Below are 72089 nucleotides of genomic sequence, written 5' to 3'. Positions count from 1 at the left end.
AGCTAACCACCTCAGCCATTAATGAAATATCAGACTGCCCATGAGCCATGAGACACATTCATGCCAAGGACGGTGGTTAGAATATTAGAAACAACTGGATTTGAAGATGTTTGATCAATTGCTCACATCGAATTTAGTCATCTAAGCTTTGCATTGATATTTTAGAAGTAAATTTGTAAGGTGTTGATCATTTACCCTAGTTGGAGCTATACACCGTGTAACTATGCCAAACTCGGCAAGACTCATAAAGATTAGAATTTTTCTTATAAGATGAGACACAAAGGATAAACTGTGGAGCTCAAAGGAGTTTGGATGTCCTCAAACATTCGATAACTTGTTCATCATTTCTTGTGGCTTCTATCTAGATTTTTCAACCAGGGAAGCTCTTTGCATGTTGTTCAGGCTTTTTTATATCATTGCAAGGACACCAAAGAACAAACCTCAGTGGGAATATAAGTGGGACACTTTGTCTTTCCAGTATTAATGCATGGGAAATCACTAGAACAATACAACTTGTATGTTGTGATAATGGATAAAATAGTCATAAAGTAAGTTCCACTATCTCTGCTTCACCATTTTCAATCGTCACCTTTCTGAATCATTGATGTTCACTCGATTCAATGAAGTTATACTCCTAGATGATATAAAACTCCAAAAATGCCCCAAATTTTAATATTTCTAGCTCCATCATTGATTCTAAGCATGAGCTTTATGCCTGAGAGACACGCGTCAACTACCAAGATCTACTCCAAAGAGATTTCTTGTTTGAAAATGTTTTTCTTATTCTTTTATTTTCAAAATTTTGAAAAATATCAATTAAAAGAATTTTGAAAAAATTTTAATCAAAAATTTGAAAAATATTGTCCCTTTATAGGTTTCACAGTCGAAACAAATCATAAAACAATAGTTTATTGGATATTAAAAGAAATAATTACAATTTTAATCCTTTAGAAAATTATAGATATTTGACAAATGTCAAGATTAATGCTAACTTTGAGGTAGGGTTAAGTAAGGAAATGATAAGATGTCTCGGGTTGTTATCTTTGGTCGAAGGTTTAGTATTCTCGTTTCTTTGATGTTTATTGATCTGATAGAGTAGCTTCTATGTTCATCTATTGGGTGTGTTCTCCGGTTCTCAGCTCTCCTGATCACATTCGAGTTTTACGATGCCTTAAGGATTTGTGTGATCGCCTCTTATACAATAGCTGCACAGTCTTTATATCCGAGCCATTTTTCATGTTTTCAACTCGAATCCTCCTTTGGTTTCAAGACGTTATTCAAAATTTATATATTGAACCCCCTTTATTATTTTTATCTGTCATGCATTCAAAATTTTAGAAAACCTATTGTAAATAAAAGATTAATCCTGAAGGGCGGGATGAAATCTGAAGATAATCTCTTCTGTTTAGAATTCCATGTATGATTAGAATGGATTTTTTAGGAATATAATGTAGGTTATGGTTCACGGTTATGAAAGAAATGGATAAATAGGCCCAAACAAGTGTTTGAGGGTAATTGAAGCAAGAATCAATTTATTCTGATGCCTTCAATCTAGTCTTGTTCGATTTGAATCTACTTGTAGGTGTCTTTTATTTTCTCTTGATGTTCTATGATCTCCTGGTGAATTGGATATTTGAATGTACTTGATCAACCTTGTGGCTTGAGGCTTAATGAGTCACTTATCTTGAAATACTTGATCCATTTTCTTTCTTTCTTTCTTTTTCTCTTTTCTTCTTTTCTCTTCGCTCTTTTTTTTTTCTTTGCTCTCTTTTTTCTTTTCATTTTGCTTTGATTTGATCTTTTCACTTTGCATTTGGTTCACCTTTTGGTAATCTTATCTGGATTGATGATCTTCACTTATACGAATATATTTTCTTCATATTTCCCCCCAGTGTGGAGGGTGATCCTTGGTTAGGGTTGAATTAGAAGAAAATATAATTCAGGCTCAAATAGGGATACAAGGGATATATATTTTCTCCTTTTGTGAAGTGATAATGAAAGAAATTCATTCATCATTTCATACACAGAAGTCATTGCAGAAGAGGTATCCCTAAGGGGATAGATTTTCATGATTAATTTTATTCACATGAAAACCATGTAATTAATGCTTGATATAATTATTTAGAATTAATTTCCTTTTTCCTGCTTCTTACTTCTAACATGTCCCAATTGTTCAAGCTAGGCTTCAGGAAGTTGATTCGAGATGCTCCATCTTGTGTCTTCTTATAGGAAGGTTCACGTTCAAGTGAACATCTTGTACTCAATGCCTTCCGATTTTATTGGTAGAAAAATATTGATTTTGCGTCTAAGAAGACGATGGTGTGACTTTATTGGCTCAAAGAAAAGTAAGGGTATGACTTTTTTGTGTCTCAAAAAAAAGATAAAGGCAACATTTCAAAGTCTCAAATAAAGGTAATGTCAAAATTTGGTCCTTTGATAGTGATATTAATTATTTTGGGTAAAGAATCGGGATGTTTTATTTTTTTGGTTTTTGATGGGATAAAAAGGGTATAATCTTGCCATATGTCAAAAATATATAATTCTTGAAGAATTAAAAGAATCTGTAATTTATTAGATATTCGAATAACTGCAAAATTAAAACTCATTCAATTATTCAACCTTAGAAGGTAGCATAAATTCAATCATTAAGATTTTAAAAATATTTAAGAAAAATTTAAATACAACAAAACGAGCTCAAACAAAACAATGCTCTTAATGCAATTGCAAAATGTTTCCTGGTATATTAAAAGATCTCTTCTTGATTATCATTAGAATGCCCCATCATTCTTCGACTGTCCATGCCTCCCGAATCAATCAGATTCTCAACCTTTAGCTTCAATGCCCCACAATTCTCCTTGGAATGTCCTCAGCTTCCTATGTGATAACTGCATACAGAATCAACATCATAGACCTCATGATATAGGGACTCTTTCGGCTTCAATTGAATGGGAATCACAAGATTCTTCTCAACTAGTATTGGAAGTAATTCCTCATAGGTCATTGGAATTGGATCAATTTGACTCTTTTCTTGGATCATCTTATAAGGCTTAACCCTACGACCAGCTGAATAGGCTCTCACCGTACTGATTTAAGCTTCTTCCTTTAATTGTTCAAATATTGCTTCTATTCTCAATGTGGTGTCACGTGATTAGGACCATTTCATCGAATCCTCCATGAATTATTCCTTGTTTTTATGAATGATCCATGCTTAAAATGCTTAAATAACTAGAATGCATGTACAAAATGCAAAGATGCAAATGCATATGCAAAAAATGTTGATCCCAATGATGAATATCATAGAATAATTTTCATTAGAGATAGAAGTCCTCACATTACAAGATAGTCCATTTTATTGACATGCTTTCGTTTGGACGCTGAGTCTGAAATGGTTCGGTGTTTCGTCTTCATCCTTGAAAATGATGCGCATCAAGCGCACTGTAACCTGACTCCATTAACGTCCTGTGCGGTGCTGAAGTCACACATCACTCCTTGATGACTAGCAATGAAATGATCATAGATAAGACTCTAATTCTGGATTACTCCTCGAATCAATGGATCATCTTTCCATTCTCAAATGTTGCACGATCTTCAAGCAAGTCTCATTCTTCTACTCTCTGAACTTCTTTTAGCCCTCGGTGCATGTCTGTGTACGCGACTACTTGATTGAAAACTTTTATCTCTCCTTGTGAAAATTTTCACTTGAATTTCCTCTTGAGAATCAACACTTTTGAATTATGTCATAATGATGCAATGCAAAAACAAGATGAAAAATGACATAAAAAGAAAAGAAATGAGTTAGTATATATAAAATAATTGATAGAATTAAAAGATTATATTTAAATATAACACATACCCAATCATGGTATCTGCCCAAACATGCTTTCATTAGATAAATCTTACTCGAACATGCTTTATACCCAAAATGATTTATTTTCAAGAAATTGATCCTAACCGCATGGTATCTAGTTCGCATGCTTTTATTCGAAAAGAATAAATATATTATATGAACTTAAAGCAAAAAGGTAAAGGTTTAGAGTCGTTCATCCTTCATGTACACCTATTTTGGCACCTACTGACGGACAGAGTTTCGATATAGCTATACCTAGGGTGACCATTCTAAAGTTCACTATATGCATGGTTTCAGCTCTATGAGGAAAGGGTACTCAAATTGTCCTTGATGTCGGTGCCCCTTGGGTTACCAAACCCTCAATCCTAACCCATTATAGGTGTAAATGGATCGAGTTCAATTCGAGGGGATTCACTTCCTTATACCCATACGAGGAATAAATCCCTACGAAGGTATAAGGCATGTATACCCCAGAGGTTATTCGCTAAGACTCATACGAAGAATAAATTCTTACGAGAGCAAAGCATTCACCCCTACTTACTTGGGATGAAGTTCGAGTATAGAGCTTATGTCATGCAGATGCACGTGATGTGGGTGAGGAGGAACATACAAAACTTTGAATAAAAAACACACGGAAAAGTCTTGGCAAAAACTTTAACACAACTGAAAACATGAATTAAAGCATTAGTATGACAATTTTAAAAAAAATTACAAAAGCTTCAATAAATAGATCAAAAGCTAATTATAGACTCGGAATTATAATTTTCATCACTACGACAATTTGTAAGCGACTTACAGCATGACTCTCTAAAAAAGTCTCCAGTTGAGTCCCCAAGCTGTCATAACCATTTTTTTAAAACAATTAAGTTTAAAAATAATTATGATTTATTTTGAAAAATTGACAATTTTGAATTAATTTGAATTAAATTGAATGAGATTCGACATCGACCTAAAACAATTTGAAGGAAAAATCATTTTTTAAGACAAAAATTGGTATGCGTTTAACAAAAATCTTATTTAAGAGGTCCGGGAGTCGATTACGTGTGGGGAATGATAAAAACTCCCACAGCGCCCAAAAATTGGTACTTAGTCGCTTACATATTGTCTCAAGTGGTGGAAATTATAAATCGAATATAAAGTTAGAATATGATCCATTTATTAAAATTTAATTGATTTGCTTCGAATTATTCATTAGGGAAAATCCTTTAATTTGAAAAGAAATATCAAGATTTGCTCATCGTCCGACGGGATGGCTATCTCTTCTATTTCTTGCCTAAAAAGAATATTCCCTCCTCGATTAAAAAACGTGAATCGAATATAAATTGAAAATCAACATTTGCATAAAATAAAATAAATTTCTATTTAAAACAACACGCATTGCATCATTTGAATAAAAATGATTTGATTATCATTTAAAAAAAATAAATTAGATTTATTTAGAGTTCAATTTCGTTCTAACATCGTATAAGATTATACTACTTCGATCAAGCAATGCTTTCCATGCTCGTTCTACACCGAGTGTTCTAAAAAATAAACTCGAGTAACATATTAAAATATATTTATTAACATAAAATAAGTAAGACCATAATATACATGTAAGGTTGCGCATGAATGTACAAACATGTATATATGTGTAAAGGAAAGCCATAGAATCATTGGAAACTAGGACATAACAAAAGGAATTAAGAACACTTGGGGATTAAAAGGATCAAAATAGCATAATCAATAACAATGAGTTAAACAATAATACTAACAATAATGAGTCTAACAATAAAAATATTAAACACAGAACCTTAGAAATGCAAATACCTTGAATATTACTTGGGATTAAAATAAAAAGTTCCAAAGTTAAGTACCAAAATTTGAACTATCCTAAAATATGAAACAAAGAAACAACATGACCAAACTGAACTCAAATTAAAATCTAAGATCTACACTACAAACTAAGTATTTATCTTTCAAAATAATATTTAAAGGACAAAAACAAAAGTCAAACCAATTTAGAAGCCAGATCCTAAATATTAATTTTTTATTAATATACAGACATGGATCTAAATGAAATAAATCATGAATCAATAACCTAAAACAGATATTAAACCAAATATATTAAGACAACAGACTATGACTGAAATGCATTAAACTAGGAACTAGAAAATAATATTTAAAGGACAAAAAACAAAAGTCAAACCAATTTAGAAGCCAGATCTAAATATTAATTTTTATTAATATACAGACATGGATCTAAATGAAATAATCATGAATCAATAACCTAAACAGATATTAAACCAAATATTAAGACAGACAATGACTGAAATGCATTAAACTAGGAATAGTAAACACAATCGAATTACCAAAAATAAATGACAAACGTATGGTGGCCAAAACATAATCATAGTAAAATTCAAACCCAAAATAGAACATGAAAACTTCAATTAATGACCACAATGGAAGTTATAAGGCAAAAAAGTCCTAAATGGAATTAGCCCAAGCACCAAACACGCAATTTTCCCTCCATGGAACGACGTTGTTTGTACAAATATATTGTAAGAACCGGAGCCTAAAACGGTCCAACGTCATTTGCTTCTTTCCCTTTAGTTTGAAAAGAGAGAGAGAGGGAGAGAGAGATAGATAGATCTCGAGAACTTCAACCGGAGCTACGAAATTCTAGAATCCAGTGGGGTCTCCACCACGTTGGTCGCCGTTACCGGCGATAAAACCGTCCACCGGAGTCAGGGAAGAAGGAAAAGACATCATTCGAAGTTCTTCATCCTGGTCACGAATCCACGCTTTGTTTGGCTGGAAATGGCTCAAATGTTGTAGATCTACGAAGAAACGCTTTGGTTCTTCGGCTCCAGCGACCTTGGAGTTCTCAACGATCGACTAACGAGCTAAGTCTTTTCTTTTCATTTTTTCTCTTTTCGTCTTTATTTTTTCCTTCTCTCCCTTTTTCTGTTCGAATCAGATGTTTTTTCTTTTTCCCTCTATTTTTTTTGTTATGTTCCCCCTCCCAAAAATGGTCTCTTTCTTTTTTATGGTGTTGCCTGTTGTGTTTGATGATTTCTTCGGTATTACCCAGAAAATAGGGCATGATTGTCCTATTTTGTAGCTGATAGTCTCAAATTTGACTTAAAAATATTAGGATTTTTTACTATTTTTTGGCCTCCAATAATGGTCTGATGATGTATTGATGGTAGGGATGAAATGACGATGGCGGCAGTCGACAGTTCAACAGGAGGTAACAGTGGTAGTGACGGGACTAACTCAGCTCAAATGATGGTGGTAGCGAAAGCTGGGTAAGGCTCGGTTTGAGTGGCGCAGGTGATATGTGGGTTAAAACCCTAACTTTGTATCTCTGATCTGGACCGTTTGATGGGTCCAGATCAGGTGGCTAATAAGGAGGCATCGCTAGAAGAGTAAAACCCTAATCGTTATGGTCAGTGACTTAGGTCAGGTTGGAGGGGTTATGCATTGGGCCTTCCTCCTTTGGGCATATGGACCAATTTATCGGACTAATTTATCGGGCTTGGGTCTCAACTGGGCCTGTTCTTTCTGGACTGAGTAGGTAATCTATTTTTTGGGTGTTTGTTGTTGGGCTTCGGGTTAGGCCTACAAAAAAATATGTAAATAAAAATTATATAATAATAATAATAAGGATAAATTAGAACCCGAACAAAAAACAGGTGTCTAATATAATATATATATAATTCTAATTTTATTCGATAAAACAAGGATAAAAATAATATAAAGAGTATTATAACTAATATAAATATATAAGGTATAATTATATTATTTTCGGTTAGATCAAATCAATATTTTTCACACTAAACTCTAACTTGTTAGGTTCGTTCTCATGCCTATCCTAATACAACCCTGACAAAAATCCAACTTTAACCCTCGTATGAACAATATCAATATAATTCATCTGCTATAAATACTCAAATCCAAATGTCTTGTTCTCACGAGAACTCGTCTAATTATACCAAACATGTATTTAAGGTCATGGGGGTGATACTTAAAGTTTATGAGAATCACATGAGTCATAATACTCATTTTATGCATGTTTAACACAATCCGCCTAACCAATCCACAAGCAATTAAACAATCAAATATGCTTCAATGTAACACCCAATTTTGCAACCCTAAAAATTTAGGATTTTCCTCGAATCTCTAAGATTGATTTTAAGGATTAAATTGAATTGACAGCAATTTTAGTGACCAAATTAAAAAAATGGAAATGATACAACCCATTTCGTAAACCCTAAATAAGAGAAGGACTAACCTTGTTATTAAACCAAATTTATTAAGAGTTGAACTCTAAACCTAGTTTTTTTAAAACCCAAGCGGAGCCCCATCTCGCTCTTTATCCGTTTTCTTCTTTGATCGTGCACTGCTTGTCATCTTCACACTGTCGGTGCCGCTGCCGCTCGACGAAACAAATCGTCGTAGAGAACCGACCACCGCCTTCCTCTCGTCGCTAGTTTGTATCCGTCTGTAATCAGAACCGAAAACAACCTCTGCCCCGTTCTCAAATTCGTTCATAAGATTAACTAGATATTAAAAGGACGTTTGAGGAAGAAGCTGGGAGGTGTCAATGGTTGGTTCTCTGGCTCGATTGTGACAGAGAAGATGAAAACATTTTATTTGAGATCATCGAAATTTACAGGACATTAAACCATAACCTTACAATACGAAGGGCATGATTCTCTACTTTGATTTTGAAGGAAATCTATCATAATAAATTATAGGGATTCAGGTTCAAACTTAAAAATCAATATACTAATTATTAAAAAATTTATTGTCGTGTTCTAATTCATTTAAATTTTCTTAAATTAAATTAGATTTATAAAATTTTAAAAATACCTTAACGTTAATTCAAATAAAGAACAATAATTTTTTATCCATTCAAATTTTGTTGATCCTAATCTCGGCGCTTACTTGATATGAATTCTACCTTTGGCTTGCATGTTTTGCTGCACAATTCATGGAAGAGGGTTTATGCCGGTGCTTACCCTATGTTATGGCCTGCTGATATGATAATAATAAACTAATATATTGTTTCTCACATAAAAAAATTCAATTTTTTTATTTTAAAAAAATAAATTATTAGATAAAATAATCATAAACTTCGAACGTCTAAAACAATTGATTAGCAAATGTTAGAAGTAAACAAAAAGGGTTGACATTGATCAGGACCCACAACAAGGTTTTTTAAGGGTTAAAACCAAAAAGTTATTAATCATAAAGTCGATTTAAATACTATTTTTTAAATACCAACAATAAGTCGATTTAGTGAGATGACACACTAGATTTTTTAAGGGTTTGAACTCTAGCGTTTACAAATAGAATAAATTGGGTTGGGAAGTTCGCCCCCATAATAGATCTATACAAAATCCGATCTGGATTAATCGGTCAATAGATCAAATACTAATAATTAATTAAAAATAATATTATTTAAATAATTTATAGTTTATAGGTCTAAAAATTATAATTTTTTAAATTAAATTTTGTATTTAATTTATAATTAATTTTAATTATTTATAATAAAAATAAATATTTTATTTTAAAATATAAAAAAATAAAAATATTATATATACATTATTAATACTTTTATTTGTTTAAATAAAAATATTTCTAAAAATATTTATAAAAATTTGAAAATTTATAAATATTTAAAATTCTAAATTAAAATTATTTTATCAAAATAAAAAATCAATGATAAAGATTAAACAAACCAAAAACCAAGACTGTATAAAAATTGGATAAACTATAAGATTAATCACTTTTGTTTAAGTTTTGTATATATTTTCTTACTGAATTCAAAAAAAAATATAATATTTGATTATTTTTGTTTTTATTTAATTAAGATATGGTTATTAAAAGTTAACTACTGTTAGATCTTTAAGGGCATCTCTAACGCAGCTCCAGTGTAGAGAATATCTCCACTTTGGAGATAGTATTTTTCTCCAGCCCATGCACGCCACAACTGGTGTTGCACTGTAGCTGTGCTACAATTTTTTTTTTGTAATTTTTCTGATTTTTTTTTAAATTCAAGTAGATTAAATTGTAGGATAGATAAAATGCATTGAAATTAGATAAATAAACATACTAATTTTTTGAAACATAGAAAATATGTTTTTATGTTTGTTGTAGTTTTTTTTTGTAAATTTTATGATTTTTTTTAAATTCAAGTAGATTAAATTACAAGATAGATAAAAATACATTGAAATTAAATAAATAAACATACTAATTTTTTGAAACATTAAAACACAACAAACATAAAAACATAGAAATAATAATAAAACTCAAACAACATTTTAACCAACAACTCAAACACAACAATTTAACTAATAATCAGACAGACCCCCCTCCACTCCCTCCAAGATCATCAAAGTTCATTCCAAACACATTAAATGTAGTAGAGGTTGAATGTTCTTCTTCTTTTCGTTTTCGAAGAATTTTTTTTATTCGTTTCGAAAATAGTGGCGTCGTTCGGGGTCGGGAATGATATCTGGATCCATCGCTAGAATCTTGTCCTCTCTCCTCAATTGTGCAATTTCAGACCTTCTATTCATGGCCACTATTCTTTCCTTTTCCAGTTGAAGAGCAAGATCCATTTGTGCCTTTCATAAAGATAATGTTTCCCGAAGCTTTGCAGTTGATTCATCGAAGGAATTTGCAAGAATAGAGGCTTCTTCGATTTGCTTCCTTTTTGCTTTGGATTTTTTGACACCCTCTGGTTGTTGGGAAGAAGAACTACATGTACTAATATTTTTCATCGCTGCATAAATTGATTTCAAATGAAGACAACGAAGGTTTAATGAAATCTAAAATATTTTCTAGATGCAGTGAAGAAACTGCACTCGTTTTTTCAAGTTGCAAAATATCTTTTACCAAATCGAACACATGATCAAACTTAAATGCACAACCCCTTTCTTGCACGAAAAGTTTACTTGCACGTTGTAGTTGCATTATAGAAAATAAAATCATTTTACTCTACGAAATGCACTAATTGAGCATTTGTGAAATGAATATTTTAATTCGGAGAATTAAAATATATAATTATGTAACTTATGTTTTTTCACATTATTATTATGAATTGTATTTTTCTTATTTATTTGTTTTTTTGCAATGTTATTTTTTAATGTTTTATTTATGCTTTTTATCTTGATATTTATTAGAAATGTATATGTTTTATTTTATATTTACAAAATCAATATTATAATAGTTAAATATTGTGAATAAAGTAGAGTTGGTGGTAATGTAGAGACAGTGCTGGAGATGAATTATTGTTTCATCTTTAGAGTAAAGATAGAGATGCAGATGAGGGCTGGAGATGGCCTAAGATTAAGACCATCTCCAGCTCATAGCTAGAGTAGAGAAAATATCCACTTTGGGGATGAATTTCAACTCCAGCCCATCTCCACTTTCAACGCTAGAGCAGAGAAAAGCTACAGTAATACTCTACATCTAGAGTTGCAGTGTAGCTCCGCTACCTATTATTATTTTTTTGTTATTTTTATGATTTTTGGTTTTTGTTTTTTTTTTATTTTCTTTTGTTATTTTCTTTTTCTTTTCCTTTTCTTTGTTACATTATTTTCTCTTATTCTATTTTATATGTTTTTTTATTGTAATTTCTACACAATAAAATAAAAATTAAACATAATATAATAAATTCAAGTAGATTAAATTGCAAGATAGATAAAAATACATTGAAATTAGATAAATAAACATACTAATAGTTGAATATTGTGAATAAAGTAGAGTTTGTGGTAATGTAGAGATAGCAGTGTTTTGAAAACCGGACCGGATCGGCCGGTTCAACCGAGAATCGTTGCCTAGTCCGGTTCAATCTACACCGGTTGAACCGTTACTAGTGAACCGGCCGGAACCGTTGAACCGTTCAAACTGGACCGGTTGAAAACCGGAAAAAACCGGGAAAAACCGCCAATTTTTTTAAAAAAAAAAATTAAACCAAACGACGTCGTTTGTTAAACGAGCCAAGTCGAACTTGAGTATTGTTGAGCTCGACTCAAACTTGAAAACTTTAAAAGTAAGCTCAACTCGACTCAAACTCACGAGCTAAAATTATCAAGTTCAACTCGAACTCGAAATATATATTGAAACTTGAACGAAAAGGCTTGAACTCAACAAAAATTTAGAAGCTCGATTGAACCTAAAATTCGAACTTGATTGAAGTGAAAGAATAGTTCACTCAATGCTCACTAAAAGGCTCCATGATTTTGAATGTCAAATTACCTCTATTATTTATATAAGTTAGTTGGGATGCTCTTCTATGCTTCTTAGCCATGTGGTATTGTTTTGTTATCATATTTTTACTCTTTAAACTTTTGGGATGCTCTTCTATCTTTCTTAGCCATGTGGGATTATTTTTAAAAAAAATTAAATCAAACAATATCATTTTGTTATGATTTTTTATCCTCAAATTTATTTTTTAATTATAGTTATATATATATTATTATTTAATATGTTTTACCTTAAATATTATATTGTAGTTAATTTGAATCATTTGTTTCACTGATTTATGGTTTTAACTTATATATGTTATGACTTGCTTTGAATATGACTTGTGATATAAAAATTATTTTTTATTAAATATTTTTGGTATTTTATTAATTTTTTAAATAATTAGGACACGTCGGTTCTTCGACCGGTCGGACGGTTCGACGGTTGAACCAGTGAACCGGTAGCATGGCGGTTCGCTAACTGGTCCGATTTGAAAACCATGAGAGATAGTGCTGGAAATGAATTACTATTTCATCTAGGGGTGTAAACGAGCCGAGTGGAGCTCGAGTATTGAGCTCGACTCGAAAACTCTGAAATAGAGCTCGACTCGACTCGAAAACTCGCGAGCTTAAAATTTTCAAGCTCGAATCGAACTCGAAATCTGAACTGAAGTCGTGAGCAGCTCGAAATGAAAAAAAAAATTACTAAACTTAACTCGATCGAAGCTTCAAACTCAAACTCGAACATGAACCTTAAATACATAAAAATCAATGTTTTCAAAACCGGACCGAACATTGAACCGGTGAAGGTACTGGTTCACTGGTCCAACCGGGTTCAACCGCGCTTGAATCGGATTTTATATAAAATAATATATTTTTTTAATTTTACATAATATTCAAAACAATATTAATATATATGTAACACTTTTTTAAGTTTACAATATTAAAAGGTATAAAAATATCACAAGTCATAATGTATAAATGAAAAACCATAAAATCAAATGAAACAAAATGATTCAAATCAACTACAACATAATATTTAAGGTAAAACATATTAAATAATAAAATATAACTATAATCAAAAAATAAAATTGGGTTAAAAAAATCATAACAATGATGTCATTTTTAATTGTTTTAAAAAAAAATCTCACATGGGCTAAGAAACATAGAAGAGTACCAAAAGTTTAAAGAGTAAAAATATGAGAACCAAAACAATCTCACATGGCTAAGAAACATAGAAGATCATCCCAACTTACTTCTATATAATAGAGGTAATTTGAATTCAAAATCATGGAGCCTTTGGTGAGCACAAAGCGAACTATTCTTTCGCTTCAATTGAGCTAAATTTTAGGCTTCAATCGAACTTCTAAATTTTTTTTTGAGTTCGAGCCTTTTCGATTTCAAGTTTTAAATTATATTCGAGTTGATAATTTTAAACTGTGAGTTTTTGAGTCGAGTTGAGCTTACTTTTAAAGTTTTGAGTTCGAGTCGAGCTCAGCATACTCGAATTTGACTCGGCTCGTTGAACAAACGACTTGTTTGGTTTAATTTTTTTTTAAAGAAAAAAGTGAACCGGCGGTTTCAAACCGTTTTGCGTTTTCAGCCGGTTCACCCGGTTTTCAGCGGTTCTTCGGTTCTTTACCGGTTCTGTGCTAATCCGGTTTGGGAGTTAACGGACCGGACAGGCACCGGTTCACGGTTCAACCGGTCGAACCGGCCGGTCCGATTTTAATAACATTGATAAAAATTACTGTATTTTTTAAAAAAAATCAATACATAAATATTAATATTATTAATAATTTATTTTCTAAAAAAATAAAATCTTAATATATTATTTTCGAGTGCAAAGCTTTTCGAGTCGAATATCGAGTAGCTCGTTTCGGCTCGTTAAGAAACTCGAGTCGAGCTCGAGCTCGAGTCGAATCCATTCGATCCGAGTATTTATCGAGCCTAATAAGTCGATCTCGAGTAACTCGCAATCTGTCTTGTCTCACTTACACCCTATTTCATCTTTAGAGTAATATAGAGATGTTATAGAGTAGAGATGAAGGTTAGAGATGGCCTATTTAATCTTAAATAAAAAAAATTAAAAATGAAGATTAACCAAACCAAAAATTAAAAACAGTATAAAAAATATTTGAATAAATTATAAGATTAATCAATCTCAATTAAAAAAATATATAAAATTTGTTATGGAAAGGATGAATTGAAAGTACATATGTTATGCTATTATACCTTTGCTTACTTTTATCTCTTTAAACACAGTACTATTATACCTTTGCTTACTTTATCTCTTTAAACACATAATAACTGGGTTTTTGAAGAGTACGAAAGAAGCGTTCGGTTAAAAAAATAGTTAACTATTAAAATACCATATACCTTTAAACGGGACTCGTTGTCACTGACATTTTAATTTATTAATTTTAACATTGATATTATGTTTAATTATAATTATGTCACTTCGTCGTTAATTTATTAACGGAACGATGACATGATATCTCTTTTCCGTTACGGTGATGACATAACTCTCTTATCAAAACGATATCATTTTGAAATGACCGTTTTGATACTAAAAAAACTCAAAACGACATTGTTTTATTAATGAAAAAAATGTTTTTCGTGAGATTTAAATCATAGACCTTTATAATCTAAAACTAAATACCCAACCATCAAACTATTCTAATAATTTGATATAACTTTAACAAAACTATTATAAATGTTTATCACTACCACCTTCACCGTCGATATCTTTCTCCATCCATAACCGTTCTGCCACTATTTTTCCACCATTATCTTTAACATCACAACCTAAAATTCATATTTTTCTCTTAAAAGAAAAAGCTTGCTTCCTTCTCGCTTTTCTTTCATTTTCTTCTTTATCTTTTGTTCATGCTGCTTCGTTTTCTCTTCAATGGAAAAATTGAAACGGTCGGCCTTTAAATGCTTCATGAAACTTCCCGAACAAACCAAACACCTCCAACGAGCCTTCTTTATAGTTCCCTCCAATCATCGTTACCAGATCCTTGAAACTAACGAAACCGTAGTGCCATCCCATTGAAGCAAATCCACAAGCATTCTTGCGGCCATGGCAGAAGACGGAGTTGTAACACTCTATAACAACAAGGCCATCACCGACCACAAGCAAAACCTAATCTCGATCAAGGTGGGCCTCACACAAATGCTCCGTGGGGGAGCCATTCTCGAAGTCTCAAGCCCCAACCAGGAAAAAATCGCCGAAGAAGCAGGCGCCTGTTGTTTACTCGTCACTGAACCGAATCCCCGAGGCATTTCACGCATGTCGGATCCTGGTCTTATCAAACAAATAAAACGCGCTGTTTCGATCCCCATCATGGCTCGCTCCCGCGTCACCCATTCGTTGAAGCCCATATACTTGAACGAGTCGACGTCGATTACATTGACGAAAGAGAGGTTTTAGCCTTAGCTGACGAGGAGAATTTTATCAACAGGCATAATTTTAGGCGCCCTTTTGTTTGTGAGTGCAAGAACCTTGGCGAAACGTTAAGTAGAGTTAGGGAAGGAGCAACGATGATTAGAACGCAAGGGGACTTGTTAGGCACTGGTAACATTGAAACGGTTAGAAACGTCAGCTCTGTGATGGGTGAAATTAGGATCTTAAATAACGTGGATGAAGATGAAGTATTCGTGTTTTCTAAGAAAATTGTAGCCCCTTACGACTTGGTTGTTCAAACCAAACAAATGGGGAGACTGCCATTATTTTCTTGCTTTGATTTGCGGCATGCGATATCATTTTCTTCTTTATTTTCTTGCTGTAACTTTGATAGAATTTCTGCTATTATTTGGCTTTGAGTTTGCTCATCCCTCGTTGAAACCGTTGGTAGAGTTTTATTGATGAAGAAAGGAAGGAGATGAAGATTATTAGTTTATATTCATAAAAACTAAAAATTCAAACTGTTATTTAACATTTATAATAGTTTTATTAAGGTTTAACAAGTTCAAGTTAGTTTAGTTGTTGGGTATATAACTTTGAATTTTAAAGGTCTATTGTTTGAATTCCATGAAAATCATTTTTTTCATAAACAAAAAAATATCGTTTTGAGCTTTTTAAGCATAAAAACGGTCTTGTCAAAGCGACGTCGTTTGGATAAAAGAGTCATGTCATCGCCGTCACGAAATATAGATGTCATGTCATCGCTCTGTTAATAAATTAATGAATGAGTGTCATTATTACAGTTAAACATAAACATTAGTGTTAAAATTAAAAAAATTAAAACGTTAATGACATAAACGAATCATCATTTAAAGTTGAATGGTATTTGAAGTAGTTAAAAAAAAGAGCTGCTTGGTGTAGAAAATGAAGCTGTTTGCAATATCATAAAGCATGTCTGCAAGTGCTTGGATGACATAGATTCCCATACCTATATACCTCGTTTTTGAAACCTTTGTCCCATTCTTTTGATGGAAGAGAAAAACAATATGCGAAACCCAATTTGAATTTCATGTCAAGAACGAAAATTTTATCAAATATTTGTGAATATTTATGTAATTTTTTTTTAATTTTATACATTTGTTATATCACGTGTCAGTAATCCGTTTGAAGTATAAATATTGTTAATTTTTTTATTAAGTTAAGATGATTATAAAATAGTATATGTTTTAAATATTTTTAATAATTTAATAATAATTGATCAATCATCTTACTACTGTCATTAGTATTCGAACCCCTTATATCTAAAAATAATAACAATCTTTAATTTTTAATATCACATTTTAATTAAATAAAAATAAAAATATTATAATTTTAAAATTCAACAAAAAATGTATAAAATTTAAACTGAATTTGATCAATTATATAATTTACCCAATAAATTTTAAAAACTGAACCTAACCGTATATACAGATAGTTTCTGGTTAAATTTAAGGAGGGCACCGATTCTTCGGCCTTGTAAGTTCAATGGAGTTTTTCTTGTGCTTTGTAATTTCAACACTTATAAGCCAGGCCCTGGCTTTGGAGGCTCCTTGTGGATCGGAATTGGAACCGTTCAGTCAAGAGTTGTTGGAATCTGCAAAACAGGCAGAGTTTTTTGAGTGGATGAGAGGGATAAGAAGGAAGATCCACGAGAACCCAGAGCTTGGATTTGAAGAATATAAGACCAGCGAACTCATCAGGAACGAGTTAGACTCACTTGGGATCAGCTATAAATGGCCTGTTGCTAAGACTGGCGTGGTAGCCTTTATTGGGACCGCTGCACAACCAGCCTTCGCTCTCAGAGCAGACATGGATGCCCTTCCTTTGCAGGTCATCTCTCTCTCTCTCTCTCTCTCTCTCTGCGCTATAGATCTCAAAGACACAAACTTCTTATACCTTGTATGTGAATTACCGTATAATTTTGAAGGAGTTAGTGGAGTGGAAGCACAAGAGTAAAGTGGAAGGGAAGATGCACGCTTGTGGCCATGATTCCCATGTGGCAATGCTACTTGGAGCAGCCAAGTTACTTCAGAGCAAAAGAAATTTATTGAAGGTATGTTTTTCAGATCTTTGTACTTGTCTGCAAAAATCTTAGAAACTTTGTTTTCCCTCTTATGGGCTAATTTTATATTGCTTCAACAATTTCTTGAAGGGAATGGTGAAATTAGTCTTTCAACCTGGTGAAGAGGGTTATGCTGGTGCTTACCATATGCTTCAAGATGGTGTCCTCCATGATATCAGTGCAGTCCTCAGTATACATGTTTTGCCACAAGTACCTACAGGTGCTATTGCATCAAGGCCAGGTCCGATACTTGCCGGTGTCGGACTGTTTTCAGCTACGATTCAGGGAAGAGGAGCACATGCATCAAGCCCTCATCTAGCCAAAGACCCTATTGTTGCAGCTTGCTCGGCCGTCCTTGCTCTCCAACAGATTGTATCGAGAGAGACAGATCCACTTGAGGCCATGGTAATTTTCTATTTCCATGTTTGAATAAACTTTTTGAGATGGTAATCTTGTAGAACTTGCTCACTGAACTATCAGTTTCCTATAATAGATTTAGTCAACATCAGTAGGCGGCAAGTGATAGATATCACTTGAGCACCAAATATGGAACAAAGGTGGTTGATGGATCATTGTCATATCATTTAGTCCTGATTAGAATTGGCTCGGCTTGAAAGTTAGCTTATTTTTAAACATCAAATCCCAGCCATCTGTCATTAGTTTTTCCCAAAATCTGAAATTGCCACAGCATTAGAAAATTGTAATTCACCCGAAGTATATATAAGATATACATTTAAACCGGTCCACCGGCTGCATATGCTTGTAATGCCATGTTACTGGTCAAGTGATCAGCATTATGAATCTTTGAGCAACAATCAAGACCAAGAATTCTAAGCTTCATTTTGAATGATTTAGTTGGTAACAGTTGGTTCAATTGAGGGAGGTCGAGCTGGAAATATAATCCCTGAATCTGTGACATTCACTGGGACATTTAGGAGCTTGTCCATGGAAGGACTTTCCTTCCTAAAAAAAAGGATCAAAGAGGTAAATCATGCTCTCTTCTCTACTTCTTCTTCTTCTTCTCTTCTTCCAGTAATGGCCACGATGAAGCACTGTATGAACATGCCAAGAAAGTAGGTAACAGTCTGGTTGGAGAAAACAATGTCCATCTACTCCCATCACCATGGGAGCAGAAGACTTCAGTTTCTTTGCGCAGAAGACTGCGGCTGCTATTTATGTGATCGGGATAAAGAACAAAACCCTGAAATCTGATCAGCCATTACACTCACCTTACTTTTTTATCGACGAAGAGGCTCTTCCGATCGGAGCGTCCTGCTGTTGCAATTTCATACCTGGATACTCGTGTTGCAACTAATTGATACCCTTGACATCAATGTAAATGTTGCAATGTGCAAATAAGCAGACTCAACATTTGCATCACAATGCAGATTAAAGGAAAATGGCTAGTTGTCCATTTATCAATAGATATATATACACAATCTAATGATGTTAACAGAAATAAATTGAACACTCTTAAATGTTAACAGAAATCATCACAGGCCCATTTGGCTTTTACCCCTTGAAACAAAATCAGAACTGAATTCTGCGTTTTGTAATGTTAGAGCAGAATTAAAAGGGTGCACTTGAAATGATATATATATACATATGGATGATAACTACAACTGAAACTGACAAACATGAAATTCAAGAAGGAAAAAGGTTCACCACCATGAATGCAGACTCCCATTTTGTTCATAGTCTTTAAAGTTCACCTTCTCAATACAGGAAAACACTCAGGATAGTCACCTCATACAGGAAAATACTCAGGATATGGTTCATGCTTGTGCTTTCAAGCCAACGCACTCCACCAAAGCTCTGAACTTGTATCTGCAATATGCTGGAGAAGAACTCACCTGCGTCTCCTTTTATGCCAATTATCAGCCATCAAGTGAATTTTTTCCTGGTGTGTCTTGCTGTGTCTAGAAGAATCTTCCTTTTTCTCCATGACCTGTTGGATACCTTCTTGATATCCTTCTATAAAAACTCTTAAGAATCTCTATATGCAGAATACCTTGTCATGTATAACCTCTGTAAACAGGCCTCGATGTCTCTATCCCTCCTCTGCCAGCCCACAATTTAAAATTGTAAAACTACTACAGAATAATTACAAAATTCATAAGACGTTAAAACAAAATTCCATAAGAAGAAATATCAAAACAAATAATTGACTCTCATATACAGACAAAATATGACCTATAAGCCCCTAATTATACCGTACTCTGCAAGTACGCAGAAGGAACTCCATACTGATGTTTACAACTGCATGATCTATTCCTAACCTGAAATGGTGAGTAACAGAGTGAGCTTTAGGAAAGCTCAGTAATGCAAAATTACCATAAAATGCTATATGACAAGCAGATAAATGCAAAGCATAAAAGTTGATTATGATCCAAGTATATACATGTTCCCTTGATGAGTAAGGTTCCACTATTTTTTCTTTAAGTAATAGACAGAAGCTACAGCTCAGAGGAAATGTTCAGAGGAACATATTCAGGAGGTTGAAAACAGTTCTCTAGTGTGTTTCTACAAAACAAAAGTAAATGAAGTCATAGTTTAAAAAATAGTAGTTTTATTTCAGTAATACTTATTATTAAAAACACAGTAATACTCTCCAACCAAACACTCCAAATTAAGTTCCCCAGGACTACATCCTTAAATACTTACCCTATGACTATTAAGCATAAGAACCAACTTAAGGGAGTACCTTGGGTCCATAAGGACTTACCCTAGTCGAAGCGTTGGAACCACCAAAGGGGAGTTCCTTCAGTTCCTTAACGTCTTACCCTAAGCACAAAGCAAATGAGCCACCCTATGGGAGTGTCATAGGGTCCATAAGGTCTTACCACTAGGCCCATTGAGCCCAGAAGCCCACCCATGGGTCGCCTTAGGTCTGTAAGGATTTACCAGCCTGATCGGGGCTGAACCTACAGAACTCCATAACAGATCTCAGATAGTACCCTAATATAAAATAGGTTAAACAAATAATCATAATCAGAGCTAGATGTATCCAATATCAGATACCAGAGATAAAAAAATCAGAGATCAGAATCCATATAACAAAAACCAGAGATCATAAACCATGTTTTTATTTCAAATACCAGAGTCATACTTTTAAAATCAGGAAGAAAAATTTACGTATATGAAGAACACACTAGAGAATTCAAATATATTCCCGAAGGCACTTGGTAGTTATCAGGAATGTATACACAAAACTTTTGTATATTGATCAGATTTCGTTAACAAGATCCCTATTAGAAGGGTTCGACTATTAACAAATCAAATCAGACATTTGGAAACTCATACTTTGGAACCATTTATGATTTTGGGTGCATCATAAAGGTATTTTGGAACCTTACGTTATAATTATTGAGATTCAAATATAACAGTCATGATTCCAACATTCAGACTATAAGGGGCATTTCAAACATTTTGATTACTGCAGATTCTTAGTAACTTAGTCCAATAAGGGAGAAACAATGATTTACGAAATTCAAGATTCATGTCGATTTAGGATATTGGGTCAACTTGAACTAACAAATCCTAACACTGTGATACTTGTCAATCATTCAAATCGAGATACTTACGAACATTTACTTTTTAACGCTGACTGCACTAATTGAACAGATCACCTTCGGAGTCATCTTTGAACAAATCTTGAATAACTGAACTAGTATTTCGGTGATATTTATTATTATTCTGTATTGCAGTCCAAAGTGACTGATGTGTTTGGTCGTCTCCATAATCCTTTAGGGGTCGTTACAATATTTAATGCTTCACTGGTACTTTCATACCTTGTCCACAAACATTTCATTTCTCCATATCATGAGGGCATATGTGTCGTTACAGTACTCGGGTTTATCTGGTCATTTTGAGGCTCAAGGGTATTTTGGAAAATGTGGGGTCCAAGGGCATATTGGTTATTTTAAAACTCAAGGATTATGAAATCATTTAAAAGGATTCAATGACGAGTTGTACTTTCAGTAATCTAGTCTTTCGATGATTCTTCAAAACCAAGAGATCAACATATTGTTCCATACCATAGGTAGAAATTTATTTTCGGGGTTATTCAAACATATTAGAAATTCAAACGGTGATTCTAAATTTCAAAAGGATCATAATATGAGCCTTCAAATCATTTTCACTATCATGTTCATCCTTATTTCGTTTTACACTTTAAGGTTATTTTCATCATTTCATTCAATTCTATCAGTGGCATTACTTCCAAGAAATTACTCTTCAAACGTTTATTTAAGAATCAAAATTCTAGTTCTTTTGTCATCACAAAGGTTAAAATCAAATATCATAAGTTTTCTATTCAAACCAAGCATTTAACAAGTGCATATGTAGTTTAATATGGATAAAGAATGGTGTTTCAGGGTTATTTCCTACTTTCAGGGACAATCATGGTCTTTTTATTGCACAAGGGTATTTTTGTAATTTTTTATCCAAATATTTTCGGCATTTAACCTTTCAAAAACATTACCATAGTTTATAGATCATGAGGTTAGTTCCTTTATAACTTAATCACCAACTTTGAAATTATTTCTTATTGGTCCTTCAGTTTCTAAACAATTCGATCGAGTCTTAACCAATTTCATATCCTTTTTCCATTTTCAGTACGAATTTAAGAATATTCATTGGGATTTACTAGACCAAAAATTTTAAATCATACATCAATCAATTACCAACATGTACTGTAAAGCATACATAGTGTAGTAAAGTATTACCTCAATTTTTTAGCAACATCAATCGATCAATTAAACTCTGTTTGATCACCTTTGAACTTGAATTCCACGTCCAATAATATCTCAGATACATAACAAATGAATTTACGTTAGAAACGAAAACTTAAACATGAAACTTTGTATCGAATCGATAGAATAATATCTCAGATACATAACAAATGAATTACGTTAGAAACGAAAACTTAAACATGAAACTTTGTATCGAATCGATAGATAAAACATTGAAAAAAGCTTACCGGGTTAGAATTTGGTGAAACAGACTTCAGATTCGGACTCAGGACGTCGAAAAATATAAAATATGCCTTTTTAGAAAATTTTGACTTTTTGGTAAAAGTAAACGGTCAAATCTGGCCAAAGTCATAGTCAACTTTGAATAGGTCAGTGGTTAAAGACTCGTTCTGGACCAGTCCAAACAGGTTTCTTCAACCTCCAAAGACGAAAATAACCCCCATGCGCAAGGAACTGCGCGTGTAATGGTGCAAGGGTTGTTCCGGGAGACCGATTACTCCAAATTTAACCAAACACCAAAATCAATCCACAATAACTAAAAATATCAACTAAAAGTTAAAGAAAATTATCAAAATGACAATGGAGAACTTACCCACGGTGGTCGAAGAAAAAAATAACTGTAGAGGACATCGTCGGTTGGGTCCTAATCGGAACTAAATGGGGAGGTCGACAGTGAGGGTGATATGGTGAAACGGAAATGAATATGATTGAAAATAGCTAAAATTCGAGGTGATGGTGGGTTCTCGTCGAAGTTTCAAACATCGATTCACAGTTAACGACGTCAATTTATGGTAGGGTAGGAGAGGGGTTTTGGTTGTAGGGTGTTGGTGAAAACACTAGTGTAGGTGGTGCACGACACCGCAAGGTGACCTCCAAGATCGGAGTTTGGGTTTTCAAATTCTTCTTCTCCATTTTACTACAAATAATCATTGCTTTGGGTGTTTAGTGGTTGGGGCTATGATGCAAGACGACAACGATTCCGACGGTGGTGGCAGTGATCGCCACGGACAACCGAAACATGCTGAAGGACGATTAAATAGTGAGGGAAGGCTGAAGGCTTTTATTTGGGGGATCTTCTTCGGGTTTTACTGGAATCAAAAGGAGAAGCCTTTTTTATGATTTAAAATTTGATTTAATACAATTAAAAGATATTTTTACCCAACCCATCAACTATAAGTACCTAGCATGAATGGTTAAGGCTTAGGCTTATCTACTGAAGAATGTGGGTTCAAGCTTCTAAAACCATACATTTATATTTTATTCCCATTTTTTTATCATTCAAGGTTAAAAATAAAATGGGTAAAATAAGTTCTAAGGCCTTGAATTAGCTGAGAAGTTGAAAACTAATATATATTATTTCAATAACTCATAATCTAGTCCTCAGATTAAATTACATTAATATAATAAATAAACTTCAATATTTTTGGGGTGGACAACTCCCCCTCCTTAAAAGAATTTCATCATCGAAATTTTCCCAAGTCAAAGAAAAATAGAAACTGAGTTTTCACAAAATTGTTTTCAATCCCTCATGTAGTTTTTATAGGATTATGATTCCTTAACTAAACGTTAACTAGTCGAATATGTGTTCTCATTATAACTCTCTTATACTACTAAATGTAACACCCACATATTGATATGGGTGACCTGATCCAATCTAAGGTGTCACATTAGGGCCACCAGAGCAACCTACAATAAAAATCCAGGAAAAATTAAAATTTTACCAAACACAATTTAAAATAATAAAACCACATCAAAATAATTACAAAAATTCATAAATGTTAAAACAAAATTCATTAACAATAAATATCAAAACAAATCATTGACTCTCATATACATACAAAATATGACCTACAAGCCCACTAATTATACTGGTACCATGCTCTGCAAGTAACACCAAAAGGACTCCATTACTATGTTGACAACTGCACATGATCGATTCCTTAACCTAAAATGTTGAGTAACAAAGTGAGCTTTGGGAAAACTGAGTAATACAAAACTACCATAAATACTATAGGACAAGCAGATAAATGGCAAATCATAAAACTTGCTTATTGATCCAGGTATATACATGTTATTGTGATGAGTTAAGGTTCCACTAATTTTTTTAAGAAATAGATAGGAAGCTTACAATTCAAAAGAAACGTTCAGAGAAACAGATTCATGAGGTTGAAAATAGGTGTCTAGTGTGTTCCAACAAAACCACAGTAAATGAAATAATAGTTTAAAAAATTGTAGTTTTATTTAAGTAATATTTATTTTTAGAAACACATTAAAACCCTTCAACCAAACACTCCATATGCAGTTTCTTATAATTGCATCCATAAGAACTTACCCTAGGCACATTGGGCGTAAGAGCCAACCTAAGGGAGTACCTTGGGTTCATAAGGACTTGCCCTAGCCGAAGCGTAGGAGCCACCTAAGGGGAGTGCCCTCAATTTCGTAAGGACTTACCCTAAGCACAAAGTAAATGAGCCACCCTATGGGAGTACCATAGGGTCCATAAGGTCTTAGAACTAGGCTCATTGAGCCCAAGAGCCCACCCAAGGGTCGCCTTAGGTTCGTAAGGATTTACTAGCCTAATCGAGGCTGAACCTGCAAAACTCCATAAGATATTCTAGATAGTATCCTAGTATAAAACATGTGAAACAGTAATATCATAATTAGAGCCAGATGTATCCACTATCAGATACAAGGTTTTAAAAACCAAAGATCAGAATCCAGTGAACAGAAACCAGAGATCATAAACCATGATTTATTTTAAATATCATAGTCATACTTTTAAAATCAGAGAAAATATTTATTTATATGAAGAACACACTAGAGGATTTAAATATATTTCTGAATGCACTTGGTAGGTATTAGGAAATGATACATGAAACTTCTATATTTTAATCATATTTCAGAAACAAGATCCCTATTAGAAGGGTTTGGCTATTAGCAGATCAAATCAAACATTTGGAAACTTATACTTTGGCACTATTTATGATTTTGAGTGCATAAGAAAGGTATTTAGGAACCTTGCGTTAGAATTATTGTGAATTGGATATAACATGCATGATTTCAACGTTCCTTATTCAGATATAACATGTTTCAATTGTACTTTCAGAACTTATCAACAAACATTTCCTTACTCCATACCATGAGGGTATACGTGTCATTACAATACTCAAGGTTAGTCTGGTCATTTTGGGGCTCAATAGTATTTTGGAAAATGTGTGGTCCAAGGGTATATTAGTCATTTTAAAACTCGAAAATTATCTGATCATTTAAAAAGCTTCAATGACGAGTCATACTTTCATTAATCTAGTTTCTGACGATCCTTAAAAACTAAGAGATCAACATTTTTTCCATGCCATAGTTAGAAATTCATTTCGAGGTTATTCAAACAGATTGGAAATTCAAACGGTGATTCTAAGTTTCAAAGGGATCAGATTATGAGCCCTCAAATCATTTTCACTATCATGTTTGTCTTTATTTCATTTTACACTTTAAGGGTATTTTAGTCATTTCATTCAATTCTATTAGTGGCATTACTTTCAAGAAATTAGTCTTCAGACGTTTATTTAAGAATTATAATTATAGTTATTTTACTATCACGAAGGTTAAAATCAGTTATCATAAGTTTTTCTAATAAACTAAGCATTTAACAAGTGCATATGTTGTTTAATATGGATCAAGAATGTCATTCCAGGGTTATTTCCCACTTTCAGGGACAATCCTGGTCTTTTACTACATAAGGGTATTTTTGTAATTTTTTATCCAAATATTTTTGGCATTTAACATTTTATGAAAATGACCAAAGTTTATGGATCCTGAGGTTAGTTCCTTTATCACTGAATCACCAACCTTGAAAGTATTTCTTATTAGCCCTTTGGTTTCTAAACAATTCGATCGAGTCTTACCAATTTAATATCCTTTTTCATTTTCAATATATTTAAAATATTCATCGGGATTTACTAGACCAAACATTTTAAATCATACATCAATCAATTATCAACAAATACTGTAAAGCATGCATAGGGTAGTAGGGTAATACCTTAATTTTTTAGCCACATCGATCGACCAATTAAATGATGTTTGATCGCTTTTGAACTTGAATTCCACGTCCCAAAATACAATAGGTACAAATCTAGTCCAGTAATCTCACAAATTCGTAAAAGAGTTTAACTTTTTGAAAATCATAGTTTAAACCCTTTTCTGGTACACCATCAGTAGTTCCCAAAATTATTTTCCATATAGCTTACTTTATGCACATAGCAAAAAGAAAGCCGACTTAAGGATAGGGCTCTGAAGCTTGTATCCTTAAGCCCAAGTCATAAGTCCATAGCTTACCCTAAGCACACAGCAAAGGAAAGCCGACCTAATGAAACATCTTGGGGCCCTCAAGAGTCACATAGGCCCAGTTAGCTTGATCAGAGCTATTCCATGTAATTCAATTCAAAAATTCAATTGCACCGTGACATAAATTCCATAAATCCAAAAACATGGTAATCATATACCATTTTCAAAACAAAAAGATAGCAGCCATATTCCATAAATTGTCACATTAAATTGGTGCATCAATAAAACAATAACTAATGAATTCGGTGTACCACATATTAAACCAATAAAACAGTTCAGTAATAAGTAGGGAACACACCTCGACAATAGATTCAATAGCAATCTACTGATTGCTGGTTTCACCATGCTCTGCTACAGTTTTCGAACGGGTGAATACTGGCACACGTGGTTTAACTGATCTAGAAGAGCTGGGTCGAGCTGTCGACGATCCGGAGAGTCTCTTGTACCTTCAAACAATAATATTATCAGTCCCAAATCCTATTTAATTGTTCAAAGCTAAACTTCTTAAGTATATAAGCATTTTTCGGGTTTGACTATCAATTTGAGGTAGGCTGAAGGCTTTTATTTGGAGGATCTTCTTTGGTTTTCTTGAATCAAAAGGAGAAAGCTTTTATTATTTAAAATTTGATTTAATACAATTAAAAGATATTTTTACCTAACCCGTCAACAGGTGCCTAACCTGAATGACTAAGGCTTAGGCTTAGCTACTGAAGAATGTGGTTCAAGCTTCTAAAACCACACATTTATTTATTCCTATTTTTTATCATTCACGGTTTAAAAGAAATGGGTAAAATGGGTTCTAAGGCCCTCAATTAGTTGAGAACTTGAAAACTAATAATATTATTTCAATAACTCACAATCTAGTCCTTAAATTAAATTACTTTAATCTAATAAATAAACTTCAATATTTTTGGGGTGTGACATCTCTCCCCTCCTTAAAAGAATTTCGTCCTTGAAATTCACCTAAGTAAAAGAAAAGTAGAACTTGAGCTTTCATAAAAAAAAAATTCAATCCCTCAGGTAGGTTTCACAAGATTATGATTCCTTAACTAAACCTCAACTAGCTTAATATGTGTTCTCATTAAAACTCTCTGATACCACTAAATATAACACCCACGGACCGATACGGATGACCCGATCTGATCTAAGGTGTCACATTAGGGCCACTTGAGCGAACCACAATAAAAATACTGGAAAAATTAAAATTTTACCAAACACAATTTAAAATTGTAAAGCCACGTAATTACAAAAATTCATTAGACGTTAAAACAAAATTTAGTAACAATAAATATCAAAACAAATCAATGACTCTTAAATACAAACAAAATATGACCTACAAGTCCCCTAATTATACCGGTATCGTACTCTACAAGTAATACCGAAAGAACTCCATTACTGATGTTGACAACTGCACATGATCAATTCCTTAACCTGAAATGGTGAGAAACAAAGTGAGCTTTGGGAAAGCTTATTAATACAAAACTACCATAAAATGCTATAGGACAAGCATATAAATGACAAAGCATAAAACTTGCTTATTGATCCAATGCATATTATTGTGAAGAGTTAAGGTTACACTAATATTTCTTTAAGTAATAGACATAAAGCTCACAATATAGAAAAAACGTTCAGAGGAACAAATTCAGGAGTTTGAAAATATGTGTCTAGTGTATTCCCACAAAACCAAAGTAAATGAAATCATAGTTTAAAAGAACAATAGTTTTATTTCAGTAATACTTATTTTGAAAAACACAACAATACCTTCGACCCAAGCACATGATATGCAGTTCCACATAACTGCATCCATAAGGACTTACCCTAGGCCCATTGGTTAACGGAGCCAACCTAAGGGAGCACCTAGGGTCCATATAGACTTACCCTAGCCAAAGTGTTGGAGTCGCCTAATGGGAGTGCCCTCAATTCCAAAAGGACTTACCCTAAGTGAAAAGCAAAAAAGTCGCCTTGTAGGAGTGTCATAGGCCAAAAGGTGTTACCACTAGGCCCATTGAGCCTAAGAGCCCACCCAAGGGTCGCCTTAAGTCTATAAGGATTTACCAGCCCGATCGGGGCTTAACCTACATAACTCCATAATAGATCCCAATATAAAACCGGTTAAATAGTAATATCATAATCGAAGTAAGATGTATATAGTGTCAGATATTATAGATCATAATCCATATAACAGAAACCAGAGATCATAAACCATGTTTTTATTTTGAATATCATAGTCATACTTTTTTAATCAGAGAAAACATTTATTTATATGAAGAACAAACTATAGGATTCAAATCTTTCTGAAGGCACTTTGTAGTTATCAGGAAGGGATACACAAAACTTTTGTATATTGATCATATTTCAGAAACAATATCCCTATTAGAATGGTTCAACTAGTAGTAAATCAAATCAGACATTTAGAAACTTAAACTTCGAACCATTTATTATTTGGGTGCATCAAAGGCATTTAGGAACCTTACGTTAGAATTATTGAGATTCAAATATTACAGGCATGATTCCAACATTTAGACTATTAGGGCATTTCGAACATTTGATTAATGAGATTCTTAGTAACTTTGTCCAATAAAGGAGAAACGATGATTTACGGAATTCAAGATTTATGTTGATTTATCAGGATATCGGGTCAACTTGAACTAAAAAATCCTAACATTGATACTTGTCAATCATTCAATCGAGATACTTTACAAACATTTACTTTTTAATGATGACTGCACTAATTGAACTGATCACCTTCAGAGTCATCACTGAATGAAGAACTGAACTAGTATTCCGATGGTATTTATTATTATTTTGTATTGCAGTAATATCCAGAGTGACTGACATGCTTGGTCCTCTCTATAATCCTTTAGGGGTCATTACAATATTTAATGCATGACTGTTACTTTCAGAACTTGTCCACAAACATTTCCTACTCCATATCATGAGTCATATGTGTCATTACAGTACTCGGGGTTAATATGGTCATTTTAGGGCTTAAGGGTATTTTGGACAATGTGGGGTCCAAGGGCATATTGGTTATTTTAAAACTCGGAGATTATCCAATCATTTAAAAGGCTTCAATGACGAGTCGTACTTTCAGTAATTTAGCCTTCCGACGATCTTTCAAAACCAAGAGATCAATATACTTTCCATACCATAGACAGAAAATGATTTTCGGGTTATTCAAACATATTGAAAATCCAAACGGTGATTCCAAGTTTCAAAAGGATCAGGATATGAGCCCTCAAATCATTTTCACTATCACGAGCATACTTAGTTCCTTTTACACTTTAAGGATATTTTCATCATTTCATTCAATTCTATCAGTTGCATTACTTCCAGGAAATTAATCTTCAGACGTTTATTTAATAATCAAAATTCTAATTCTTTTGCCATCACGGAGGTTAAAATCAATTATCATAAGTTTTCTAATCAAATCAAGCATTTAACAAGTGCATCTGTATTTTAATATGGATCAAGAATGTCGTTTTAGAGTTATTTCCCACTTTCAGGGACAATTCTAGTATTTTTATTGAATAAAGGTATTTTCGTAATTTTTTTGTCAAAAATATTTTTGAAATTTAACATTTTACGAAAATAACTAGAGTTTACGAATCATGAGGTTAATTCCTTTATCACTTAATCACTAACCTTGAAATTATTTCTTATTGGTCCTTTAGTTTCTAAACAATATGATCGAGTCTTAACCAATTTAATATCATTTTTCCATTTTTAGTACTAATTTAAGAATATTCATTGGGATTTACTAGACCAAACATTTTAAATAATACTTCAATCAATTACCAACATGTAACATAAAGCATGCGTAGAGTAGTTAAGTATTACCTTGATTTTCGAGCCACATAGGTTGGCCAATGAAACTCCGTTGGATCGCATTTGAACTTCAATTCAACGTCCCATAATATCTCAGATACATAGAAAACGAATTTATGTTAGAAACAAAACTTGAACATGAAACTTCTTACGAATCATGAGGTTAATTCCTTTATCACTTAATCACTAACCTGAAATTATTTCGTATTGGTCCTTAGTTTCTAAACAATATGACGAGTCTAACCAATTTAATATCCTTTTTCTTTTTAGTACTAATTTAAGAATATTCATTGGGATTTACTAGACCAAACATTTTAAATAATACTTCATCAATTACCAACATGCCGTAAAGCATGCGTAGAGTAGTTAAGTATTACCTTGATTTTCAAGCCACATAGGTCGGCCAATGAACTCCGTTGGATCGCCTTTTGAACTTCAATTCAACGTCCCATAATATCTCAGATACATAGAAAATGATTTATGTTAGAAACGAAACTTGAACATGAAACTTCGTATTGAATCGGGAAATAAAACGTTGAAAAATAGCTTATCGAGTTTGAATTCGGTAAACGAACTTCATATTCAGACTCAGGACGTCGATAAATATTAAATGGGCCTTTCTATAAATTTTTGACTTTTTGGTCAAAATCATCGATCAACTCTGCCAAAGTCAAAGTCAACTTTGAACATGTCAATGGTCAATGGCTCAGCTCAAACAGGCTTGGCTCAGCTCACTTGGCTTGGCTCAATCGGTTTGAACCTGTTAAAACAGGTTTCTTAAACCTCTAAGGAAGAAAACAACCCCCATGCATAGGAAGTAGTGCAGAGGCTGTTTCGGGCGATCGATTACTCCATATTTAACCAAGCACAAAAATCAATCCATAAAACTACAAATATCAACTAAAAGTTAAAGAAAAATGATCATGATGACGATCAGGAACTTACTCACGGTGGTCGAAGGAAAAACACAATGGTAGAGGTCACTGCCGGAAACTAAATGAAGAGCTCGAAGATGAGGAATTTCATTTGGGGTTTTAGTAGTTAGGGGCTATGATCGTAAGACGACACATTCTGACGGTGGTAACCGGTGAACATCACGAACGATCGAAGCAGGCTGAACGACAGTGAAAGTGAAGGAAGGCTGAAGGGTTTTATTTAGGGAGTATTCTTCGGGTTTTGCTTGAATCAAAAGGAGAAGATTTTTTATGATTTAAAATTTGATTTAATACAATGAAAGATGTTTTTACCTAACCCATAGCTACAAGTGTCTAGCCTGAATGACTAAGGCTTAGGCTTAGCTATTGAAGAACGTGGGTTCAAGTTTCTAAAACCACACATTTATTTTATTCCCATTTTTTATCATTCAAGGTTTAAAAGAAAATGTGTAAACTGTGTTATAAGGCCCTGAGTTAGCTGAACTTGAAACCAATATATATTATTTCAATAACTCATATAGTCCTCAAATTTAATCACTTTAATCTAATAAATAAACTTTAATATTTTTAAGGTGTACAACTCCCCTCCTTAAAAGAATTTCGTCATCGAAATTCAAGAAAGTCAAAGAAAATAAAAACTAAGCTTTTATAAAAAAAATCAATCCATCGGGTAATTTTTACAGGATTATGATTCCTTAACTAAACCTTAACTAGTTGAATATGTGTTCTCATCAAACTCTCTGATCCACTAAATGTAACACCCACAGACCGATACGAGTGGTTCGATCCGATCTGAGTGTCACATTAGGGCCACCGGAGTGACCCACAATAAAAATCAGGAAATTAAAATTTACCAAACACAATTTAAAATCATAAAACCATGACACAATAAATAAAAAAAAGTAAAGATGTTAAAACAAAATTTAGTAACAATAATATCAAAACAAATCATTGACTCATATACAGACAAAATAAGACCTACAAGCCCACTAATTATACTAGTACTGTAGTATGCAAGTAACGCTAAAGGAACTCCATTACTGATGCTGACACTGCACATAATCGATTCCTTAATCTGAAATGGTGAGTAACAGAGTGAGCTTTGGGAAAGCTCAGTAATACAAAACTACCATAAAATGATATAGGACAAGCAGATAAATGGCAAAGCATAACTTCTTATTGATCCAAGTATATACATGTTCTTGTGATGAGTTAAGGTTCCAGTAATTTGTCTTTAAGTAATAGACATAAAGCTTACGACTTAGAGGAAACGTTCAGAGGAACAAATTCAGGAGGTTGAAAACATTGTCTAGTGTGTTCCCACAAAACCAGAGTAAATGAACCATAGTTTATAAAAATAGTAGTTTTATTTTAGTAATACTTATTTTTAAAACACAGTAATACCCTCCAACCAACACTCCATATACAGTTCCCCAGAATGCATCCATAAGGATTTACCCTAGGTTCATTGGGCGTAGGAGACAACCTAAGGGAGCTGCTTGGGTCTATAAGGACTTGCCCTAGCCGAAGCGTAAGAGCCACCTAAGGGGAGTGCCCTCAATTCCATAAGGACTTACCTTAAGCGCAAAGCAAATGAGCTACCTTATAGGAGTGTCATAGGGTCCAAAAGGTCTTACCACTACCCATTGAGCTCAGGAGCCCACCCAAGCGTCGCCTTCAGTCTGTAAGGATTTACCAGACTGATCAAGGCTGGACCTACAAAACTCCATAAAAGATCCCAGATAGTACCCCAAAATAAAACAAGTTAAACAATAATATCAGAATCAGAGCCAAATGTATCTAGTATTAGATACCAGAGATAAAAACCATAGAACATAATCCAGATACAGAAACCAGAGATCAAAAACCATGTTTTATTTCAGATATCATATCCATACTTTTAAAATCAGTGGAAACATTTATGTATATGAAGGACAACTAGAGGATTCAAATATTTTTCTAAAGCACTTGGTAGTTATCAGGAGGAGATACACGAAACTTCTATATATTGATAGGATTTCATAAATAAGATCTATATTAGAAGGGTTTGCTTATTAGCAGATCAAATCAGAATTCGAAAACTTATACTTTGGAACCATTTATGATTTTGGGTGCATAAGAAATGTATTTAGGAATCTTACGTTAGAATTATTGATATTCGAATATAAGAGGCGTGATTCCAACATTTAGGCTATCAGGGGCATTTCAAACATTTTGAGTCTAATAAGGGAGAAATGATGATTTATGAAATTCAAGGTTCATGTCGATTTATCAAGATATCAGGTCAAATTGAACTGAACAATCTCAAAATTGATACTTGTCAATCATTTAGATCGAGATACTTTACGAATATTTACTTTTTAATGTTGACTGCACTAATTGAGTTTATCATCTTCAAAGTCATCGCTCAATAAATCTTGAAGAATTGAACTAGTATTCGGGTGGTATTGTTACACTCTAATTTAGGGGCTAAAATTAAGAATTATAAAATATTAAATTTAATTGGTATTTTGGGAGAAATTGAGGATTAAATAAAATTTCAAAGTTGGCAGACAATTTTATAAAGTGTCAGAAATTCAGTAACTAACTAATTTACCCATTTTTATGATGAAAATATAAATCCCATTTCCCTAATCAATTTCCAGAATACTTCCCCATTTCCCTCTCCCATTAACCCTTTTTGAACTCCGATCTACTCACCGTCTGACCACCGTTTTACGAACCAAAACCACCATCGTGTTCATTATAGACCGATGAAAAAACCCCCTCAAACCTTTCGTTATGAATCAGCGTCGTTTGTCGTTAATTTCAGTTTGAAGTATCGTGAGTTTTAACTCAATTTTCGTTGGTTATCCTCAATTCACTCGATCCAGCACACCTGTTTTTTACAACTCCCGCACCATCGTGTTCCTTGCATCGTTCCGCGTCCACCAGTGTCCTCAGTGTCTCTGTCGTCGCCGACTTGTGGAGGGGTGAGAAAGTCAAAGTTTTCGATGTTTTGGAATCGAGCTCTCTATCGTTCAAAATTGTGAATCGAGCTTGGTAAGTGTCTTAAAATAAGTTTTAGAAATTTTTCGAGAATTTTGTGGACACTGTAGCACTGTTCACGCCCCCCACACGTCTCCCCTGCGAGTGAGGGAGATTCGGAAACTGTTGGGGCAGTTTGACCCAGTTTTGACCCGAACCGTTTGACCCGACCCGTTGACCTGACTCGTTGATTGTTGACCGTTGACTGCCATTGACCGTTGACTTTAACCGAAAAGTTAAAATTTTTGAAAAGTCATATTTTATGTTTTGACGTCCTGAGTATGATTCCAAAGTTCATTTTTCAAAATTCGAACCCGAAAGACTCAGAATTGTTAGTCAAGCCCGTTGACTTTGACTAAAAAGTCAATTTTCGAAAAGTCATATTTAATATTTTTTCGACGTCCTGAATCTGAATTCGAAGTCCGTTTCGCCAATTCAAACCCAATAAGCTGTTTTTCCCTGATTTATCAACCGATTCGATATTTTTCGTAATTAAGCTCTGTTTTTGTTGAAATTTCTGTAGATATGTATCCGAGGAATTATTGGAAGTTGATTTCAAGATATGCTTTATGGAACATGTTGATAATGGATAAATGCATGAATGTATATGATTGGTCTATTATGTCTGTTTGATTATGGATGGATTCGAACCGAATAAGGTTTAAGTGATAAATTAGTTAAGATTCTATTGAATTACAAGTCCTGTGATTAAGTGATAAAGGATCAGTCCTGAATATGTAAATTATAATTTATTTCATTAAGGATACTTGGATGATAAATTATGAGAATACTTCGATTAGGTAAAATTACAAAAGCCCTATTTGTAAAAAGATAAGAATTGATTTTAGAAGTTGGATAAAGTTTGTAAAGACATTGATCTGATGAATTTACTGACGTGTATAGAAAATACTAGCTTTGCTTAGGAAATCTGGATAACTGATTCTAAATCCAAGATGGCTTGTACAAGATACTAGAGTTTTGTTAAGGAATAATTTAAAGTTTAGAGATTATCCGGAAAAGAGATTAACCCTAGAATCTCTAAATTCTAATTATCTGGTTAAGAGTTTTAATACCAAAATTATTTGTTAAGAAATTACAAAATTACCCTTGAGAGGTAAAAGTATCCCCAGTTGACCTGGAATGAGAAGTACCTTGGAAGTTATGCCTAAATCGTTGAATTATTAATTTAGTTGTTAAGATCCTACTTTTGTTCAGAAAATTTCTGATAATCCGTAAATCTCCGAGTTGTGAGTAAATACGTGAAGGATAATTTATCGAGGGTACTCCTTTGTCCGAATTGGTTGAAAAAAATGAAATAGATGATAAGGGCGGATTAAATAATAAGATCGGACAGAAGAAAACGATATAATGTATCTATAAAATGACCAAAGTACCCCTGAAATGCAAATGACCCACGAATTTCATCAGCCCAGGAATGATTGGATATCCTCAAGCTATGAAAGGACATGAACATCGGGCACCAAAATGACCAAAATACCCTCATGGCCAAGAGTTCTTCTCAAGTTTCGATTGATTGATAATTTCTGGAAGTACTCAGTCAGCTCAACTTTAGAAAACATTTGGTATTAAGAAGTAGATACTCGTGGACAAATCAACCACGAAGACCAAATTGAACTGAATGGAAGTATAATATGTATCAGAAATTCAGAAACGACTGAATTATTTGGAAAACCCCAAAGTAACTGGAATGGACTTGATTGCTAATTGAGCTAAGTAACCTCAATGACTGAGGATTAAGTAAGTGATTGGGATAAGTTTGGAAAACTCAGATGAACTTACATGATGTATCACCCTATGGAGTTATAACCACCAATCAAGTACGCCGACATTTCATGATATCGTGGAAGCGCGGAAAGAAATAAAGAATATTAGAAGATCTATTCATGATGATTCCGAGATGATCTATGGATGAGAATTTTTTGTATTAAAGAGTAATACCCTGGAAGACAATGAATTAACCAGTCGACAAGCATAAGTTCTGTGAGTTGTTCGATAATCCGATCAATCGACATAGATTGATATATTTTTTTCCTTATCAGCTGAAATCACATTCTGCATAACTGATGATTTTGTCAGTTAATGAACTCATCCAATAGTGATTTCTACTTCCGGCATTCTCTACCTAAAAGATTATCCAATATCTCTGAATAATATTTGTAACACTAGTGTGTTCCCTAAAACATAAATTTTATCTGATTTCCGACTTGAATTCTGTTCTGATACAACTGAATTCTGTTCTGATTTCTGATCTTGATTCTGTTGATATCTGATCTGAATTCTGTTTTGATTTCTGATATCTCCGTTACTAACAGATTGTGTGCTCAGAGTGTAACATCCGCAATACCGGGTTAGTGACTAAATTGTAAAGTTTCAAAATTTGGTGACTAAAGTAGAAGAATGAAATAGTTCAATGATTATTGGAAATATATGATGAAGGTTTATTTAGTAATTATTAAAGGAAATAAAGGGTAAAAGGGTCATTTGACCAGAAAGATTTTTATCTTTCTTTTAAGGTTATAAAACACGTGGAAAGGGTGAGAAGAAAAGAAAAGTCTGGAGCTTGGGTTATCTCCTTCCTCTTCTCTTCCCGTAAGCTCCATGGCATTCCCGTAAGCTCTATGGCAAAGGTAAGTTTAATTTCAGTTGGTTAATTCTTGAGTTTTAAGTTAGTTTTTGATTCTTGGGGTGCTAAGAAAGATTATTTAGAGATTAAAGTAGGTTTGAACTTCAAAATGGATGAGTTTATGAAGGATTAAATATGAAGAGTTTTTAAGTGAATTAGTGAAATAGAAGGAGTTATAGATTTTGAAGTTGAATTTGACTTGTCAATGGTTAAATTAGAGATATGAAGTGATAAAATGAGTTTTAAAACATGTGAAAATTTGGTATGATTTTGGAAGTTAATAAAGAGAATATTAAGGTCAAGAAGAGGTAATGAACATAAATGAGTTTAACCTGTGTATATGAGTTGAGATCATGAAAGGGGATGAAAGATGAAGCATTTGAGTTGAATTGAGTAGATTTTCGGGCTAAAAATGAATTTGGGCTTGTGCATCGATGTGCACCGATGCATCAAGAGTAAATTTCCAAAGTGTATCGATGCACAGGAAGTGCATCGATGCACCCATTAAAAATGGAAACATCGAATGCAGTTAGTGCATCGATGCATTAGGAGTGCATCGATGCATCCCCCTTAAAATGAAAACATCGAAGGAAATTGTGTATCGATGCATGGGTAGTGCATCGATGCACATGTTAAAGAATGCATCGATGCACTGTAGAATGCATCGATGCACTTCAAGGGAAAATTGAAATAGACTTACTTTTGGTCTAAGAAATGATAGATTAGAGTATAAATGGGATATTGATATGTATTAATGTATGATTATGTAGATATCGAACATGAACAACTTCCGGAGCGATTATCAAGTCAAGATTCGATCGAAAGAAAGGAAAATCATAAAAACGATATTGACTAGTGAGGCCAGGTGAGTGCATATGATTATAGTATATGATTATATGGAAATTAGACTTGCGATAAGTCTATTTTCATGTTTTGAATTTATGAATGCATGAAATAAGTATAGTTGGTAGCCGTTAGTGTGAATATGTATTGTTATTTCTTTTCTATGTGATATGATTTATGAATAATGTGACTCTGTGATATAAGTTATGATTAAACTATGTAAATAATAATGACTTATATAATGACAAGAGAAAGTGATATAAGCGATGTGGTATAGATATAAATGATTATATGAACATAATATAAGTGAGTGATGAGAATCTATGTTTTTTATATGTCTATGAGAAGTATGTGCTATGTGATGTATATATGAGCTAGCGATCCTATGAGATATGAAAGAGATATGTGAACATGTGAATTATATGAAAGTGATATGAATTACATGAAAAGAAGCCATATGTCTACATGTATATGTGAAAGAACTATGAGCTTATATGAACATGTGATATGAAATGTATAGAACATGTGATATGAAAATGTATAGTGAATGAGATAAGTGAAAATGCCCATGTTATGTGTATTGAGAGCTAGAGGTATAGTTCCATGCCAAGAGTTGAGGGTCTATGCGGTCCTCCTCGGGATTATGTGTTATGTATCCTTTGGGACATCTACGTGGTCCTTCGGGATAAATTCTACGCGCCCTAGTGGAATTATACGAGCGTGGTGACACATATGCACAACCTCAATACTCACATATCTACAGTTCTCACATGGTAGATGGGCTAATAAAGAAATAACACAAACTATTACATGTGATTTGTATGCTTTTATGTTATGAATTGTATATATGATTATATGATATGTGGATTGTATGATTAAATGAGTAAATGTTGGTTAAATGCTAGGTATAGAGGATATGTATGAAGTGAGATAAATAATAATGATATTGATAATGAATGAGGCTAATGATGGAAATAATGAGTATATGTGTATATATGTTCTTACATGTAATTATATATTGCATATGTTTATAGGGATTTGTTACATGAATAAGGTATGATTGATAGCAGTAATAGTTCATGCATGATTATAAGTTATAGTTTACATTATATGTTTATTTTCTCATTAAGTCATAGACTTAGCGTGTGATTGTTTCACACGTAGGTATAGAATCGAGAAGAGAAGAAGAGCAAGATATGTCAGCATCTCCCTTACAAAATTTCAGATCAGAAAATAGATAATTTAATGTGTTTGGTTATTTTGAATATAGTTGGCATGTACTAATGATTGAGTTGAAAATGCTCTGATTGATTTTGTTTTTTGGTCGTTTTAATGTAAATAAATCGTTTTATTTTAATGAAATTTTAAATTTTCTTTGAATTTTCTCAAGAGTTAATGTGACACCTCAGACTCGTATTCGGGTCGGGTACGGGTTGGGGGTGTTACACAGAGCCTTACTGGTTGTGTGGGGTGTATGGTTCTGGGGAACCTACACAAACAGATAGTGAAAGGATGGTGGTAGTGTTCATGTTTTAAATATATATATATATATATATATATTAAAAGATATGATCTTTTTACTGGTTTACGGGAACACTCTAGATATCCTATTTTGATCTCCTGAACTTAATCATCCCAAAATATTTCTCTGAACTGAAAGCTCACTATCTGTTACTACCTGAAATATCAGTAGGATTTCCGCTCAATATAAAAATATGTGGATATCTGAACCAATAAGGAAATATATGTTTATCTGTATATGTACGTTCTTCAGTATCATCTGGTAGTTCTGTATTGCTGAGCTTTCCAAAGCTCACTCTATTATTCACCATTGCAGGTTAAAAGAATTGTAATAGTGTAGCTATCAACTTTAGTAAGGGATTTCTTCTGGCGTTATTTGCAGAGTATGGTACATGTGATTAGGGGGCATGCAATTGTATTTTGTTTTATATACGAGTCTGAAAATCTATTTTATTTTTGCATAATGATAAATCATTTTATAAGTTACATGTTTTAATAAAAGTTTTAAATTTTCCACTATTTTTTACACAGGGTCGCTCTGGTGGCCCTAATGTGACACTCCAGACCGGATCGGGTTACCGCATCGGTCTGAGGGGTGCAGGTATTTATTATTTGTATTATAGTAATATCCAAAGTGACTGACGTGCTTGGTCGTCTCCATAATCCTTTAGGGGTCGTTACAATATTTAATGCTTCACTGGTACTTTCAAAACTTTTCCACAAATATTTCCTTACTCCATATCCTGAGGGCATATATGTCATTACAGTACTCGGGGTTAATCTGGTCAATTTGGGGCTCGATGGTATTTTGGACAATGTGAGGTCTAAGGGCATATTGGTCATTTTATAACACGAGGATTATTCGATCATTTAAAAGGCTTCAATGACGAGTCGTACTTTCAGTAATCTAGTCTTCAAACGATCTTTCCAACCAAGCGATCAACATATTTTTCCATACCATATGTAGAAATAGATTTTGGGGTTATTCAAACACATTGGAAATTCAACGGTGATTCCAAGTTTCAAAAGGATCAGAATATGAGCCCTCAAATAATTTTCACTATCACGATCATCATTAGTTCCTTTATACTTTAAGGGTATTTCGTAATTTCATTTAATTCTATCAGTGGCATACTTCCAAGAAATTACTCTTCAGACGTTTATTTAAGAATCATAATTCTAGTTATTTTGCCATCACAGAGGTTAAAATCAATTATCATAAGTTTTCTACTCAAATCAAGCATTTACCAAGTGAATATGTAGTTTAATATGGATCAAGAATGTCGTTTCAGGGTTATTTCCCACTTTCAAGGACAATCCTGGTCTTTTTACTTCATAAAGGTATTTTTGTAATTTTTTTGTCCAAATATTTTTGGCATTTAACATTTTACGAAAACAACCATAGTTTACAGATCATGAGGTTAATTCATTTATCACTTAATCACCAACCTTGAAATTATTTCTTATTGGTCCTTCAGTTTCTAAACAATTCAATTGAGTCTTAACCAATTTAATATCCTTTTTCCATTTTCAGTACTAATTTAAGAATATTCATTGGAATTTACTAGACCAAACATTTTAAATCACACATCAATCAGATACCAACATGTATCGTAAAGCATGCGTACGGTAATAGAGTATTACCTCAAATTTTGAGCTACATCGATCGACCAATTAAACTCTGTTCGATCACCTTTGAACTTGAATTCCATGTCCCATAATATCTCAGATACATAGCAAATGAATTTGCGTTAGAAACAAAACTTAAACGTTAAACTTAGTATCGAATCGGGAGATAAAACGTCAAAAAATAGCTTACCGGGTTTGAATTTGGAAAAATGGGCTTCAGATTCAGACTTAGGACGTAAAAAAATGCCTTTTTAGAAAATTTTGATTTTTTGGTCAAAATCATCGATCAACTCTGGCCATAGTAAAAATCAACTTTGAACATTTCAATGGTCAACGACTCGATCAACGCGGCTCGACTTGGTCAGCGGCTCGGCTCGGTCAGCGGCTCGGCTCATACAATGGCTTGTCTCAGCTCACTCAGCTTGGCAGTTGGCTCGGCTTGGCTCGATTGGTCTAGATCGGTCCAAACAGGTTTCTAGAACCTCTAAGGCAGAAAACAACCCCCATGCTCAGGGAGCGACGCGTGCGGCGGTGACAGGGGCTATTCCGAGCGATCGATTACTCTAGATTTAACCAAACACCAAAATCAATCTATAATAACTCTAAATAGCAACTAAAAGTTAAAGAAAATGATAAAAAATGACGATCGGGAACTTATCCATGGTGGTCGAAGGAAAACACAACAGTAAAGGACAATGCCGGTTGGGTCCTGACCAGAACTAAATGTGGAGCTCGACAGTGAGAGCGATGGGGTGAAATGGCAACGAATATGATCAAAAATAGCTAAAATCCGAGGCGACAATGGGTTTTTGTCGAAGTTTCAAACACCGATTTACGACTAAGGGAAGGCTAAAGGCTTTTATTTAGAGGTCTTTTAGGTTTGCTTGAATCAAAAGAAGGCTTTTTTTATTTAAAATTTGATTTAATACAATTAAAAGATATTTTACCTAACCAGCTACAGGGCCTAGCTGAATGTGTGAGTTTAAGCTTCTAAAACCACACATTTATTTTATTCCCCTTTTTTTTTTATCATTCAAGGGTCAAAAGAAAATGGGTAAACTGTGTTCTAAGGCCCTGAATTGGCTGAGAGCTTGAAAACTGATATATACTATTTCAATAACTCACAATCTAGTCCTCAAATTAAATTACTTTAATTTAATAAATAAACTTCAATATTTTTGAGGTGTGACAAACCGCTATTAAATCATTTCCGTAAACGAAAATTAAAACAGTGTAACGATTCAACATGCTAGATATAATAACAGGAAAATAGAAAACAAGGCTGGAAGGAGAGAAATTTGGCCTCAAAATATTTTAGTTGAAAAATATAAGCTGTACACACAAGGTAAATGATGGCAAAATAAGTAAGAAAAATATATATATAAGCTGTTAAAACTTTTCCATTAAAAAAACACAACACAATAAATATATACTAAGACGTTCACGAAATAAAAATTTTGCAGATGGCACACCATGCTATCATTCTTCAGGGTGAGCAATTTTATTTACAAAGTTCAGAAAATAAAAGGTTGGCAGAGGGTGCCAGACATCATGCTATCATTCTTCAGAGCAAGCAATTTTATTTAAGATATAAATATCTAGGTAACATGAAATATTTGGAATGATTGTCACATTGATGGCTCTAGGAAATGAAACCCAGATAACTAAAACCACCTGGGAGATAAACATTAGTTTAATTTCTTCCTTTTAACAATAGAACCTTGTCCTGGTGAAGGAAATGTTTACCAAAAATATGTCAACTGCAGCAGCAAATCTAGGAGTTTAACACAGGTGCCAACAATATAATTAAATAAAATATGATTAGGGATGAACCCTTTAGAATGTATATCGACTTTGGCACTTTAGGTAGCTAACAAATCCTAAGAACATAGAACCAAGGGGGAGAACATCAAAGCATCATGCTACCTCTAGACAAGTTCTACTAAGTAGGGAAATTGAAATGAAAACCTTCTCTAATTGCCTTCTATCAAGGAATGAAAAGAAGACCTTGAGGACCAGGACCTTGAGAAGAAAGAATCTACTTACATCAGGAATGATAGGGAGTATGTAATGAAAAAAATATGATGGTTGGAATAAAATGGAATTCCGGTGAATAGAGAAAGGGGGAGAGAGCTTGACCTGGAAAAAAAATAGGAATTTTTAGAACTAAGACCACAAATATGGTTTAACCTAAGTTCATGGTACTTATAAAATTAATTTGTTCCTTATTAGCACGAACCATAAAATAGAAGGAGCTTGCACATTATAATGGTACATTTCTTCAGAGCTCAAACATTATGGCACATTGTTCCTTGACCACTATAAGAAATTGCAAGCTAAAGTCTAATGGATGCATTAGAAGAGACAATGGTCTATCCATCACAAAAAACTGCTTCACATTTTAAATCATTTTAAGGAACAAATGGTTTATTGCATAGATAATCCGTCACATACTACACAAGTCATATTATATACTTCTTGATTCATTATAGACAACTTACCAGATACATATCATGAAAAGAAGCCGCAGAATAAATTTCCTTACCAATATCTTCCAGTGTTGAAGGTTCTGTCACTTTAGTCCTACTCTTATCTCCATTGGGTTTACCTTCAATCTCATCATCTTTCTTATAATCATTCGGTCGAAGATAGGGACCAATATCCCTCACCCAGCTTGCAGCATAAAGCCTAGAGGCCTCCTTCAAGACCCAAAGAGCGATGAAAGATATTTACTGCTAATATACTTGGGAAAAAAATACCCTTTATTCGCTAGAGCGTAGGCAAATCATAGGTCCTTGGGCATCATTTGATATTCAAATTATTTAATCAATTCAAATTTCAATGATTCAATTAGCACCAGGATTACTAGTATGACATCTGTGAGATTTCTATCTTTTTTATCCTTAATTTGTTACAAACAACAAAAGAACTTTTGAACACACATCTTGATTAAAGGTAAAAAAAAACATGTATTTCGTTTCCATAAGAAAAACAGTTCGAAAATATTTTACTTACAGCAATAAGAAAAATGGAAAAAAAATTGTTGGTATACAAACCAATCTCAATATTTATACTATAATGGAGAAATGACAGAATCATGCTCTTTAAAGCAGCAGTAATATCTAAACCAAAAGCCAACAGTAAAGTAGTTTTTCCATTACATAAAACATCAACAAATACAATTATTTAAACAGGAAAGGAAAGCAAGAGAACCAAAAAAAAAGAAGAGAGAACCTAATAGCATTCATCGTTAAAACCCAGAAAACAATCAGTAATCTAAACTCTAACAGCGGAAGAGAAACTGGAAAAGGAAACTTATTAAGAAACGCTCGTGCCAGGTCAATTTGCGGCGCCTCTTGATGTGGGGAGGGTCAGGAAATGAAGAAGGGAAAGCTATTTCTTTGAGTTCGTAGCGGATGTAGTCATACAGTTTCCCGTACACTACTTTCACCTTCATTTGAGGTTGATATAAGAGATGCCCAACCTGATTAAGCCAATGAATTGAACATCTTCGTTCTTCCACTGTCCAAGTAGTTAGGGGAAGCAGCTATTAACTGGGTTCCACAGTACTGAGGCCTAAGTGCATTTTAATAGGACTAATCAAAATTCACTAAAGAAACAATTTTTTAAATTTATTTTATTTGATTTTATTTTTAATTTTAAAAATTTGAATTAAAATTTTTTTAAATTTGAGTTGAGTTATATAATATAACTATCATAAATCAAAATTTTTAGTAACTAATCGATAAATTTTTAAGCTCGAGTTGAACTCGATATATATACATATCACATATAAAAAATATGAATAAATATATATACATGTACATCGTATGTGGTTATAAAAGAACATTTAAATTAGTAATGAATATCACAACATTATAAATATTTATAATTAAATTTAAGGGTAAAGTACACAAATGCTCCCTCATCTATTGGATATTGTTTTATTAAGTCTCTCGTCTATTTGAAGTTAAAAAATGATCATCCGAATATTAATTATGTTCCAAACTCATCCTTTTTGTCAAAATACCATCAATTTTTTAACGAAAAGTAATTATTTTCTAACTTTTAATAATTGATGGACTCAATAAAACAACGCTCTATAGTCGAATGACTATATTGTAACTTTTAATAGTCAAATAACTTAATAAAACAATATCTTATAGTTGGAAAACCATTTATGTACTTTATCCTAAATTTATACCCTAAATTTAAACAAAAACTAGAACAATATAACTCGATTTATCTCAAAAAAATTTAAATAAAATTTCAGATATAAAATAAGAAATGCCAACTTATTGACTCAAATTTTTTTAACACAAATATTTTTCTGTACTTTTGGTTTATTAGAATTTTTTCAAACAAGAATAAATGCTACACGTCACTTTATCCAAAATTTATATTTTAATAATAAGTTTTCATTTCTTATATTCTTGGAACAGAAAAAATTTCGGTAAATTAAAATAAAAATTGTTTTTAATAATGAAAATATAGAACACGTTTGGTTCGTATAATAATGATATAAATAAAATTCTTACGTTTATTCTTTTCCTAAGAATAGGTTTTGTGAGATTTACATCATTTGTTAGATCAAGGGTCTAACCTTAAATTTTAAACCATCATTTTATTATTTTTATCAATTACTATTTTTTAAATAAAATTTGAATCTATTAAAAATAAAAATCTCATTTTTATCGTATAATCATTGATGTGAACGCATACCTTAAAAGTATAATTATTATACTTACTCTAATGATTTATTTATTAAAAGGAAAAAATATTTTTGAAATATATAAATAATTAAGTAAACTACGTATTTAGACTATCAGTTTTGATCCTAAACTTTCAATTTTTTTAAAATCATACTTAACGGTTATTTTTTATTTCATTTTACTACTCGTCGTTAAAAATTTAAAGTGTTTAGTAACTAAACTGTCAATTTTTGTTCGTTTTAGTACCTAAACTTTTAATTTTTTTTCAAAACTAAACCTTAAATTTTGATTAGGTGTACTAAAATGAAATAAAACTAAACTTTAAGTATGGTTTTGAAAAATTGAAAGTTTAAGTACTAAAACGAACTAAAACTAATAGTTTAGGTACTAAGTTCGTAATTTACCCAAAATAATATTTCAACTAAATCATTTAATATTCTAGTTTAATGTAATTTTCAAAAAAAATATAGTTTAATATATGTTGTTTTGTTTTCATATACAATGTTTATTCAGGACTGATGCGTTTTTGTAAACTACTACAACATGAGTCGTAAGAATGTTGTGATTCAAAATCATACCTAACGTTTATTTTTTGTTTCATCTAATATCTCACTATTAAAAATTTAACGGACAAGCTTGTTGATCGTGTCCACAGTCGTCGATTGTCGCATATGTCGGTCGATGAAGTCCAAACTTTCTAATCCTCGCCTTTTCAACCTCCTGAATGCTATTTCAGCCTCCGGTTCATCGGAAAACACCTCAATCTCCCCAAATCGACAATAAACTCTTCGATTTCTTCATCCTTCGATCTCTATGGTCCTCCGTCAGATGGTTCTGAAATTGGACTATGTTGGTCAACTCATCATTTTCTCGTGATCCACTGTTAAGATTGGTCGTTTTTCCACTGGAGCTATGTTACGTCAGCCCATTTGTTAAGTTTTTAACAGCTGAATACTAAAATAAAACAAAAACTAAACATTAGATATTATTTTGAAAAAAAATTAAAAATTTAGGTACTAAAATGGCCAAAATTAATAATTAAGGTACTTAATGCGTAATTTTACATATTTTCTTTGATTACTCTCCTCGATTGTTTTGTTTGGTTATGTTTATGCTTACAGCGAGACGAAAAGCTCTTGTTTTTAAGGGGGGGGGGGGGAACTTGGAGTGTTCATGAAAATTGATCTGAACCACGCAGTGAATGAGATGGAGATGATGAATTGTTTGTCCTTTTCATCATCTTTGAATCCTTTGACCTTGCAAAGGAAGTGTGCCAAAATTGTAGAGGAGGGGGATGGGGAGGGATAAGGGTTTGGTTTGGGGAGGAATTTTTTTTTAATATTTTTAAATATAAATAAAATCTTCAGAATTATCATACAATTATCTGATGATGTATCATCTCACTGCTTTTCCACTTTCATCATTTACAAATAGTTTACAAATAAACCCCAACAAAAAATAGAAAGGAAAAAAAATATATCGTTGGGAATGAAATTCTATCATTTGTATCCCCTTTGACAGAAAACGGAGGGATCAATGACATATGTCACTTAAAAGATCTTTTTAATGATGTTACGATCGAGGCACCTAAAGTGGTAATGTTTGTAACATTGGACACTTGGATTAATTAAAAATAATTAGACTCCTCTTTAAAAAAAAGTGGTATAATTTTGACACTTATTTTTTTAACAAGCCTTGTGTAATAGGATCTTATTACTTTATTTATATATATATATATATACTAAAATAAGAGTCATAATAATTTATCATAAGTTTTATGGAAATTGATGTTAAAAATATTAAATGAATAAAATTTATCTTATAAAGAGTTATCTAATAAAAATTTTTTGTAAATTGTGATTCTAAATAATTCTGCATTTACTCTGCTTAATATCATAATCTTATATCGTGATCACATGAATTAAATAATGCAATGTAACATCTTTTTCGTTTTCATAATTTGAATCTTACATTTTATAATGTTATTCTCATGGACAATCTTACGTTTTATGAATCAAGTGCAACCTTAATATTACGAGAATCACTTCAATTATTAGATTCAATGCAATTTTAGAAGTAGAATCCGAAAATATTACTTCAATGTACTTTAAAAGGTCAAAGGTTGTTTAATATGAACTATAACTACATTAATCTTAATCAATTTTTCAGCCAAACTCTCGTAACTTATTGAGTTTATACGCATAATGTTACATTGTTTATGTCATTTTCTAGATTTTATGTAATATTTAAAGCAAATATCATAAATGTTACCAAAATATATATAAAATATTAAATGTGGATTTAACACAAATTGTAGCTACATGTAATTTTATTTATAATTCTAAAAGATTCAAACCCGAAACCATAACATCCTCAATTTTCAAAATATGATTTTTTTTCCAGAGTTCGATAATAGAAAAACCATTTCAAGGATTAGAATATTTGTTTTTAATAATTGGGAATAGTGTATAAATTGATTAAGTTCATTTGCATGGAAAATGGTTCGATTTAGGATTAAATTGAAAACCAAAAATTTTAAGGACCAAATTTAAAAAGAATATAAAAGAAATAGATTCACATGCCTATTAACCCACAATAAACTTTTAGTGGAAATTTGGGAAATTAGGGTACATGCATCCAGTGTTCATGTTATTGAATTTGAAAAATTGTTGATTTATATTCATTTTCTTAATTTTTGAATCGTTTAAAAGTGTAAATAGGTGTTTTCAGCGGATCAAGACCCTTTCACCTAACTTCCCAGCCGAATTGAAATAGAGAGTCCTTTTCTTTTTCTTGTTCAAATTTCCTCTAGCTTCCATCTTTGAATGCTCTCTCCAATTGGACCATCTATTCAGAAATCCAAAATAATCTTCCAAATGAAATCAGATTTCGGCAGGTTATTCGAATCACTAGAGTAAACTAGACATGCTAGTAATAAACTTCCTAAAATAATATTCCGATGCATAATTAGCAAACCCGAAACCTTTCCATCTATCTGAAACCCTATCCATTACGATTTTGGCTGGTAAAAGCAGCAATGTTAGCACAAGTTCAAGCAAAAACCAATTCATAAACACCTCGGAGTGTTGCTCAATATCATGCAGGGATTTAAACTACGGTTGTGATCGCATTTTCGGTTACGTTGCATTTGTTGCGACCACAGAAATAACCGGTGCTATTACGGTCATTTTGGGTGTTCAGTTGTGCAAGAAGTCAATAACAGTTTCGGACAGCACTTTTATCGCAGACGCTATTCCGATAGACCGTCCTGATATCAAGACAAAGATAAGGATTCAAATCACATACTGACCTTCCATAACTTGACCATACTGAGAAAATGCATCTGAGTGCCCTTTCTCCGTGGTATAAATGGACAGACCTGTTAGTTTAAGCAAATATCTGTTCACTGTCATAACTATCAACAAAGAGGAAGCATTGGGGTTTCTCGGTTTCAACTTATTTCGGCTAAAAGGGGCCATTCATTTTCAATTACTATAAATCAATTAAATTACCCATTTACAATTAAAATGAGCCGAAGCAGAAGAGAACTGCAATCAGACGAATATTATATCATTACTAAAAATTGATGAAGCATTTCCATTTACAGGATAAACTGATGTTTCTGTATAAGAAAATTATACAGCAAAAAAAAAGAGAAAGAAAGAGATGAGGGATGTACCTCCAACGAAGAGCTTAGAGGCGATACCTCTGTGGGAAATAAGAAGGGAAGAGGGCTTGGAGGTTCCGATGATGAGTCTTCTGAGAGCCGCCATCTCCACTGAAAAACACCGTGCAAACGAACAAGCACAGTTTCCTTTTCTTTTATTTTGATCACTCAATTATTTTTTATTTCAAAATTCATATTTAACTTTATGTTTTGATCACCTGATTATAACGTGTGAGACTTAAATCAAAATAAAATTTCAAGATTTATATAATAATACTTAAATTTAAGATATAACTCAAATAGTGAAACCTAAGCTATCATTAAGTCAAAGCCTTCAAATTCACAAATACTAAGCTAAGACCTCCGGACGTTGAAAATCCATATTAAAGCTTGAACTCACTTAATCACCCACTCATTAGTATGAAACGAGCAGAAGTTAAATAATTTGTGTTCAAACTCTTAAAACGCATTCATGAATTATGAAATCGTGTTCTCCATCAGAAATGATTAAAAGCAATTAAACCTGTCTATGGAGAAAACTAGCTTTAACTAGAGATCTAAATGAACTAAGTTTTTGATGAGTTGTTTGTGAATTGTTCGCATAATGTTTGTTAATGTTCGTTTATTTGACTTAATAAATAGAAAATTAAAATCTCAACCATCTTAGCCTAAAGCAATGGAAGAAGACTATATGAGACGGGGATGGAAAATGTAAGGTGGGGCAAACTTAAACTTAGGGGACAAACAAAAATTCCCTAGAGAGGTGGGTAGAAAATATATTTTTAATAAAAAATACATAGAAAATTCTAAAATATATAAAAATTTTAAATTTTTAGAGGTAACTGCGCCCAAGTCCATCCCTGTATGGGGGGTTATCAGGTGGCGAAATAGTAAACCTTCTTGCAGTAGATACTCCAAGAAAACATACAAGGTTGGCAGAAATTCCCAAACTGAAATCATTATCATAAATAATAATTATTCCTCTTATCCTTCACTCACCACAGCTGCTGTGCATTCCACCACCCTCTATATGACGAACATCTAAGAAATGTGGTGAAATATCAATGACTTGGAACTCTCCCAACTGAAAGCAAGCTCAACACAGCTGAGAGAAAATGGTGATTAAGGAAGACAGCAAGGTGAATGTTGACATGGATGGAATGATGGTGGACTGTTGTTGGAGGAAATGATGATGGTTTTTAATTTCTCTATCTTCTCTGAGAGCCCTACAATTTATGTTTTTTGGTGCATCTTGAGACTTTAGGTTTATTTTAATCATACAGGCCAAACTTTTTGTCACATCAGCAAACTTGCGTCACATTTTAGTTTTCTGCATCAATTCGAGCTGTACAAGCTTGAATGGTAACAGGATAGTGTGTCCTTCATTAACATTTAGGGTAATATCAAATCCAGTGCCAAAGTTGAGATACCTGACTGAAGAAAACAAACGTGTATGGTGTACATGGAAATTTGAAGTGAAGTTTCGAGGATCAACTTTAGAGTTCATGAATGATGCAACTTTTGCAATGCCTGGTAGAACATGTCAATGCATTGATCATCCTAAGCACAAGAACGACCAAAGCTATTCAGTCAATAGGAAAAATCCTACATGAAATTATTGGGGCTTCAAATTATGCATGCATGTGTCTTCACCAGAGATTTATTAGTGGCCTTCCAAACACGCCACACCAAGTTCAGTCTAGAAATCTTAGAAACAATTCTCATCAATACTATTCCAGATGTGTAAAGATATTCTCAGTTGGACAACAATACTGCTTATTGCATCTCCTCGAGGGCATTTGCATTACCTACTATCATAGTCTGAAGAATAATTTTTTTTCTTCCTTTTAGAATTTATCTTCTGGCTTAATTAGTAATCATACAAAAGCCATATGCGCTGGCTACAAATTAACATTTTAAGTTAAAAACAGGAATCAAGAGGCAGAAAAAGTTATATAAATACCTGAACAAGCATATGAAGTGCATTGCGGACTTTATCCCTGCTAATAAGGGTTCCATCATGCAAAGTAGGTGGTGCACTAGGAGTGAGAGAAGCAGGTGGAGTAGGTGGTGGAAAGGGTTGGAGCAGAGGAGTGTCATAGGGACGTTGCAGGTTGAGGGGAGGATGAAGAGCAGAAGCAGTTGGTGTTGATGAAGAGACAGATGGCATCATCAATGAGGATGGTGATGAGGTAGGAGGAGCAAAAATGAAGAAGGCTTAATGAGATTGGTCACTTGGCTGCTGCTACTTACTGAATCAAGTGAAGGTGGAGCAGGAGTATGGGACGGCACTGGTGGAGTTGGTGCTGGAGCAGAGACGACAGCTGGTGCATGAGAAGACGCAGGTGCAGTCGATATAGAGTGGTAAGGCTGTATTGAATTTGTAAGATTTGGAGCATTAATTCCGAGTTTAATAGAAGCCTGAAATTAGTTAATAAAGTAAGTTTAATAAGAGAGATAGGATAAATATTAGGCCCTGAAAGGCCAAAAGATGAGCATTAGATGTGGGCATACACTAAAAAAATTAACAAACAATGAATCTTCGGGTGCATCAGTTGTAGGAGCAGCAGTTGCTGGTGGCTCCAAGGGACCTTCGATTACAGACATGCTAGGAACTGCTTCTAGCTCCCAAACTCACTGCATGATGGTAACAAAAAAGCTTAGAAAACTTGCACACTGCAGAAAGGAAACAAAATTAAAATAGTGACAACCAGCAGCGTCAAAATCACTAAATTACTAGAAAATAATTAATATTACAATATGTAGATGCTTGTTCTCTGGCTAGTCATAATGTTAAACATTTACCCATGTGACTTAGCATGTCTGACAAGTATTAACTATTGAGTTACATTACGGTGCACCTTATAACCTGTAGATATGGGAGTTGAGGCTCATTGTTATAGCAATACACTTTTCACGAAAAACTCTTGTTTCACCCACCTCCTTCAAGAATACAGTACAATACCGATTATTAATTACATCTCCTAAATTTTCCGTGTTCTCAGTTCCTACTTGGTATTCTGTTCACTTGCTACTATCTAGTTCCTCCATCTGCCACAAAATTTGGCACTCATAGACCATAGTCCATCCTACTCCTCCTCTCCACCACCTTTACCTCAATCCTTAATGTTTGAAATTGCGGGGAAACCTTAACTTATTCACATAAGGACCTCTACTCTATACATGCAATAAACAGACAACTGACAAAATGCCATACAGGTATCTAACAAAATAACATGAAAGGTAAGACGAGTTGTATGCCCCACAACTGCAGGGGCAAATCAACAGTTAAATATATTCTAAGGCTTCCAAGGAAGCAGTAACTTCCTTATACATAACGACCTTTTGCTTTGTAAAAAGCATTACCTTTTGCTTGAAGATACTTTTGGCTTTGCAGGAACTTTTGAATATGCATTAAGTATCCTGCAAGGAAGACAACAATTACAATGTTACAAGTAAATCACCCAAAGAAACAGACTCATAACATCACTTATTGAATTGTAACTCACAAAACACATTGATATAAATTTGTATGAATGCTTGTGAGGTTTATTCTAAATTATGGAAGTTGCAAAATTGTTGTAAGGTCCTAGGAACAACTGATTTAGATATGGAAATATACTCTAGTGCATACAATTAATAAGCCTAGACTTGATAGTTTTGTAGAGCTAAAAACACAAACATCAACGGTTCAACATTTTAGTGCATGGACATACTTATCTAAAATTTTGTCACACATTTATGAATACTTAAAAAATCAATTAACCATAAGAGTGTGGGCAGCTTAAAACCACCCATAAAAGATAGTCTGAACCCCATCTTTGAATTCACTTGCGATAACCATGCTCAAAGATGATAATAAAAGTCAGCTAAATGGACAAAAACGAGAAGGATATTATACCTACTAAAGAGGTTTGCAACATCCTCACATTCACGAGAATTGTAGAACCACATGCCATTAACTTCTTGTGCTGCAATCCGATACAACAAGTAAGGGACTTGGACCTCATATTTGAAATCTCCCAGCAAATTATCCACTAAATTATCTGTGTTGAAAGTCCAAGAAGGGGGGCCGCAGAAATGAAGGGGGGCTGCAGAAATCATCAAAGTCATATTTTGCTGCTCATTAATGCACTGAATCAGTGGCTTTCGGTGCACCCCAATTTTTTATTTTTTTGGAAATGGGTTAATTACATTTTAGCCACTGTACACTTTAGGGTATTTTCAAGATTAGTCCTTAAACTTCAACTATAAATACCCTAGGCCATTTAGCTTCAAACTCATCCCAAAATCATTTCTTCCTCTCAATACTAAAGAGTTTAGAGAGTTCTCTTGTGAGTTGTGATTGTTTTTGTAAACACCTGTAAATTTTCTCTTTAGTAAAAGATTTGCAGCAGTCCGGAGACGTAGGCGTAATTGGCTAAACTCCGTTATCAATTTCGGCTATTAGTTTTCCGCTTTTATTTGCATTATCACTAATCTGATTATAGGGAAATTACTCGTACTCAGTTTATTTCCTAACAACTGGTAATCAGAGCTTTTGGTTATGAATTTTATCAATTTTTTTGTGAGGTTACTATTCACATAATTAGTAAATTTTGTGAATAGTAAAAAATTTGTCGGCGATACGAATTTGTCGACGGAGGTGTTCTAATACACGGTGGTTCGCAAGAATTGTCAGAAATGATCCAAACGAAGCCAGATTCGAGTGGGAGCGATGGCTGCAGACGAAGGGAATGTGAAAATTGAAAAGTTTGATGGTGCGAACTTTGGCTTTTGGAAGATGCAGATTGAAGATTTTTTATACCAGAAAAATCTATATCAACCTCTCTCAGGAAAGAAACCAGAGGGCATGAAGAATGAAGACTGAGCTCTTCTCGATATACAAGCCCTCGGAGTTATCCGACTGACGTTATCCCGCAATGTTGCTTTCAACATAGCAAAGGAAAAGACCACGGCGGGTCTTATGAAGGCTCTCTCCAGTATGTATGAGAAGCCATCGGCCTCAAACAAAGTTCATTTGATGAGGCAATTATTCAATTTGCGGATGGCGAAAGGGGCATCAGTGGCTCAACACCTAAATGAACTCAACATAATCACAACCTAGTTGAGTTCCATGGAAATTGAATTCGATGATGAAGTTCGAGCTTTAATTCTCTTATCATCTCTACCAGACAGTTGGAATGTTACTGTTACAGCAGTCATCAGCTCATCGGGAAACAGCAAATTAAAATTCGACGATGTTCGGGATCTGGTATTGAGTGAAGAAATTCGACGGAGAGAATCGGGTGAAGCATCAAGCTCTTCAGCCTAGCACACGGAGTCTAGAGGGAGAACTTCATAAAGAAATTCAAATCGTGGCAGATCGAAATCCAGAACGGAAAAATCAAGAACGGGAAAGAAAGATTTTACTTGTTATAATTGTGGCAAGAAGGGTCACTTTAAAAGAGATTGTCGAGCACTGAAGAAAGATACCGGTGCACAGGAATCTGCCAACATGACAGAAGAGACAGGTGATGCCATGATTCTAAGCGTCAACAGTCCGATTGAATCATTGATCTTGGATTCAGGGGCATATTTCCACTCCACCCCATGCCAAGAAATCATGGAGAACTATGCCAGTGGTGATTTTGGGAAGGTTCATCTAGTTGATGATGAAACCTTGAAGATCGTCGGAAAAGGAGACATCCGACTAAAGTTGCCAAACCAGAACACCTGAAAGCTAAAAGGAGTGAGACATATTCCAGGCCTCAAAAGAAATTTGATTTCTGTAGGATAGCTTGATGGAGAAGGATATAGTACAACCTTTTCAGGTTGTGAATGAAAGATTACCAAAGGAGCACTCATCATTGCTCGTGGTAAGAAGACTAGTACTCTCTATGTAACCACAAATTTAGAGAATATCATTGCAGTAGCAGACGTTGATGAAAAATCGAACCTATGTCACCAAAGGCTTTGTCATATGAGCGAGAAAGGGATGAAGACACTTTTGTCAAAAGGGAAGCTGCCGGATCTAAAGAATGTAGATGTCGGACTATGTGAAGATTGTATATTTGGAAAACAAAAGAAAGTCAGTTTTACAAAGATTGGCAAGACACACAAGGCAGAAAAGTTAGAGTTGGTTCATACTGATGTATGGGAACCATCTCCAGTTCCATCTCTTGCAGGTTCATTATATTATGTCACCTTCATCGATGATTCTACGAGGAATGTGTGGGTTTATTTTCTGAAGAAGAAATCAGAAGTCTTTGATACCTTCAGAAAATGGAAGGTCATGGTGGAAAATGAGACTGGTTTGAAAGTCAAGCGGTTGAGGTCTGATAATGGAGGAGAGTACAGAAATAGTAGATTCAGAGATTTCTAAGCGAATAATGGGATCAAGATGGAGACAACAGTTCCCATGACACCGCAGGAGAATGACATAGCAAAGCGCATGAACAGAACTCTGAATGAACGTACCAAAAGCATGAGGATACATGCCGGATTACCCAAATTGCTATGGGTTGAAGCTATCAACACTGCAGCTTACCTGATCAACCGTGGGCCCTCAGTTTCTTTGGATGGTGGAATACCAGAGGAAGTTTGGAGCAAGAAAGAAATAAACCTTTCACACTTAAGAGTGTTTGGTTGTATTTCTTATGTACACATAAATTCTGTTGAAAGAAGCAAACTTGATGCCAAGTCCAACAAATGCATCTTTGTTGGTTATGGTAGTGAGGAGTTCGGTTATTGGTTTTGGGACTACGAAAATCGGAAGATCATCAGAAGCAGAGATGTCATTTTCAATGAGAATGTGATGTACAAAGACAAGTCAACCATAGAAACAAGTAGCTCCAATACCAAAGCTGAAATAAAAGAATTTGTTGAGTTCGAGGAGATTTCTGGAAATGATGTTTAGGTCAGACCTAAAGCAGTTCAAGAAGAACCAGGCACACTGGAACTAAGACGCTCCTCCAGAATTCCTACACCAACCCAGCGTTATTCGCCTTCTTTGCACTACTTGTTGCTGACTGACAATGGTGAACCAGAGTGCTCTGATGAAGCAATGCAGGTGGATGATTCAATCAAGTGGGAGTCTTCCATGAAATATGAGATGGACTCGCTTATGTCAAATCAGATGTGGGAATTAACTGAATTACCACTAGGCAAGAAAGCACTCCATAACAAGTGGATTTACAGTATCAAAGAAGAGCACGATGGGAGCAAACGCTACAAAGCAAGATTGGTTATCAAAGGCTTTCAGCAAAAAAAAGGTATTGACTACAATGAAATTTTCTCTCCAGTCGTAAAACTGTCTACAATCATATTGATGTTGAAAATTGTAGCTGTAGAGAATTTACATCTTGAGCAGTTAGATGTAAAGACAGCTTTCCTTCATGGTGATTTAGAGGAAGAAATCTATATGAGACAACCAGAAGGCTTCATAAAGGCAAATAAGAAAAACCTAGTATACAGGTTGAAGAAGAGCTTCTATGGTTTAAAAAAAGCTCCTAAAAGTTCTATAGTTTCATGAGTAGCAGTGGTTTTACCAGATGCCAAGCAGATCATTGTTGCTACATCAAGAGGTTCGACAACAACTTCATTATTTTATTATTGTACGTTGATGGCATGCTCGTTGCAGGCTCAGATATGCAAGAGATTATAAACTTGAAGCAAAAATTATCAAAGCAGTTTGCTATGAAGGATCTGGGCGCTGCAAAGCAGATTCTTGGGATGAGGATTAAGAGAGACACAAAGTCAAGGACTTTGATGTTATCACAGGTTGAGTACATCAACAAAGTACTCTCTAGGTTCAATATGCAAGATGCTAAACCGATAAGTACACCTTTAGGTGTTCATTTTAGACTCTCCAAAGAGCAGTCACCAAAGACAGATGAAGAACGTGCATACATGGTAAAGGTGTCATATGCCTCAGTAATTGGAAGTCTGATGTATGCCATGGTTTGTACCAGACCAGATATTGCTCATGCAGTAGGAGTTGTTAACAGGTACATGAATAATCCGGGCAAGGTACATTGGGAAGCAGTCAAATGGATCCTCTGATATCTGCGGGGTACCACAAACAGAGCACTTTGTTTCAAAGGTGGAGATACGATATTGACAGGCTATGTAGATGTTGACTTAGCCGGAAATGTTGACATCAGAATGAGCACTACAAGGTATGTCTATACTCTAGGAGGTACTGCAGTGAGTTGGGTTTCTCAACTACAGAAGATAGTTGCTCTCTCTATAACTGAAGAATAATATGTCGTTGTTACGGAAGCCAGCAAGGAGATTGTTTGGCTCCAAAGTTTCTTAGAAGAGTTGGGCAAGAAACAAGAAAACAATGCCTTGTATTGCGATAGTCAAAGTGTTATACATCTAGCAAAGAATCCTTCTTTTCATTCCAGGACGAAGCACATACAATTACGATATCATTTTATCCGATCTCTTCTGGAAGATGGGATTTTGAAACTTGAAAAGATTAGTGGAGCTTAAAATCCGGCAGACATGTTGACAAAGACGATGACCATGGACAAACTGAAGTTGTGTTCAGCTTCAGTTGGCATGCTAGAGTAACAAGACCAGAAATGTTGCTGCATTGATCGAGGTGTGAATATATATTAAAATCAGTCTTCAAGTGGGAGATTGTTGAAAGTCCAAGAAGGGGGGTCGCAGAAATCATCAAAGTCATATTTTGCTGCTCATTAATGCACCGAATTCGGTGGCTTTCGGTGCACCCCAATTTTTTTATTTTTTTGGAAATGGGTTAATTATATTTTAGCCACTACACACTTTAGGGTATTTATAAGATTAGTCCTTACGCTTCAACTATAAATACCCTAGCCCATTTAGCTTCAAAATCATCCCAAAATCATTTATTTCTCTCAATACTAAAGAGTTTAGAGAGTTCTCTTGTGAGTTGTGAGTATTTTTGTAAACACCTGTAAATTTTCTCTTTAGTAAAAAATCTGCAGCAGCCCGGAGACTTAGGCGTAATTGGCTGAACTCCGTTATCAATTTCGGGTATTATTTTTCATCTTTTATTTCGCATTCTCACTAATCTGGTTATAGGGAAATTACTTGTACTCAGTTTATTTTCCAACAATCTGTTTGTTAAAAAACAACTTTAATACCAGATCAAGACAAGTTCCATGCTAAATCATTACGAGCAATAATTTCTACCTGTGTTACGTTGATTCATCACAATGAATTGGAATCGAGGCTGTGTATTCCTTAAAAACCAAGGACACAATAATCAGTTATTAATATAAGCTATATCAAATTCACGACAAAGACGGTAGAAGGTGAGTGTTAAGATTCAATTTTTTTCTCGAATCTTTTTTTTCATTGATAGATGATTCAATTGTTGAGAAATTAGAATGAAAGCTTTCAAACCTAAAACTCAAATCATCTATTATATATAGGGATGAGAATAGGCCAGGTCGGCCTACAGGGACCTACGGTCTGGCTTACATAAAGCCTGACCTATTTAATAAAATGATCAGGCTCAGATTTTTTTAAAATCTTATTAACTTAAATAGATTAGGCTTAGGGTTATTATAAAGTCTTATAAGTGTGATAGGTGGCCTATATAGATATGTATATACACGTATGTATATATACTTATGTATATATATTTATATTATATTTTTTATACCAATATATATTGTTATTGCAGAACACTGAACAGCACAGATTACAGAACAATCAGACCATGCCAGCACTCTGCCCGAAACAGTGCGCCACCGGCGCGATAATAAAACACCGAGTCCATCCATGCCTGTCGGCCACCTACCTGCAGGTTCTCCCCATGCTCGCCTTCCTGACCACGCCCATACCTGCAGGTTCTCCCCCAATTCCTTCTTCATTTTCCATTTTACCTTTTTCACCTGAGCACTCTGCCCCTGCAGCTTGCAAGGCGACTAAGGAGAGGTTTGAAGAGAGGTTCAAGACTGGAAAAAACAGGTGGTTCTTTACTAAGCTCAGGTTCTAGGCATTTTATTGGGACAAAATGCCTAATGTTTATGTAGTTTTCTTTTGGAACATTTTTGAATTTAAGGACTGATTTGAATTTGTTTCGTTAAGATATTTATGGGTTCTTATTATTGTTATATTATCAATCTTGATTTGCTCGTTTCTATAAGAAATTTAAGCTTTTGAACTATTCTAGGTTTCTGTATGATTTATCGCTTTGCTTTACTGTAGATCTTTATATCAATGGAGGCTGAGAATTGAATCTTTTAATGTTCGAACTTTTGTATAATTTTAGCATTTCAACTGATTTATTTTTTGATTTCGAATCCAAAATGACTTTGTTTAGCTAACCTGAAACATTTTCAGACCCTTTGCCTGTTCCGATTGCATTTTGAATCTTCTTGGATGTGTTTTTTCTTGGTTGCGTATGTTTTTGTTGATCTGCATTGATCGAGAGTTCAAGCTTCTAAATATGGTTTCTTCAGATATGGTTTGCTCATATAATTCTTTTTCCCAGTAGCAGCAACCAGAGTCTGCAACATCTAGTGTTTGTGTTACGAATTTCGTAACTTTTAGCAGCATTTTTCATACATGGGTTGCTCATAGAACTGGTTTTCCCACTGACAGCAACCAAAGTGTTCAACATGTAGTGCTTGTGATTGAATTTGGTGGAAGCTTAAGGTAGTGGAGTTGTGCTTATTGAAGCCGGACGCAGACTCTGCATCAGCGGATTAGGTAGTGTAACTTTTAGTTGCTTTAGTAGTGTTGCACATAGAATTATTATTTTCCTCTAACAGCAGTGAACTGATTGCGAGGGCTTTGTCGTTCACCATGTTAGATATTGTGCTCACATATTGAATTTGTTAGTGCAAGATGGCCTTAGTACAATTAAGGATATCATTTTCAATATTCGTGAAAGTGTCAAATATTACTAGCTATTCCAATTTCATCTGTGGCATCGGAGTCCACATTTAGTGCTGGAGGTAGAGTAATTGATGAATTTCGCTCTAAATTAAATGAAGAATATGTTGAAGCTCTAATTTGTGGTGGAGATTGGTTTCGTGAGAAATATAATGTGAAGAAAAAAATCAAAGGTTAATATTACTTATTATAATTTTTATAAGTAATAATTAATCATTTTTAGCAACTTGTTCATTTATTTATGTAGTGTTTTTCAATCCAGTAACTAACATTAACATATATGTATTTTTCTTCTTATTTTGAAGGCTGAAAACGAAGAGATACAAATCACATTGAAGTCTTGATGTACCAGTTTTGTTCAAATGGAATGGAGATGTAGGCTTTATTTTTTGTTTTTTTAGCTGACCCTTATATTTTGTTTGTAATAGTTAATATGTTGGTTTGATAGACTTGGATGATGCTATCTCAAGTATGATGTTCTCTTTTGTTTTGGATTATTTTATATTGATTTCGGTTTATATTAAAAATTAATTTAGCCTATTAATTTATAGAAGGTGTGTTATTTTAAAAAAAATGCTTTTAAATAGGCTATCAGGTCGGATCAGACTTTTAAAAAGGCCAGGCCGAACCAAAATAAAAACCTTTGACAGGTTATAGGCTAGGCTCAGGCCTACAAAATTCATCGTAGGCCAGGCTTAAGCCTTTTAAAGCCTGATCTTACCTATTTCCACCCCAAATTATATGATTAGAAAATGAACATAAAAATTAAAATAAGAAAACATACTTATTTTTGTGTAACAAACATAGTGGTGTAAAGTATAAAAACAACAAGCATCGAAAAAAACTCCATGACCATCGTGTATTTCCTAATTTAGCTTTACTTTTTATTTGGCTAAAGGCTCTCTCTTATATATCCTCTCACAAAACTTAATCAAATAATTTTGGGCTCTCTTATTTTGATCGTCTTGAAATGGCAAAAACTATCTTTAGTCGCGATAGCATTTTATGTAGGCTTGGACTCCTACAACAGTATCCTATAAGTGAGACTAATCCAAGCAGGGAACTCTAATCAACAAACTCAAACAATCTCCGATGATTCGAAATATAGAAACTAATCAACAAACTCAGGATTTTAGCGACAATGGCTAAACTATTATTGGTATATTCACTTGAGTTTGTTTTTGTTTGCCATTACCAATCAAATCGGTGCTGCTAGAGTCAAAATCGTTGATTAAGCCATGTCATAATGTCATTATAAAGTTAACAGTGGAGTGATAAAAAAAATCAATGTGTAAATTTAAATTATTAAATTGAAAACTTTTAAAATACATTTACCAAAATAGGAGAGAGAAGAAAATATAGTTATTAATTATGTAATTTACCCTAAAACAATGTTTATTGTCGGGAAAATCCTAGATAAAACCGAACCCTTTTTGAAAAGTATAAACTATATTATTCACCACCTAACTATTTTCACTTTTTACTTTGACCATCATTTTTGAAATGTTTTCAATCAGGTTATCCAACTATTTAAATGTATTCAGTTAAGTCATTTGTTGTTAACTGTTAACGGAGAAGCACACATATCAATTAAAAAATTTGATATAATTATATATTTGGTCCTCAATGTTTATATATTCTATCAATGTGGTCATAATTTTAATTCAATTTAATAAATTTAATCACTCAATTAAATAAATGATATATGTCACCATGTGATTGCTAGTTATTTTTCAATTCAATTTAAGTAAAAAAGGCACCATGACAAATTAAACCTATGATCTATGTGAAGACTACGCACGCCTTTACCATTTGGATAAATTCAATTTTTGGTGAGGGGGTTGCAACATATTTTATATATTTTATGTCAGTTAATGAAAATAAAAAATAAGTGAAATTAAAAGTCGGTTCCCCCCTAAAATCATATCATGTACGTAGAAAAAATGGTGAACTAGTCAGAGCTTGTATCTCTATCGGAATCCGGGATTCCTCCGACGATATCCAATGCTACCAAGAAGGTTCGCTTAAAGGAAAGTGAAGATGGATTGAACCACGAATCAGACATGATTATTGAAAGTCAGGAGACGAATTCTCAGTCTTATGCGGCGATCTTGGCTGGCAAATCCAGAGATGGAACCAGCAAGGAAGATAGTAATCTAGAAGATGAAGAAAATATTGACATCAATGATGAGGATATCATGATGGGCACCAAATACGGCTTACCGTCGGTTCAATTTTCAGATTGTGCTTACCAACTCATGGAAGCGAGTTAACAGTTGTGTTGAAGGTTTAAGAGAAATATCGGCCTGAACGCTCTTACCAACAAAGTCTTTTCCCTTTGGAAGCCGTCCAACCCTTTTACTTTAATGGACTTAGAGAATGAATATTTTCTAGCCAGATTCCAATCGGAGGAGGATTATGGGAAGGTGCTATCCGAAGGATCCTGGATCGTTTATGGTCAGAATAAGTGATTCAAATTGCGGTCGCGTTTTTGGTCGCGTTGCGTTTATCGCGGTCGTGGACGTAACGGATGCTATCGCGGTCATTGCGGGTATCACGGACATGAATTTTTTTTAAATTCGCACAACTTATTATAAATGATTTTTTTTTTAAATTCGCACAACTTATTATAAAATATAGTAATTATAATTATAATTATAAAAAAATCACTTTGAATGATTTTTAGAGTATTTTGTAACACTTATAGACTTTTATTAATACATAAACACAATTTTTATCATCATTAATTATTTTTGTATTTATTTATAAATTTCTTAAAAATATTATATTAACTCATAACAAATAATAAAATAGAAAATATTGAGTTCAACATAGAGTAGGGCTGGAGAAAGTTTTCAATGCAACAATTGGATGTTATTAAAGAAATAAAATTTTATTGAAATCTTAAAACTACAAAAGAACGAATTAATCATCTGTCTTTGGAAAAACGTGACCTAAAATATTACAAAAAAATATTATATTTTAGGTTACGCACAACTTAAAATGTTTTTTCTTACTTTTTCTTAAAATGTTAACTTTTCCTTACTTTTTTTCTGGTGTAAATCTTTTTCGTAATATTTTAAGTTGCAACAAAAAATGTTACATTTATCATAATTTTTCATAATATTTCAGGTTGAACTGAAAATGTTAAAAAATATGATCTTTTAAGTTGCGTGTAAACTAAAATGTTATGTTGTTTGTAACATTTTTAGGTCACACATTTTTTTAACCTTATATTAGACTACCTACCCCAAAACTCCTCCAAGAGTAGCCCATTAGCCCAAACATGGAGACTTGATTTTCCTCTCTAGGTCCCAGGGATTTCCCGAACGTTTCAAAAAATAAAATGGAAGATTAGGATGAAAAAGATATTTACTTAATAAATTTTTAATTATTCAAAATATATACATTCTACATATATATATATTACTCAAATTCAAAAACTCTATAAAAATTATATTCATTTTACCTTTAAAATTTACTTTTTGGAGTTATTTTATAAATCCAAAAAAATGATCTAAAACATTTAAATTATTAATTCGAGTTATAAATCTCAATTAATATTTAGATTTGATTTATATTTAAGTTTTTGGAATCTGTTATTAATATAAATATATGTTTACTAAGAAAAATAATGGTTTAATAATTAAATTATAAAAAAATATTTTAATTATCCAAACACTACAGCAAAATAGGTATTTTGCGGTGTTTTTTTTTTACATATAGCGACGTTTTTAAGCGCCGCTAAAAACAAATGCGGCGTTTGTCAAAACGCCGCAAAAAGCGCCGTTGAAAATAACGTCGCTAAAGTTAACGGCGTTTTTTTAACAAAAAACGCCGCAATAGGTAACAACATATAGCAGTGTTTGTTGAACAAACGCCGCAATAGGTGTTGTTATTTAGCAGCGTTTGTCACAAAAACGCAGCAATAGGTTTTGATGTTTAGCGGCGTTTTCCCTACAAACGCCGCAGTAGGTGTTGATATTTAGCTGCGTTTTACTTACAAACGCCGCAGTAGGTGTTGATATTTTACGGCGTTTTTTCAACAAACGACGCAATAGGTGATGATGTTTAGCGGCGTTTCTCCCCAAACGTCGCAGTAGGTTTTCAGATTAAGCGGCGTTTGTATCGAAAATGAAGCAATAAGGGTTAAGAATTAGTGGCGTTTTTATTAAAAACGCAGCAATAGGTGTTGAGCTTTAGCGGTGTTTTTCATATAAACGCCGCTAAAGTTCGGTATATCGCGGCGTTTATAGTATACAAACGCCGCTAAATGTATGGTATATTGCGGCATTTTTTTAACAAACGCCGCTAAATAACACAAAATTTTTATAGTTATAAAAATAATGCTTGATTACCCCAAATCTATTTTTTCAACCTGTTCCATTATCCAACAAACAAAACAACAATAACATCAAACTCTATATCCATAACAAACATCATCAAATCCAATCTAATAAATAAAAGTTTTCATTAACGTAATATAAGTTCAGTTAAACAAGGTTCAGTAACATTAACAGAATGCTCATAACATAAATGGGACTACGATGGTGGATTCTGAGGTTGCGTTTTCTGTATCATTAGCATCATATCATTGAGTCGTTTTTCAAATTCTTCACATCTATGCTGATATGCTGCTTCTCTCTGTGCTGTCGCTACTTCTCTCTGTGCTATCGTTGCTTCTCTCTGTACTACCGCTGCTTCTCTCTGTGCTGCCGCTGCTTCTTTCTCCGCTTCCGCTGCTGCTCTAGCTGCTTCCACTGCTGCTCTCTCTACTTCCCTTGCTTCATTTTCCGCTTTCAAGTTAGCCATTTGTTGATCCGTCTCAGCCAACTTTTCTTTTAAACGACTAACTTCGTGGTGGGAAGATCGAGACTGTGATGACATGTATTGTAATGAGCTAGATCCAAAATATTTGGTGGGAGTAACGAATGATCCTTGACATCGCACCCGACCATATCTTTCAGGACCCAAAACGTCATTAATAGCTTGGTTTTCAATGTCATCATCATTAACAATACCTTGACTCGAAGCGGCAGTATGATGCTCCGCCTTTTTCTCCCTCAATTTTTTCTAATAATAAAGTGAATAATTAATTAAAATAAAAAATGTCATGGTACAAATATAAATAAAGTCAGGTAAATTTAAAACATCTACCCAATAAGCGTACCATAATTTCTGCAGCGTCAGCGGTCATAGGAGTGCCATCCTTCTTCGTATGTGTCATGTCGAAGAGTTGTATTCGACCAACTTTAGAACCGGATGTATTTTCCTACAATGTACCATAATATAATTACTATGAGTAAGTATGTACATGGAATACAAAAAACTATTTCATTAATCTATAATACATCCTTATGAGCTATACAAGCAAAGCTCTTTGATCCAGCCGTGTGTGTAAACTTTTGTTGTTGCCTGCTAGCAACACCAACATGCTCTCGGTCCTACAATGTCAAACAATCACTTTTAATGATGATTTAAAATTCGTTACAATTATTTCTGAAAAATACATCATATCTGTCCTTTTTTTGAACTCCAAAATCTGACTGCATCTTCCCATTGGTACCTGAGCATTCCTGGTGGGACTGTTTGCAACTTCTCTTCAAGGCTGAGACCATTCTTGAAGTATTTCTTCTTTAAGGAGCTCTTGTGGTCCCTCCATCTCTTTCCTAAAGCTTTCTTCACATAATCGTCAGAGACCTCTAAAGAAAATTTATCCTATACAGCAAATAAGTGTGCACCGTAAGTATAAATTAGTATTGAATTTGTATAGAGTATATATTATAATGACATTATTACCTTAACAAAATCCACTGCTTGATTTTTGTTACTATTAGGCATTTCGCGCCATGACTCGTAATTAATGGGTAACAGATTCGCATTACGTCCAACTATGCCTAAGTAACCTGCTAGAAGACGTGATTCTAGGCCAATAGGTTGACCGACATCATTTCTTGAAACTTTGAAACGATGCCCAGGAGGAAGTTGGTATAATTCCTTCAAAGTTGTACGTCCTCGAGTCTTGTGCGTTCCAGCATTTTCAACTATATAATAAATTATTAAATGACAGTTTTGAAAATGAACAAAGTAGTAAATAATGTTTCGAAGATTACTTTGAATTTCTACTTCTTCTTCAACAGTTTCAGGAACTTCGGAAGAGTTAGGTGCATTCGATTCCTCGTTATTTCTTTCTTCATGATCTTCAGAAGCTCGAACAACCCGCAAATCAATTATTTTTCTCCTCGGCATGCTATCTATAATAAACAAACATGAGTAATAAATATATTGAAGGACAACATTTTAAATGTTATAACATTATAAATAAATAAATGAAGATATAAAAGCGTACAAAAGTCTTATGTAATGTCAGTTGTCATAAATATCTTCATCAACGTCCTCCCGAACCCATTGAAATTGTGTTGTATTAGTGATAATTTCATCTAAGTTTTGTGGTAGTAGAGGTAAACATTCTGATCTTGTTTCAATGTCATCTCTACTTCCATCCCCGATGTCTATCAAGTCTCTGGGAGTATTTTGAAGCACAACATACCAACAGTTATCCATTGGATCGTGACAATAAAATACTTGTTTCACTTGAGAAGAAAAATACATATGGTTCATCCATCAAACGTTGACCCGCGTGAATTAATCGAGAGAAATTCACCATTGTTAACCCGAATTTATCTATTTTAATACATATGTTTACATCAACCCAGTCACACCGAAACAACACAACCTTTCATTTTCCATAATAATCTAACTCAATAATGTTCGTAATATTTCCATAATAATCGACCTCTCCCTCATGCAGATTATTGTCCCTTATAGTAGCATAACTTATAGTTGATGAAGTAACTACGACTCCACAATTTTGTGTCCTCCTTAATCTTTCACGAGATTTCGTGTGGAACCTGAACCCATTGATGAAGAAGGCATTATATCTTTTAAATATTCTATTCGGACCTTGAGAAAGCCATTTAACTTCATCACTAACTTCTCTCCCACTCCAAACCTATTACACATGAATGGTGAATTAATTTGCATTGATGTCTATATAAAAAGCAAGACATATATAATTTATAAGTGTTCCATAAGATTTAGTTGTTTACCGTCTGGCCTAACCATTCATGAAAAGTTTATGTGAATAACTTCTGTAGCTCTCGCTGATTTAATCTTCGGGAGCGTGCTCGATATCTCAATACTTCTTTAAACTCACTATAAAGAATATTATGTCGTTAAAAATTGATAAATATAAAAGATAAAGAGATTTCATTAGGATTGAGTCCGAAAGACTTACGTGCGAAAGGGATCTATTGAATCGTGATGGAAAAGAACATATCGGTGTGCTTGTACCCAAGACGTGTCATCTAAGTGTGCAATTTCAACTTTCCCTAATGGTTGACCATAACTTCCAAACAAATAATGTTGATGTAAGTCATCAGTACTTAACACATCTTTTCAATTTGGTATATTCCATCTTGTTTCAACATCTTCCAAATATCTAGAGCAAAATGTCATACTCTGCCAAATACCCTTCAGCAATTGATCCTTCAGGATAATGCTTATTACGACAATAAGACTTCAACTTGCCCAAGAACCTATACACAAAACAACATACTACATAAATACATTTGAGTGAGAGGTATAATCAGTAGTAATTTGAAACGTGTGATTCAATTAACACCTCTCTATAGGGTACATCCATCGATAGAAAACTGGACCACCAACTCTTGCTTCGTAAAGATGAATTAGCAGATGCACCATAATTGTGAAGAATGAAGGCGGAAATATCTTCTCCAAATTGCATAAAGTCAAGGCGACTCGATCTTGTAGTTTATCAAGTTCTTCAACCATTAGAACTTTCCCACAGATGGCTTTCATTATATTAGAAAGTTCAATGATACAAGACGTCACCTTACTCGACATACTACTGGCAGTAAATCTTGCATTAATATGTGATAATCATGTGACTTTAAACCATAAAGTCTTCAATCTTTAATACTGACACATCGAGAAATGTTTGATGCATACCCATCTGGGACCTTTATATCCTTCAACACTGTGCAAAACACTTCTTTTTCTTTCTTCGAAAGAGAAAATATAGAAGGCGGTAAGAAATTTCTTCCATTTGGACGTAATTGCGGATGAAGATCATGCCGAATCCCCATGTCCACTAAGTCAAGTCGACTCTTAAGATTATCTTTAGATTTTCTGCCATCATTTAGAATGGTCCCGATAATATTCTCACAAACATTTTTCTCAATATGCATTACATCAAGATTATGTCTCAAAATCTGTTTTATCCAATAAGGCAACTCGAAGAATATACTCCTCTTTTTCCACAAGTCTACCTCATTTGGATCATCCTCTTCATCAGACTCATCATCAGTTTGTTCGTCAACTTCAACCTCTTCATTGACCTGCTTTGCCTTTTTCTTTGATCGTTTACTACTTGGTTGATTCATCTTTCCATAAGTAAAATTGATATTTTTCAACATTCTGAATATTTGAGAACCGGTTGTTTGGTCAGGAGCATTTCAAAACTCTTCATCACCATCAAACATATTCTTTTGACTTCTAAATCTATGATTATCAGGTAACCATCGACGATGTCCCATATAAGAGAACTTCTTTCCATTAACCAACCACTTCGAACATGTTTGTAGAGCACAACAAGGACAAGCGTAACGACCTTTGGTACTCCAACCAGATAAATTTGCATACGCAGGAAAATCATTAATTGTCCATAATAAAGTCGCGCGTAGATTAAAGTTCTCCTTCGTCAACACATCGTACGTTTCGACCCCTTCCCATAACTGTTTCAACTCTGCAATTAGCGGCTGCATGTAAATATCAATATCATTTTCGGGGCCTTTCTCGCTGGGGATTATCATGGATAAGATGAAAGATGATTGTTTCATGCAAATCCATGGAGGCAAATTGTATGGAACAAGTACAACAGGCCTAGTACTATACGAAGTACTCATGATTTTGAATGGATTAAACCCATCAGTTGCAAGACCGAGCCTGACATTTTGAGGATCTCTCGTAAAACTTGGATACTTGTTGTCAAATGACTTCCAAGCTAAAGAATCCGCAGGATGCCGTAATAATCCATCATCGGTTCTACCATCATGATGCCACCTCATAGACTCAGCAGTCTTTGAGGACATAAACAATCTTTGTAGCCTAGGTATGAGAGGAAAATATCACAGAATCTTGACCGGTTTATTTCTTGATCGTGCTTGAGCGTCATCCTCAGTAACATTTTCTGCCTCCGTAGTCATCCATCGAGATTTTCCGCATACATGACAAGACTCCTGATTTTCTCGATCACCCCAATACAACATACAATCATTCGGACAACTATGAATTTTGTCATATCCAAGACCCAAATCTTTTATCATTTTCTTCACATCTTTGCATGATTGAGGGATTTTTACAAAAGGAAACACTTCTCCTAGTAACTCCAACAATTGCGTAAAGGAGTTACCAGTCCACCCTCCCAGGCATTTTAAGTGGAAAAGACGAATGCAGAAAGAAATCTTTGAAAACTTTGATCCCTCATAAAGTTGTTCATTCATTTCATTCAGCAACTTGTAAAACTTTGCCGCTTCAACATTTGGCTCTTCATCACATCCAATTCTTCCTGTCTCAATGAAATCATTAACATCATTCTGACAATAATTTTCTGTAACATACGGCTGGTGATTGTGCATATTAAATGCATCTCATAACATCCCTTCCATGTCATCTTCTCTGAAAGTTGGATGGTGAGAAGGAGCAGGATAAGTCGAATAGCTCGTGGAAGCAGATCTATCTGATACAAACTCTCCATGAAAGATCCATTTTCTATACCCCCGAACAAATCCAAAAACAACTAGATGCTCGTACACAACTTCACGAATGTGCCAATTAATGTTCACACAATTCTTACAAGGGAAAAGAATCATATTCTCTTGGCTTGCATTCACAAAAGCTATATTTAGAAAGTTTTCGACTCCATTTCGATATTCGATACTTACCCTTGAGAAATCTATCCAACTCTTATCCATTTTGTTATTTCTGGAGTTTCAATTTCAAATGTTAAATGCTAATATTATACAGAAGTTCGAACCTAAACATAAGCATTAAACTATCAGATTTAGTATAGAACTAATCACTTTCACATATGTTAAACCTCCATAAATTTAGTATAGAACTATCACTTTCATAGATGTTTCATCGAAATCAAGCATTTAAATATAAACAAACTCATGTTTAACAATTTCTTCGTGACCAAGTTCATTACCGTTGTTCCATGTAATAAAGGTTCAAGAGAATGAAAATAAAAAACACAAAAGTAAAACGGATACTATTCACAAGGAAAAATTCCCTTTGCAGAATATGATGATAACTACAATTTCAATCAATTAAAGAATTCATAGAAAATGAAACTATTTTTAATAAGCTGAGGAACCTGATCTTGTTGGAGGAAATGAGCAGGTAGTTTCAACTGGTTCTGAATGTCCACGTCGAACAAATGTAACCAAAGCTGAAAATGAAACTATTTTTATTAAGCAAAATAGGGTTGGCGATGGCAAAAGAGATGACAAAGACATACAAAAGTAGTCCTAATTTTTATCAAGTTAAAGTAGTAAACGCGCTAATCAATTTTTATTTCTGAGGAATTTGTTTAGTCCTAATAATTAGTGCTTTGAATTTTCTTATAGGGGGTTCGGACAAGACATGTAGATAACCTTGTGAGAAAATTAGGACCTACTATACCAAAGGTTGGTTTTTCATTATGCTCCTTTATTTGTGTATTGTTTCTGAAATATGATGCTTTGAATTTTTATCATATGTGATTGGTGTTGATGAGGCTTGAGTTTCTTTTTTTTTTTTTGCAATGAACTTACACGATGATGACGTAGTTTCTATATTCTTGTGTTAGCTGTAGATTGTTTGAGGATGTGCATTGGGTTCATTGTAGATCGATTTGCAGAAATCTGGACATGTTTTCTTTTGGCTTAAGTACTGAAAATTAGTCTCTTAAGTCTTACTAATTACTGAGACTTAAGACAAAAAATACAAGCAAGGCATCTAAACTTCTAGTTTCAAAATTTAACTATACAAGTCCCCGCACAATTTCCTTTTTCAACAAGACTATAGATGCTATGGTCAAGGAATTAACATAGCACTAATATTATTATATCGTGTTCTGTAATCCATGAACGATACTAAGAGAAGTGAGCATGAAAAATGAAGTAAATCATTGCTTGGTTAATTTTTGAAAAGACAATATGATGTCATTGAAAAGCAAGTCTTTTGTTTGGTTCTCTATTTGAAAATAAAATAATAATGACATGGAGTTAAATAAAGGTTAAATACAATATGATGTCATTGAATTGTGCAGATTTATTACTTTCTAATTTTTGCAAGAGCTTATGTCTCCTATCATGGCGCTGTCACTTCATTACTTATCATTTTTTTACACCCCGAGATGAAATCGTTGAACTCTTTACCACCCCGACCCTCTCTTAACCAATGCTCCATGACCTCTGATATTCCAGTCCAAACAAATCATTTTACAAAACTCAACGCATCATAACGGGAGTTTACTTTGAATCTAGCAAAAATCGAAACCTCTCTTAACCAAACTACACTCAATGAAGTTACCCGACATGGGATTTGGACTAAATTACTCAACAAAGCTTGCCAAGAGTTTCTA

At 33.7% G+C, this 72089-nt stretch overlaps 1 protein-coding gene and 3 pseudogenes across 1 annotated transcript; 2 read left to right on the top strand and 2 right to left on the bottom strand.

Annotated features, from left to right (window-relative positions):
- The first annotated feature begins 15175 nt into the window (after positions 1-15175).
- Positions 15176-15918, top strand: LOC120181061 (annotated as a pseudogene).
- Positions 15919-16991: 1073 nt separating this feature from the next.
- On the top strand, positions 16992-19024 carry LOC120181038 (annotated as a pseudogene).
- Positions 19025-48560: 29536 nt separating this feature from the next.
- Positions 48561-49607, bottom strand: LOC120181060 (small RNA-binding protein 11, chloroplastic-like). The gene is made up of 4 exons (XM_039186285.1): positions 49514-49607; positions 49145-49213; positions 48775-48856; positions 48561-48681 (listed from the first exon to the last, which is right to left on the bottom strand). Exons 1-4 carry the CDS (start codon positions 49605-49607, stop codon positions 48561-48563), a joined length of 366 nt encoding a protein of 121 aa, XP_039042216.1.
- Positions 49608-51004: 1397 nt separating this feature from the next.
- On the bottom strand, positions 51005-58721 carry LOC120181058 (annotated as a pseudogene).
- Between the last annotated feature and the right edge of the window lie 13368 nt (positions 58722-72089).

Source organism: Hibiscus syriacus, unplaced genomic scaffold, assembly GCF_006381635.1.
Source record: "Hibiscus syriacus cultivar Baekdansim isolate YM2019G1 unplaced genomic scaffold, ASM638163v2 tig00112507_pilon, whole genome shotgun sequence".
Taxonomy (NCBI): Eukaryota; Viridiplantae; Streptophyta; class Magnoliopsida; order Malvales; family Malvaceae; genus Hibiscus; species Hibiscus syriacus.
The sequence above is the reverse complement of the archived record's forward strand: the minus strand, read 5'-3'. Positions and strand labels throughout refer to the sequence as shown.

Bases quoted from the DNA above. Each gene is read 5' to 3' on its own strand.
- LOC120181060 (XM_039186285.1), bottom strand. From the start codon at position 49,607: ATGGCGGCTCTCAGAAGACTCATCATCGGAACCTCCAAGCCCTCTTCC. The intron at 49,214-49,513 runs GTACATCCCTCA...TTAAACTAACAG, and splicing joins CTCTAAGCTCTTCGTTGGAG to GTCTGTCCATTTATACCACG. The intron at 48,857-49,144 runs GTCAGTATGTGA...TGCTTTTACCAG, and splicing joins GTATGGTCAAGTTATGGAAG to CCAAAATCGTAATGGATAGG.